Below are 71,106 nucleotides of genomic sequence, written 5' to 3' on the forward strand. Positions count from 1 at the left end.
CTACAGCATCAAGTCCTTGGGGCAGAGATTTGTGAGGGGGAGCAGAGTAGCCCTGTCCCTTCCCTGCCTGCAGCCCAGGGGGTGATGTGTGTAAGGGAGATTTTACAGAGACACAAAGGGAGGGGATGGAGCAGATACCCTGAGAAACAGTGGATCTGAGGAGGCAGGAGAGGACCCAAGAGCCCAGCTCAACAGCCCCTGGTGCCCAGCTCCTCTCATTACCAAAGATTGTGGCATCATAGGACCTGGCACAGGGAAGGGACCAGAGGGATCAAAGGCCAGCCGTGCACAGCATACTTCTCAAGTCTTAGCTGGGGAGGGCTGTTGCTTGAGGTGACCCTATAGATGAAGAAGCTGGGCTTTGCCTACGGTGCCTCTGCCCCACCCCTGGGACACGGAATGGCAGTAGGTACTCACCGGTGGCCATGACTATGGCTAGGAGGCTGTTGTCCATGGTGATGTCTGCACACGGAGAAGCAGTGGCAGGGGATGCCAGGAAAGGGCATCAGCCTTGAGGACAGCCAGCAGGGCCACAGGGCTGACCCTCCCCCCAGGTGCCACACCCCTCCCTGGGAACCCTGGCTTGGAAGAACAGCTTCATTCAGAGCAGGGGCATCTGTAAGCAGTTTTCCAGGCTCTCGGCCTCTCCTGCCTCTGTAGGCCTGGCATCTATGAGGGTCCCGCTACAACCTTCAGAGCAGGGGTTGGGAGGAACAGGCCCTGCTTCTGCTGAACCTGACAGCCAGTGGGACTCCAACTCGCTCAGATCTCCGCACTTCTCAGTTCCAGATCCCTCCCAGCTCCACTGCCCACCTCCACTTCCCATTGGCCCAGGTAACTGGGCTCTGAATGTCAATTGGCTGTCTTCTGGTCTTGGCTTCCACCTCTAACAGAACCGTGGTGTCCATGGTTGCCCTGGAAACCGGGTACGCCAGGCCATGAAATACAAAAGCCTCTGTCCAGGCTCTTCTCCTCCCTCCAAAGCAGTTATTGTGTAGCTCTGGGTGCCCAGCCTGCCTGCACCCGCTCCCTACCCCCACTCTGTGTCCTGCCTGGCCCAAATCCTGAATTTGAACCCAGGGGCCCAGCCTGGAGTGGATTTCAAAACCTCAAAAAACCCAAGCCTCCAGGCTGACCTAACCCTACAGAAAGGTGGGGGGGTAGAGAACACTGTCTGCTAGGAACTTGGGCAGCAAAGCTGGGCTCCCACTCACCTCAGTGACCTGAACAGGGGAGAGAATGGGAGAGGAGTGCCTCCACCCCCAAGCCTGCCCTCTGAACCTCTCAGGAGGAGTCCTGGGGCCTGGTCCTGGGTCCTGCAGTGCTTCGAACTCAGTGGGGCCAAGACAGGCCTGCCAGAGCAGCAGGAGTGGGGCTACGCTTCCCTGGTTCTGCCTGCCTGCTTGTTAGAAAGGCCTGAGAAGCTTTAAAAGCATACCATTGTGGGTTGCCACCTCAGACCCATTAAATCAGAATCCTCTGTCAGGATCACAACTCACTTGAGTTGGAGAATGTAAACTCAAAATGTTTACAGCAGGTGACAATAATGGCTAACTACGACCTGATCTAATATGGTGAAGGACAGGGATGCAGCAAGTGCATGTCCTACCTAAGGTTTTTTTTTTTTTTTTTTTTTTAAATAGTACTTTGAGGCCAGGAGTAGTGGCTGATGCCTGTCATCCCAATGCTTTGGGAGGTTGGAGCAGGAGGATTGCTTGAGGCCAGGAGTTTGAGACTAGCCTGGGCAACATGAGAGAGACCCCTGTTCTACCAAAAAAAAAAAAAAAAAAAAGAAAGAAAGAAAAAGCCAGGCATGGTGGTGCACACCTGTGGCCCTAGCTACTTAGGAGGATCGCTTGAGCTCAGGAGGTCAAGGCTACAGTGAGCTATGATCATGATCGTGCCTGAACAACAGAGCCAGACCCTGTCTCTAAAAATACTACTACTACTTTGAAAACTGTTCTGCTAGCCTAACACAGCACAGCCATAGCCCAGGTTAAACCCACCGGCTAGTTTGTGAGCTCTTGGGCAGCAAAGTCTAAGTGTTCTAATATTTACTGCCCGTGCCTAAAATGCTGAACCTAGTTGTTAATTTTTCCTCTTTATTGACCTGAGAGTTGATACTGGGAAACAAAAACCCCAACATTCTAGAGAACCAGGGTATAGCTTCAGATGTTCACTAAAATAGGAGCCAGAAGAAAATGAATAATCTTAGCCTCCGAACCTAAGCACTCTTTCCTTTGAATTCTTGCCATTAGTTCCTTCCTACTTACCTGCCCGGCCAGGCTCTTATGTGAGCAGGAGAGTGTAGTGACTGAGTGGCTCTGGAGGCTTCCTGCCTCTTTCTGAAGGCTGCTGCCATCATCTAATAGTTAGCTGTGACTTTGGGCTCGTCATTTCACAGCCTCAGTTTTCTGATCTGCTAAATGACGATAATAAAAATGCCTAAGAGCTGTAAGGATTGAGATACTGCAGGCATGATCAGCCGACAAAAACCCCAATGCTGTTATCAGTTGGTTGTCAGCACTGCCCCCTCCTGGCAACTAGGAGAACTTGACATGTGGCAGCCTGGGCGGGAATTTGTTCCCCAACCTGAGCTGAGATCAGTGTGGCTGGCTGATAGGGTGACTTTAGAGGTCTAGAAACCTTCACCCTTGCTCCCACATTAAGTAAGGTGTGAAAGACTGATACCAAGCCCTGGCTGACATCGGTAGGAGAGTGGGAGGGGGAGAGGAGGCTTGGGAAAGGGAGGGAGGATGGACAACCCTTTTCAACATGGGTCCTAGGACAGTGACCAGGGACCTAGGCTGCTGCTGTTCCTGCCCCTAAAAGAAAAGCGCCCCAATCATAACCACCAGGCCATGGCTGGGATTGCCTCTGTTGAAGGTACCCCGCGTGGCAGGGCCAGGCTTCTAGGATGGGCCCTGCTAAGGCCAAGGATAGAGGAACCAGCATCTGCTGCAGCCTGGCCCGGTGGTGGGGGTGGAAGTGCTGGGTCAGGGCTCTCAAACTAAGCTCAGGTCCTGCTGGTCCCCTGGCCTGCTGGGTGGCAAAGAAGAAGTCTTCGAGCCTCTCTGGGCCTGTTTACCCCTCAGAAAAAAGGAGTTGGATTAGATGTTTGTTTTTTGAGACTCTATCACCCAGGCTGGAGTGCAGTGGTACAATTCTGGCTTACTGCAGCTTCAACCTCCTGCTTCAGCCTCCTGAGTAGCTGTGACTACAGATGTGCGCCACCACGCCTGGCTAATTAAAAAAATTTTTTTTCATAGAGACGAGGTCTCACTGTGTTGCCCAGGCTGGTCCCAAACTCCTGGGCTGAAGCAATCTTCCTGCCTCAGCCTCCCAGTGTTGGGATTACAGGCGTGAACCCCTGCACCCAGGCTAGATGAGTTCTTGAGTCCCTCTTGGGTGTATTCTAAAGTGTTCTCCATCTGAGGGAATGAGATCTTTACCTTCTCAAGGCTACCAGCTAAGACTTCTGGAGAAGACCCAATGAATGGTGATGGCTTCCTGACACCCAGGAGGAAAAACACAGAGCCCAGAGTAGAGAGATAGAGATATATTTCTTCTGTTGCATATTTCAGACTTCACGCTGAGCTTCAGGCACAATTACTCCAGGTTCTTCTGAGAGTCTTGACAGAGTCTTCTTCCCACGCTGCTCGTGTGACCTCACACTTCCAGTGCTCACCTGGGAAACTCTGCATGGCTCTCAGTGGGCCCTGACCCTGCCTTTCCCATCCAGGGGCAGGGTATGCTGGAAAGCCCTGGAGCCAGCCCCACCCCACTTCCAGGGTCCCCTGGCTACAAAATAACTGTCCTGCTAGAGCCCAGCTCTGCAGTGCCCCCCATATCACCTATTCTTCAGGCCTTAGAGCCTGGCAGGGCACTTGCACCCTCGTGGAGCCTCAGCCACGAGCACCACAGGCCCACGCTGGGGGATGAGGCCCTGGAGAGTGAGGCAGGCCCAGCCTCATCCAGAACAATAGCAGGTGGGCTTGGCAGGCCGCTGCTCCCCACAGACATGGCCCACTTCCTGGGGCTGCTCTGAGCCCTATTGCACATCTTCTGTTCTAGTTTCTCCCCCCACCACCCATTTTCCTTTTTAAGTTAAAAAAAAAAAAAAAAAAAAAAAAAAAAAAACTAGAGAGGAAGGCAAGGAAGAGCTGGGTGTGGAATGCTGCTGGCACCCTTCTCACGTTCCCGCCAGCCCTCTGATCCCCAGCAGAGACATCAGCAGTAGTTCATACTGTGTCCACCCTGTCATCTGTGTGGGTTCTTGATGGCTGAATGGGTGTGCAGCCTGGGCCTCTGGTTCTTGCCTGTGGGAGGGGACACCCCTCCATTGTCTGTAAGGTGCAATTCCCCGGGTTCTCCACGGGTACTGGCTGGGGCCCTGCTACCTGAGTCGCCCGTCTGCTTTGACAGGTCCCAGCTCTGATTTGGGGTCAGGGGACAGAGAGCTCCAGCTGGTCAGTCTGCAGGGCTCCAGGGAGGGGCAAGCAGAGGGGCCTATGGCACACAGTCCGGCCACAGACCAGAAGCTGCTCAGTTCCCTGTCTGTCCAGGCCTCGAGTGCAGGGCCTGTGAGCTGTGTGTGCCGCTGGGCAGCCTCCTCTGCGAGCTCCGGCTGAGGCAGGTTCAGGATGCTACTCAGGCCCTGGAAACTCTGCTCCATGTACTCATTGTGGGGGGGTCCCGCATGCAGCCAGCTGGCATCATCTGTGGGTGCAGAGCAGGCAGTAAGCACCCCCCCCACACACAGACTCTGTGGAGGCCAGACCCAGGAGTTGGGTACCTCAGTTCCTGTCACAGCCCTACTTCTGAGTCACAGCTTGCTGAGTGACCTTGGGCTAATCCAAGGGACTTTCTGTGCCTATAAAACTGAGTTTTATAAAATCAAGGCAGTAAGCTCTAGACTCCCAACTTTAGGATGCAATAAAGCAGTGGGTTCAAGGCACTTTAGGAAAGAAGGGAACAGTCTGGTTTGTGTCCCACACCCTTTCCTGACCATCATCGGGGGCTCCCGGAGCCCTCAAAAGCCTGTATTCGGGCACTTCAGCCCTTCATGCACAGACACTGGCCAGCTCTGTCCCCTCAGCTTAGAGCACCTTCTCTGACTTTGTCCTTGAGGCGCAGCCCCTGTCCCTACCTGCTGTGCATTGCTGCCATTCTTTGCTTGACTGGGAGGTCCAGGTGTGTGGGGGACACAGCTTGCCTGCCCTGGATCCTGGATCTGCTGCAGCCCCACCAGCACCCCCTCCTCCTCTAGGGTACCCCACCTCTTACCCACCTTCTTGTGATAGGACGGGGTGGGAGAAAGAAACACCTACAATTATCACCTCCTGCATACTGGCCACTTTCCCTCCAGAGGCTCATCCCTCATATCTTCCAGGGGAGTTACTTGTACTAGGCCCTTCCTTGCAGGAAATTTGCCCAGCCTTTGTCTCTGTTCAGAGCCTACTCCTTTAGCCTCAGCCAAGTGGGCAGAGAGCCACATGACCCTGCCCACCTGGCCAGAGAGTGGACTGGGACAGCCAGTCAGATTTTCTGTCCCAAGAATGTGGAACCTGGGAACTGAAAGTCCCTGGTCAGTGTCTGTTGCACTGAGATGCCATGGATGGGGAGCCAGAGTCTGAGGTCGATGCATAGAGACACGACAGGATGAGGAGCAAGATGGCCCCAGAGAGATGGAGAAAGCACCTCTGGTTCACAGTAAGGCCTGAGACATTTCCTAGCTTTGTGAAGGAGACCTCTGCATTCTTCCAGTCTTCTCCCCTTTTTAACTCAAGCTCGGTTGAGTGGATTTGTGTCGCATGTACCACAAGGTCCCTGATAGGTGTACTATTCCTGCTTCACGTGCTAAGACTGAGGCCCAGGAAGGCCAAGTAACTTCCAAGGACAAAAGGCCAATGAACCCGTCAGAGTTATGTTCCAAACCAAGTGTGCATGACTGTAAAGCTCCCCTTTCCACCACACTGCAGTGCAGGACCCTGCACACTACAGGAAAGAAGATCAAGGCCTCAGCCTTTCCATGCTTCCCTTACTCTAGGGATGGGAATCAGCTCTGATGGTTGGCTTCTTGGGGTCACCTCTCTGGCGAGTCCTATTCTGTCTGGCTTCTGGGCCTCATTTGAGAACTGCAGTCTTACCTTTCCTGAGAGGTAGTTTGTGGTTGAAGGTCAAGGGCAGCACAAGGAAGCGAGTCTCACCCAGCGGTTCCCAGAACTGAAGGAGTCGAACAGTCCAGGACCCTGGCCGCAGGGGCCGGCTCAGTGGGGGCTTGTATTGCGTGACCTCGGTCTCCGTATCTACTGTGATGTCATAAGATGTGGCCACCACATAGGTTGGGTCGATCCAGACCACTGTGGCTGTGAGGTTGGGGCCCCGGACCCAGCGCTGCACGGCCACAGGCTCGTCCAGCGGCCCCAATAACCCCCCAAAGTTCCGGAAAAGACGCTCTTTGGGGTCCCAGTCAGTGCCAACCTGTAAAGAGAGAGGCAGCTGGGCAGGAGTGTGGGGGAAAGGTCCTTCTCCCTCCTCTGAGGCTGCCTCTCACTGTGTAATCTCAGGCCAGTCACTGTCTTTTTCTGGGTCTCAGTTTCCCCATCTGCAAAATGAAGGGGTCAGACTAGGAGATCTTCAATATCTCTCCTAGCTCTGAGATTCGTTCTAGGCTTCCATTCTGACTGCTAGGCAGTGGAGGTCAGTCGCCGTTATTGGGGACCATACGGCAGGGATGAGGTTCAAAGTCCCACCCAGAGACCATTCCCACATGAAGGCAAAGTCTCTAAGAAATAGACAATAAGGAGGGGCCGGGCGTGGTGGCTCACGCCTGTAATCTCAGCATTTTGGGAGGTCGAGGCAGGTGGATAACGAGGTCAGGTGAAACCCTGTCTCTACTAAAAATACAAAAAAAAAATAGCTGGGCGTGATGGCGCGCGCCTATAGTCCCAGCTACTCGGGAGGCTAAGGTAGGAGAATCGCTTGAACCTGGGAGGCAGAGGTGCAGTGAGCCAAGATCGCACCACTGTGACAGAGCAAGACTGTCTCAAAAAAACAAAACAAAAAAAAAGGCGATGAGGAGCCACTTAGAAGCGTACTTTCATGGCCCAATTCTAATGTCCCTGCCCCTCTAGGAGAAATCGCTGTAGTCTGGAAGATTGGGCTTGTGTTGTAGTGGAAATGATAATTCCCTCCCTGCTCCCTGAATGTCCTCTGCATACCCAACCAGGAAGTGCTCCTCAGTGTGCACAGGCTGGGGGCTGACACAGGATGTCTGCATAGGGGCATCACCATGCCTGCCATGACTGGGAAAAAAAACTTTACCCCTCCCTTGGTGTCTGTCTCCCTTGGTCTCTTCCCACTACCCCAAGTCTGGCTAGGGGTTGGGAGAAAGCAAGGGGATGGGGAGACCTGTCCCACCTCCAGACTCTGGAGCCGGCTGGCCTGGTCACTGCGCCCCAACAGCTTCAGCGACCCCTGGGGCATCAGCCACATCTCAAGCGTCTCTGCCGGCCCCTGGGCTGAGGGCTGCACCGCCTGCGTCACCAGGTAGCCCTGGAAATGGTCGTCATAGAAATACAGGTGCACGCTGGACGGCAAGTCCCTGGGCTCAAACCTAAGGTGCCAGCAGGGAGAAAGGGAGATGCCATCAGCACACCTGACTTGGCCTGGAGTCCCCTCCCCAGGCACTTCCTTCCCCCAGATCTCACCCCCACAGCACCTGCATGCCTGGCTCTAGCCTTGTTTTCGGTATTTGCATTTTTCCCTGCCTCAGACTGGGGCCTTGTTGTGGGCAGGGGACGTCACTCTCTGGTTGGCCTCCCCCTAGGGCACCACACCCCAAGTGCCTGCTGTATGTCAGAAGGGGGTCTTACCTGCAGAGTGGGGTGCCCAGTGGGGGTGCAGCAGTGGCGGCATGGTGCAGGCTGAGGCGGGCGAAGGCCGTGTAAGCGGTGAGCATGACATCACTGAGCCCACTGGGGCCATCCGCCATGTCGTAGGTGCTCTCCCAGTAGGCCTTGAGGGCTGGCGTGCCGGAGGGATAGCTGCCGTACAGGTGGAAGTCCAGGATTTCCAGCACCTCCTGGTTCACAGTCGACTCGAACTTCCGGGCGAAGAAGGTGGGTCTGGAGACTTGCTAGAGCAGGAGAGGCAAGGAGGGTGAAGGGCTCTGGAAGCCCCAGGGGGCATGGCAGGGCCAACCCCTCAGCACTGCCTAGAGCTCAGCCTCCTGCGGCTTTTCCTGCTGCTGTTGTAGTCCCAGAGCCCTGAGGGCTGCTCCAGGCCGAGGCCCCCCAGATTTTCTGACTGGCCCACCCTGCTGTTCTCCTGGTGAAAAGCCAGGGGAGAAGACCTAGCCAGGGGCAGCCTTGGGGCCTCGGGCAAGCACCTGCAGCCGGAGGAAGTCCTGTGGCTTGAAGTCGTTGGGGGAGCAGCCGCACCAGTCCACGATGTGCTTGTACTGGCACTTGCAGCCCAGCTTGCGGTTCCAGTTGGTGACCCGCAGATTGTTGTCCACGAGGGTCTCACAGGCCAGGCTGTTCTCCAGCACCGTGTGGAAGAAGGACTTCAAGCAGCAAGGGAGGGTGGAAGGTGAGCTGCAGGCAGCCCAACCCATGCCCTCCCCAGCCTTCATGCCTGCTGGGCCACCCACCTCTGCTGGGAGCAGTGTGTATGTGTAGAACTGGCGTAGCTGGGCCACAAGCAGGTCATCTGTGTACACCACATACTCCACAAAGCTGCGTGTCAGCACAAACCAGTCAGAACCGCCATCCACCACGATGCCTGCCGGGATCTGCCGCTCACCCAGGCGCCACATGTGCGAGTCACACTCATGGAAGAGCCGGTCCAGGCCCTGTTTCTTGATGAACCTGCCGGCGGCAGAGAGGCCATGGCTGGGGATCCTGCAGGGTGGGGTCTAAGCTCTTTCATCTGCCTGGCAACCAACACTCCTCAACCTGTGACTGGTGTGGAGACTTTGAAACCCAGGACTGGAGCCACTGAGCCCAACTGTGTTGGGGGTGTTGGGACAAGACCCTGGGGCCAGGGCCTCCTTCCCACCCCCTCACCTGGAGTTGTCCCGGCCATGTGACTTGAGGAAATTCTTGTCCCGGTTCTTGGATAGGAATGCCACCAGTTCCTCATTGGTCCTGGTGAAGGAATGGGGTGACAGGCAGCCAAGTGAGAGAGTTGTGCAGTCACTGGCACAGAGCAGACCTTCTGGCTTTTCTCTCTCCCTGACTGCTGTCTGGCCATGTGCCCTACCCCTGGCTGATGTCTGGGGTGGTGAGCACCAGAGGCCCCTGAGGAAGACCACCCCATCCTTCCTCTGCCCCTTGCTGTCTGATCCAGCACACCAGGTACAGACCTCTGGCTCCTCCTCCTCCTCCCCATCTCCTATCATGCTCAACTCTCAGTTCATCTTACACCAACCCCTCCCCTAAAACATGGCTGGGGCCCAGGGGCCCATGTCTGAGCAGGGCGGATCCCAGAGTTAGGCTTATGGGGCAGAGAAGGTCCACCAAGGCCCTGCAACCCCAGGTGCCCAGACAGGCATCCCCTCCCATCCAGAGGACTCAGAGCCCCATCCCCACACCTGGTTGGGTAGTCAGTGGCACTGAGGTTGATGAAGAAGTCCCAGGCCCAGCCAGGCACCTCTAGCAGGTCCCGCATGCTCCGCAGGTACATCCTCAGGAGGCTGGCCCCGCCCCAGATGGTGACCATGCGCCAGGGCGTCACCCGCACATTATCATAGCGCTGGGCCAGCTCCACCACCTCCCGGTGCAGGTAGTCGGAACGCTGGTGGGGAGGAGACACTCAGCTAGCCCCCAGTGTTATCGCCATCTCCACTCCCACCCCAGGACAGAGTGAAGGGACACATGACAGGGAAAGCACAGGGCAGGGCTCCAGCCCCTAAGCAGCTGAGCTGGCTCGTGCTGCCACCCCCCTGTTCAGGGCCTCAGTTTCTCTCTCTAGGCTACCTGGGCCAGGTCAGAGACCCTGTCTGTCGGCAACCTTCTGTTTCTGCTCTGCTCACCCCAGACCCCTTGGCCTCTCCCCACCACAATACCTTGTCCACATGGATGTAAAAGAAGTGCTGCTCGTGATAGACGGCCTTGAGGAGACGCTTCAGCTGGCGGATGGCGCGGCCGTGAACCACCAGCATATAGGCGATTCGCACTGGGGGGCCATCCACAGGCTGCTGGGCTCGGCTCTCATCCCACTGGATGCCGGGGCTCATCTTCCCTGAGAGCAGAGGACAGGCGTTGGCGAGGCCCCCCAGGGTCACAGGGTCAGGGTGAGATGGGAAGAGGGAGCTGCCTGCCTTCCAAAGAAGCCTAGACTTGGAGCCCCATGCTCCTGGGTCCTCACTCTGGCCCTGCCACTTAGTAAGTAACTGGATGAAGACTTAGACAGGGAGGTAGGCCCCCTTTGGCTCTTTCTTCCTCAGAGAGATGGGAGTGTGGATCCGGGCCATGCCACCTCCCTGCCCCAGCCTGGGAAGGGCTGGAGCACCCCTGTCCCTCACCAGTCAGCTGACAGTGCCGGGGCACAGCCTTGGGCATGAGGCTCCCAGCCTGGTGCAGGCACACCACATTGGCGATCTCCTGCTGGCACTGCTTGGTGCTGGCCCGGGCCAGTGCAGACAGCGCGTCCTTGCCCACGATCTCGCACTTGGGGGTGAAGCTGTTGTCCGTAGGCTGGGGGGCGCCCTCCACGCTCCCTGTATCTCCGTGTGGTGGGAAGCCGGCTGCCCCTACCAGCGCCTCCCCAGCTGCTGCCCCACTCAGGTTCTGGCGGCCTGGGGCCTCTGGGGGTGGGGCAGGTGGGACCCGCCGGCTGGCCCTCTGCCGGCTGGTTACTGCCCGTACCACCTTGGCCACGGGCACTCCTGGGCTCTCAGCACGGCCCCGCCAGCGCCCATGCCTTCTGCCTGCGCTGCCCCGTCGTCCTGCTGAACTGTCTGTGTCCTTGGAACCCTCGCCAGGGTCCAGTGGCCGTGGCTTCCTCTGTCTTCCTTTCTGTAAAAGATATGCAGACACATCACTGGGGCAGCCCCTCACCTCCTCCTGCTCCTTGAGTTCCATCTTGGTTGGGGGCACCCTCAGACCTAGACATTCCTGCTCACTTTTTACCCACAGAAGTGCTTTTCACCTAAGGACTCCACACAATCAGCACCACCGCGGGAGCGCCTCCCTAGCCAGCCACCGAGGGAGCACTGGTCCTCCCTCCATCATACCAACACCCCTGTCCCCCACTGGCTCTCAGATTACATGGCACTGTGCTTGGTTTTCTGTTCTGGACTCAGATACCACTTTCTTTTTCAGCAGATGTTAAAATAAATATCCACGTGTCCCAAGGGAAGGGTGCAAAGACCCCACTGAGGGTACAAATGTCCACCGAAGACCCAGCACTCCCACCGAGGGCTGGGAGGAGACAGTGGTCTTCAGGAGACTCTAACTTCCAGATGAATCCAAAGCATTTCCATGTGGGAAGACTGAGGCCATTTCACAGTGAAGGAGGAGTGCCGATGGGGGATGACGGAGGTGAAGTCTGAGACCCCAATACTGCTTGGGTCCTTTAGGAAGCAGATCAAGAGAGAGTCAGAGTGCGTGAGATTCACTGCGGGTACCCCCGTGAGCGATAGGGCAGGGGCTGGCAGGGAAAGGCTTTGGACCACAAAGGAGATGACCATGCAAGGAGAGGGGCAAGAAGAGCTTCTCTCTCCAGCACAGCCTCGAGGAAGTCCTGGCTGGCTCCCGGGAAAACTCCAGCACATGTACTGCCTGGAGCTGGTGAGCCCTGACACCTCCACACTCAGTCCGTGGCTGGAAAGCTGAGGCAGGGCCTGAAGGTGCCTGCAGCTGGAGGCTGTCACCTCGCTGCACGTGCAGCAGGGCACCGCTACCGCTGCCCCGCCCCTGCTTCCTGGCTCTAAGTGCTCTGGTACCTGCTGCCTCTCCTCAAATCCAGGCACTTCCCTAGATGGCCTGGTGGTGACTGAACAGCATGTCCAGCCACCTCCTCCTCCGTTCCTCCATCCTACCTGCCCTGCCTGATCAAATCCCATCCATCCTTTCAGATCCAGCTCCAAGGCCCCTGGCATGCAGCCATTCCATTTGCCCTGCAGTGGAATGGGCTGAGCTCCAAGGCCCTGGATGTTCCTCTAGTAGTGAACTCCTTGACAAGAGACATGTCAGCTCCATCTCCCCAGGGCCCAGCAGAGCAGCTGGCACACACAGACACCTAGCTGGTGTCTGGTGGATGAGACGCAGAATGGACGGAGGAACAGGGGCCACCGGGTGAACACTCTAGAGTCTCCAGGGCTCTGGGCCTAGCTCTGCCAACTCACCAGCAGTTCCCTAACTTCTCTGAGCATGCTCCCTTAGCTGTAAAGAGGAATAACAAATGAGCATGAGACACTGCAGCTAGGGAGAGCCGTCTCCAGCCTCATAAACCCTCTCCCACCAGCCTTCCCCTCCATGCTCACAAGCTCTCCAAGACTAAGTCCTCTTCTTTCTTGGCCTTTCAGCAGCCAAGACCTTAATGGACCACTCTGTCTTGCTTGAAGCGGCCTCCGCATTTGCTTTCCAGGATACCCACCTGGCTTTTCTCCTCTTTCCACTGCCACTCCTTATCGTCTTCTTGGTGCTTCCTTGTCTCCCAGGGCACATCTGGGGGCCCTTCCTGTCCTAGCACCTTCACTTCCTAAGTGATCTTCAGTCTCTGGGTTTCTAAACTCCATCCCCACCCCCAGATTGATCTCTCTGGCCTGGATAGCTCCCTTGAACCTTCAGGCATTTAACTACCAGCTTCCTTGACATCTCACCTGGGAGCTTGATAGACCTCTCAAGGCCACAAGCCCAAAAGTACCTCCCGCTCTTCATCCCCAACCTGCTCCTACTTCATCTTCCCCATCTCAGTTAATGACATCTCCATCCTTCAAGATACTCAGGCCAAAAACTTTTGGGAATCAATTTTTTGTTTTGAAACAGAGTCTTACTCTGTTGCCCAGGCTGCAGTGCAGTGGTACAATCTTGGCTCACTGCAACCTCTGCCTCCTGGGTTCAAGCGATTCTCCTGCCTCAGCCTCCTGAGTATCTGGGACTACAGGCACATGCCACCACGCCTGGCTAATTTTTGTATTTTTAATAGAGACGGGGTTTCGCCAAGTTGGCCAGGCTGGTCTCGAACTCCTGACCTCAGATCCACCTGCCTTGGCCTCCCAAAGTGCTAGGATTACAGATGTGAGCCACCGCGTCCAGTCAGGAGTCATCTTTGACTCTCTTTCCCTTACACCCCACATCCACTCCATCACTAAATCCCTTCAGAATATATCTGGAATCCGATCCCTTCTCAACACCTCCCTCACTATCCCTGCCTGGATTCCCTAGTCTTCCAGCTCCTACTCTTGTTCCCCTAAATTCCATTCTCATAATAGCAGCCGGTGTTTCTGTTACAACTCTTAAAATCCCATTTCACCACTCCCCTGCTCCAAACCTCCAGTGGCCCCTCTTAGGATAAAAACCAAGGCCCTCACAGGAGCCTACAGAGGCTCCGTGAGCTCTCTGGATGCCCCCTTCTCCACCCAGGCCTCTCTGACCTCATCTGGGAATTTGTCATGCTCACTCTCCTGCAGCCACAGTGGCTTTCTCTGCATCCCCTCATCCCCCCTGGCACTCCTGGCTCCAGCCCTTGCACCCACTATCCCCTGTGCCTGGCACACCCTCACCCAGATAGTCCCACTGCTCATTCCTTGCCTCCTTCAATTCTTTGTTCAGATGCCATCTTCTCAGTAGGGCCATCCTGACCACTGGATTTACAGTGCCAGCCCTCCCTCCTCCTCTTTTTCCCATAGCACAATATTTCCTCTCACCCTACTATTTATTTACACTGTTTTGATTTTTTTTTTTTTAATTTGTCTTTCTCCTCAGGAGATTGTAAGTTCCCCAAGGGCAGGGCTTTTTGCTATATGTACTGACATAGTCCTAGCGCCTAGGAGAGTGTCTGGCTGTAGTACATACTCAGTAAGTGTTTGATTTTTTGAGACAGTCTTGCTCTCATTGCCCAGGCTGGAGTGCAGTGGTGCAATCTCAGCTCACTCCAACCTCCGCCTCCTGGGTTCAAGTGATTCTCCTGCCTCAGCCTCCCATGTAGCTGGGATTACAGGTGCGCACCACCATGCCCGGCTAATTTTTTGTATTTTTAGTAGAGACAGGGTTTCACCATGTTGGCTAGGCTGGTCTTGAACTCCTGATCTCAAGTGATCCACCAACCTCGGCCTCCCAAAGTGCTGGGATTACAGGCCTGAGCCACTGTGCCTGGCCTTAGTATTTGTTGAATGAATGAATGAATGAATGCAAAGCTTTTGGCATAGGCACAGCATTCAGTAAGTACTGCTACTTTTTTTTTTTTTTTTGAGACACAGTCTCGCTCTGTCGCCCAGACTGGAATGCAGTGGCATGATCTCAGCTCACTGCAACCTTCACCTCCTGGGTTCAAGCAATTTTCGTGCCTCAGCCTCCCAGGCAGCTGGGATTACAGGCGTGTGCCACCATGCCCGGCAACTTTTTGTGTTTTTAGTTAATACTGGGCTTCACCATATTGGCCAGGCTAGTCTCGAACTCGTGACCTCAAGTGATCTGCTCGCCTCAGCCTCCCAAAGTACTGGGATTACAGGCATGAGCCACCATACCCAGCCCAATGCTGCCATCTTTATCATTATGATTACTCAGATGGGAGAAGGAAATAGTCAAACGTGAAGTCAAGAGAGGCCCAAGATCCTCAACATCTTGGACTCAGCTGGGTTGGGTTCTCTGTGCTCCTCACCTCCCCAAGGGCTTCCCCCAACCCCTGCACACCGTACCCACTACCATTCTCCTCAGGCCTTCTGAGCACATCAGGAACCTCACGCTGTCAGGATGACAGTCACCTTCAGGCCAGAGCCCCATCCCTACACCCATGCCCTCTGTGCCTAGCACCCAGCAGCCTTCTGATCTTTTGATTTTATTTATTTTAATAGAGATGCAGTCTCGTTATCCAAGCTGGTCTCGAACTCCTGGGCTCAAGCGCTTCTCCCACCTTGGCCTCCTAAAGTGCTGGGATCACAGGCATGAGCCACAGTGCTTGGTTGCCCTCTGATCTCTTAAAGATGGCCAGTGGGAGCTGGGGGCAGCCATTCCCATCCGAGAAGAGATACCTGCAAGAAGAGGCAGCAGACCCTATTCTGTACCCACACTGGGGAGGGCGCCACAGGCTGGGGAATCCCTAGGAAAGGTAAATGCAGCCCCACCGGGCTGAGTGTGTATCAGCCTGGTGACATGTGACCTGGCCACACAGCAAGCAGAGAAAGACATTCCCAAGCTTAGGTGGATAGAGATGGCAGACAGCTGTAGGCTCTCCGAGTGGAAGCCAGTATCAGTGAGTCAGGAAGCTGGTCAGGAGGGTAGGGCATGAGGCACGGGGCCAGGTTGGCTGTGGTGGGGGCCAGGATGTGGGAGGAGATGGGCATGTTGGTCCCTGCACTGCAGTGGGAGCTGGCTGACCCTGAGAAGGACAATCCCAGAGGAGGCTGGGGGACGAGGAGGCAGCAGTGAGGGATCAGAGAGGCCCTGGTGGGCAGTTAGCCCCCACCTCCGTCCCTTCCAGGCATGTCCAAATAGCATCATCACAGCCCCAGCCTTGTGCCCCTCACAGGCTGCCCCCAGCAGCCCTGAGGCCGGGAGCCCTTCTGATGACAGGGTGGGGAATGGTCCTCTGACCTCTGGCCTGGATGCATTCTGGCCTCAGAGGCTCCTTCCTCTCCTCCAAGGAGGCAATTAAAATCCTCTGCCACTTCCTGGCTCTGCAGCCCCACCTTAGAATCTTTCTCTGAGTCACAGAGAGTGAACACAGAAATGCTCCCCCCATCCCCACCTCCTTTGACTTCTCAGGCTGCATTTAAAACAAGTGGTGAGATGGTGTTTGTGAAAGCTTTGGAAACTATCGAGCGGCTCTCTGGAGGTTAGTGACCATCCCTGGGATTCACAGCCTCTCCACAGATGGGCAGAGTGCACGTCTTAAATGCACACTGAATCCTGTGCTGCTTAAACCCCTTCGGTGCTCTCCCGCTGCACTCAGAATAAAACCCTTACCCCTTGCTGTGGTCCTTTCAGCCGCACAGGATGGAACCTTCTTCCAGGGAAAGCACCACACCCTCCTGTCCATTCCTCAAGGGTGCCCAGCTAAGCCCATTCTCCTCAGGCCTTCTGCCTGAACTCTCCTGCCCATCTCTTCCTCTGAGAAGCCTTTCCCGGCCCCCTGATCTAACCCAACCCCTTTGTAATTCTATTGAGTTCCTTTTCACTGTCTGTTTCTTCCTGTAGATTACCTGTCCATGAGGGCAGAGACCTCATCTATTTTATTTTTGTATCCCCAGTGTTAGCACAGGGTCAGGTACAAAGTAGGACTTCATACCTATTTATGGAATGAATGAATGAATGAATGAATCGTATTCCCAATGCACAGTGCTGGGATAATAAGAGTTATTTATTTACTGACAGCTGAGCGTGTGCCAGGAACTCCTGCAAGTGCTTCACAGGCATCATTTTCACTTAATCTTTATAATCGCCCAACACAGGAGGTGCCAATATTATCCCCATCTTGAGGAGGCATACTGATGAGGATAAGGGAGGAGGCAAAGTGATTTGCTGATGGTCTCCTTAGGGTCAGAGCTGGAAGAGAGTGGTGAAGTGGGCGGTCCAGCTTCAGCACTCACCTTCCCATGCACCCCGTTATGCTGCCTGGCAACCCCAGAGTCAGGTGAGGGAGCAGCTGAGGGGGTCCAAGCAGCAATGGGTGCCTGGACCGCACAAGCTTTTTCAAACATTCCAATCCAGGATTCCCCTATTCATTCAGCCAGTAAGCTGGAGGAGGAGGTGGTGGGGGATGGGGGCGGTAGCCCAGAGTGGTCCCATATTCCAGTGTCAGAGGGCTCCCTAACTGCCTTGGCAGCCCATTCCATCTTGGAATGTCCCATCTGCCCAAAGAGTCTTCTTACACTGGGCCCGAAACACTCTCCTACTTGCTCGTCCTACTGGTAGGTCCACATCCCCACGGATGTCACGGAGCCAGCCGCCCCTGCCCCCACCTCCTTTTGGAGTTATGGTCTCATGTGACTCTGTTCCAGCCCCCACCACCATCCCACCCTCTGGGTTCTCCAAAAAAAAGGCAAGGGCAGCTCTTCTGTCTCCACACCAGGCCTTCCAGGCTGGTGAGATGCCGTAAGGGGTTGTGGGTATCGGGGCTTGCCCGAGGACAGCAGCAGACAGAGTCTCTGACCCGGAGCCCTGGAGGCAGCAGAACAGAGGCGCTGGGGACAGGGAGGCCCTGACCTCTGGGCCACAGCTTAGGACTGTGGTGTGGCCTGTCCTCTCCATCTCCGCAGCATGAACCCAGACCCAATGGACCCTTCCTCACCACACCGCTGAGGTGTCTGAGCCTCCAGCTGAAACCACATCAGGGAAGAGGGAGAAAGACCCTCGAGGCAGGGACCTGGGGGCTGAGACGGCTGTTGGTTGCCCCTGCTCTACGGCTGGGACTGTTACAGTCCCCATTCCCTTAGAGCCAGAGGGCCCCTCCCTAATTCCCTAAGGTCCTGAGGCCAACTCACCAGCTCAGTTCCTCCTCCCCCTGCCCTCCGGAGACCCATCCAGGTTCTTCAAACCTCTGGCTGAGGAAGCCACACCTCGGGAAGACTCCAGTTCTCTCCCTCGGGGTCACTCCTTGTTCCTTCAGTTCCCAGGTATACACTTTGTCCCAGGCCCGAATTCCACCCCCGAGCTCCACTTGCTCACCGGCCGCTGCCCCCTTGGGCTCAGCTGGGGAAGGACGCTCTGGGTCCCTTGGCCCCACTCCTCCGCCCACGGCGCGCACATCCCCGCCCCCTCCCAACTTCAGAAAGTTTGGCCTGGGGCTCCCCACCTCCGAGCAGGTTCGGGCCCAGCCCCGCCTCCCAGCCCCGCTCGCCGCGCCTGACCTTCATCGGTCCCTTGGCCGGAGACCACCCCAGCATGACCTGCTCCTCCCGCCCCGGCCCCCAATGCACCAGGGCCCGGGTCTCCAGGTCACGCACTGTCCCCGAGCGCAGCTCCCTAGGCCTGCGGGGTAAGGGAGCGCCGGGGGCCCGATGCTCCGCTCCAGGCGACCGCCGGCGCCCTGCACGCACGCACGCGGCCCGTGCCCCACTTCCCCGGCTGGGGCCGCCCGCAGCCCCGCCAGGACCCCGCGCGCCCCCGCGCCCGGCCTGCCCGCCCGCCTGGTTGTCGGAGCACCTCGCCCGCCTCGTCCTCCTCCAGGCCGCTGAAGCTCCACACCACCAGGCCCTGCAGCAGCAGGATGGCCAGCGCCGTGGCAATCGCCAGCTTGTAGCGCCGCACCAGCTTCTGCACTCGCGCGCTCGCCACCATCTTCCTGCCCGGGACGCGGGGCGCGCGCCCAGCCCTGCAACCCGGCCGCGGGCGCGCGCACGGGCGCGGGGCTGAGTCTCCCCCCCGCCCGCACGCCCGGGGAGGCGGGCCGGGCGCGCGCCGGGGCGGGGCCTGCGGGGCCAAAGCACCGCGCCCCGCAGGCTAGGGGTGGAGCCAGGGCTCGCAGCGCCTACCTCCCCGGCAGCCGCGGGCGTGGGCCTGAGCGCCTGCCTTCTGCGCTCTTGTCTCCGCTGGTGCCCCTGGCTCCCACGTGTGCTCCCCTCCACCTGGACGGCGAGCGCCTGGTGCTGGGGAGTGGAGGGTCTGCGGCACAACCTCTCTTGCCTGGTATCGGGGGTCGTGGGCGAGTTCAGTCCCACGCCGGTAAGCTCTCTGTCCCGGGGGCCCTGGGAAAGCCAGGGCTCCCAGAGACCCCGCCTTGGAAGAGGGCGTGTGAGAGCCACAGGCTTCTGCTTAAAAACCTGGAGGCCGCACCTGCGGGTCAAAGTCTAACCCTTTGACGGGCATCAGAGAGCCTTCACGAATCCTCCTTTCTGCTCTGCGCTCATCCTAAGCATCCTCAGGCCGCTCCCAGAGTCGTGGTTCTCAAACTACTCGGAGTCTCTTGGAGGTCTTGATAAAACAGATTTTTGGTGTCCCTCCTCCCTCCCCCAGAGTGTCTGCTTTGGTAGGTCAGTAGTGGGGCCTAAACAGTAGAATTTTCAGCAAGTTCCCAGGTGATGCTGATGCCTTTGCTCTAGGACCAAACTTGGAGAACCAGTAGACCTGGACACGTGCTGCTCCCTCTGCCAAGTCTTAGCAACTTTCCCCCCACCCCCACCGCCACCCCCTACGCCATCAGTGGCATCCTCCCTGTGCGTCCCCAGCACTGTGCAGTGAGCACCAATCACACATCCTGTCGTGACTGCTCTGGGATCTCACCCTGCTTTGGACACCCAGCAATGCTCAAGAAATGTTGCAGAGAGCAAGCAGGCGAGGCCCAGCTTCCCGTCTAACCAGCTGGCCCTAACATTTGTTTGAGAACCCAGCGTGTTCAATGAGCACCACTTTGGACAAAGTCTAAGCACCTGTGGCCTCCCCTGAGCCTGGCAGGCCCATGGAGAGAGGGAAGGCGAGAAGAGCAAAAGAGTGACCACCAAAGCAAGGTGAATCCCCAGCTGGGGAAGCCAGGCACTGGGAGGAGGAAGTCATAAAAATAGCAAACACAAGTTAGAAGGTTTAAAGGGAAGACTTTAGGAACCACTACAGAGAGGTCTGGAAAGAGAAGTGGCTTACAAAAAAGAAAAAAAAAGTTTGAAAAGTTAGAAGGCAATGATGGAGGGGTTTGGAAGTTGCCAGAAGGTTGGGTTGATGAGAGAATTCTAAACTGATGTGTACAGGATACACAAGCATTTGATGGTACATAAATAAACCTCCTTTAATCGTCTTATGTGCTTTAGCATTTGTAATCATTCTGTTCCTCCGCGTTTGTTAAATGGGAGAATTGTAAACAATGTTTCCAACGACAGTTTGGCTACTTAAGAGAGCCTGCACTTCAAAGATTTTGGAAAACATCAGTTGACGTGCCAGCAATTGATATGTTAATTAAATATTGATCTTGTGTGCTCATTAAATCAGATCCTCTAGGGACTTCTACCTGCCAATAATTCCCCCCACAACAATGAAAATAGCTTTATTTTTCACTGATTATATAAGTAACAAATACCCATTATATAACATGTAAACACTAAACAAATAAGAAAAAAAGTGGCCGGGCGCGGTGGCTCAAGCCTGTAATCCCAGCACTTTGGGAGGCCCAGACGGGTGGATCACGAGGTCAGGAGATCGAGACCATCCTGGCTAACACGGTGAAACCCCATCTCTACTAAAAAATACAAAAAACTAGCCGGGCAAGGTGGCGGGCGCCTGTAGTCCCAGCTACTCAGGAGGCTGAGGCAGGAGAATGGCGTAAACCCAGGAGGTGGAGCTTGCAGTGCGCTGAGATCTGGCCATTGCACCCCAGCCTGGGCGACAGAGCAAGACTCCGTCTCAAAAAAAAAAAAAAAAAAAAAAAAAAGAAAAAAAGTAAAAGTCACCTACAGTCCCACCCCTTAAGATAATCATCATTAACATTTTGGTGGCTATCCTTTCCCCCATTTCTCTTTTTGTTTTGTTTTGGGTTTTTTTTTTTTTTTTTTTTTTTGAGATGGAGTCTCGCTCTGTCGCCCAGGATGGAGTGCAGTGGCACAATCTCAGCTTACTGCAACCTCTGTCTCTCAGGTTCAAGCGATTCTCCTGCCTCAGCCTCCAGAGTAGCTGGGATTACAGGCACGTGCCATGACACCCGGCTAATTTTTGCGTTTTTAGTAGAGATGTATTTAACCACATTGGTCAGGCTGGTCTCAAACTCCTGACCTCGTGACCCACCCGCCGTGGCCTCCCCCAAAGTACTGGGATTACAGGCGTAAGCCACCGCGCCTGGCGGTTTCACCTATTTCTTTATGTGTACATAATTTTGCATGGATGGGGTCACATCACACACATGGTTTTTAAATACAGAAACTTATTTTTAAGTATTTCTCGCTCTTCCTCCTCTATGTTAACAGCCTGGCATGGCTCACTTGGTTTCTTCCCAACTTCCTGCCTTCCACATTTCTCCCTAACAATTCACACACACACAGGTTTATTTTTTAAATTTTTGGAAGGAGTCATTATATTTAAATTTTGAGGGTGTTATATTTTAAAAGTTGAATCATATTCCATACATTTCTCTGCTGCTTGCTTTTCTCCCTTAACTGTAACTACATAACAGAAATTCCTCTAAATTGGATGGGATGGGTCTCACTCATTCTTTTTCATGGCTGCGTAATATTCCACTCCCTTCTTGAATAGACACTCACTTGGTTTCTGGGATTTTGCCACTGCCACATAGCTGTTAATAAACATGCTTCCATGCTTATCCCTATGCACTGATGCTGGTTTTTGTTTTTGTTTTTGTTTTTTTTCCTGAGATGGAGTTTTTTGCTCTGTTGCCCAGACTGGAGTGCAGTGGCACGATCTTAGCTCACTGCAAACTCCACTTCCCAGGTTCACGCCATCTCCTGCCTCAGCCTCCCGAGTGGCTGGGACTACAGGCGCCTGCCACCACGCCCGGCTAATTTTTTGTATTTTTAGTAGAGATGGGGTTTCACTGTGTTAGCCAGGACGGTCTCCAACTACTGACCTTGTGATCCACCCACCTCGGCCTCCCAAAGTACTGGGATTACAGGCGTGAGCCACCGCGCCTGGCCTGCGCTGATGCTTTTATTTCTATGGCAGAGTTTCCCGGGAATGAGGAAAAGGGAATCTTTAATTTTGATATTGTCAGATTGCTTCCCAAAGATAATTCAAGTTTCCAGCAATAGTATTTAAGGGTTTTGTTTTCCTGCATCTCTTCCAGCAGCAGGTGTTATTCTGTTTTTGATGTTTGCTAATCTGATAGATGAGGAGTGGCCTTATTATTTTTTAGTTTGCAGTTCTCTACTGGGCAGTGTCTGTTAATTGGTTTATTGACTGGATTTGCTCACCTGGAAGTGCCTCTTCACATTCTCCACAAATTAATCTATTGCTGTTATATTATTTGTCTTATCAATTTTTAGAGTTTTTATCTATTCAAAATTTCCCTCAACTCACTGCACTTTGAGTGTTTAAGACCATTCTAAAATTTTGAACTTTTTTGTAATCAAATATGTTCCTCCTCTCTTTCATGGCTTCTCATTTGGGTTTAGTAAATCTCTTCAGTTCTCTGTGATGTGTATAGTCTCAGGTATTCTCTCCTATAAATTTTATTTTCCATTCTTAACATTTAAGTTTTTAATCCAGCTGGAATTTGTTTTTGTATATGATATGCAATGGGGGTAGGGAGTCCTTATTTAACATTTATTACCAGTCATTCTATCAGTACCTACTCAGACTTTTTATTTATTATTATTATTTTTAAGGCAGGGTCCTTCTGTGTCACCAAGGCTGGAGTACAGTGGCACAATGGGGCTCATTGCAGCCTCGAACTCCTGGGCTCAGGTGATCCTCCTGTCTCAGCCTCCTGAGTAGCTGGTACTACAGGCGCATGCCACCACACTATTTTTGTTATTTTTGTAGAGACAGAGTCTCCCTGTGTTGCCCAGGCTGGTCTCAAACTCCTGACCTCAAGCAGTCCTCCCACCTAGGCCTCCCGAAGTGCTGAGATTACAAGTGTGAGCCACTGCACTTGACCTTTATTATTTTTTTGTTTTGTTTTGTGTGGATCTCACTCTGTTGCCCAGGCTGGAGTGCAGTGACACAATTACGGCTCACTGCAACCTTGACCTCCCCGGCTCCAGCAATCTGCCCACCTCAACCTCTTGAGTAGCTGGGACTGCCTCGTGATTTTTTTTTCATTTATTTTTTGTAGAGATGGGGTCTCCCTATGTTGCCCAGGCTGGTCTCAAGCTCCTGGGCTCGAGAGATCCTGCCATCTTGGCTTCCCAAAGTGCTGGGATTACAGGCATGAGCCACTGGGCCTGGCCCACCTTCACTGATTTTTTTTTTTTTTTGAGTCTTACTCTGCCACCCAGACTGGAGTGCAGTGGCACAATCTCGGCTCACTGCAACCTCTGCCTCCTGGATTTAAGCAATTCTCCTGCCTTGGCCTCCTGAGTAGCTGGGGTTGTAGGTGCCTGCTACCATGCCCGGCTTATTTTTGTTTTAGTAGAAACAGGGTTTCACCATGTTGGCCAGGCTGGTCTCAAACTCCTGACTTTGTGATCTACCCGTCTCAGCCTCCCAAAGTGCTGGGATTACAGGCTTGAGCCACCGCGCCCAGCCTGTTTTGTTTTTTAACAAATTTGTTATCTGGTTATTGTGGTGCCTGTAATTCTCAGCTACTCAGGAGGCTGAGATAGGAGGATCGCTTGAGCCCAGGAATTTGAGACCAACCTGGGCAACATGGCAAGATGTCTCTAAAAAATAAATAAAAATAAAACCCCAAATTTGTTATTGAGGTATAGCATGCATAGACTGGCTTTGATTTGACCATATAAAATGCAAGAATCATTGTTCCCCTCTGTCTCCTCTTCGGGTTCTCTGATAGGTTCCATTGTGCTTTTTTCTTTTACTGTAAAAAGTCTTGAAAAGATAAAATTGTTTTCCGTAAAGCAGAATAGGAAAGCAGTCTTTAGTTGTAATTGGGTTGCCTGCATGATATATTCTTTCTCATGTGAAGAAATGATTCTTATAGTCTTCACTTTTAGAGCTATTTTATAAGGCATGTATGCTGAATGTTTTCAAATGCACTTGCAGCAGCTAGAGTCTGAATTTGGTCCAACACCAGCAGGCATGGAGGTCCCTGCAGGAAAACCTCCAGGCTGTGCCTCTAAGCGTCTCCTCGGGCTCTGTCCCGTGGCCTTTATCTGCTTCCTGCTTATCCATTCACTTCCTTCTGATTGACACTTTACTAGGCTGTCTGCTAGCCCTGATCCTGGCTTTCCCTTTGGATGCTACCTTTGCAGGTAACCTCTGCCAGCCCACACCCACGCCAGCTCTGGATGCCTGGGTCCCTGCTTGTCAGAAAGTTCTAACACCTAGTGAAAGGATCATATGGGTTTTTCTAGGATGACGTATTGAGATTATGAAGTATTTAAAAAATAATTTCCACATATTAAAACATTTTTGCATCCCTAGAATGAACGTTACTTGGTTTTAGTAGCTGTTTTTTTTTTCTTTAAGTTGTAGTATAAGTTCAATTGGATTTACTAATATTTTATTTATTTATTTATTTATTTATTTATTTATTTATTTGAGATGGAATCTCGCTCTGTTGCCAGGCTGGAGTGCAGTGGCACGATCTTGGCTCACTGCAACCTCTGCCTCCCGGGTTCAAGCGATTCTTCTGCCTCAGCCTCCCGAGTAGCTGGGACTACAGGTACGTGCCACCACACCCAGCTAATTTTTTTATTTTTAGTAGAGATGGGGATTCACCATGTTAGCCAGGATGGTCTCAATCTCCTGACCTCATGATCCACCCACCTCGGCCTCTCAAAGTGCTGGGATTACAGTTGTGAGCCACTGCACCTGGCTTTATTTACTTATTTATTTATTTATCTATTTATTTATTTTGAGACAGGGTCTCACTGTGTCACTTGGGCTGGAGTACAGCGGCAGGATTATAGCTCACTGTGACCTTGAACTCCTGGACTCAAGTGATCCTCCTGCCTCAGCTTCCTGAGAAGCTGAGACCACAGGTGCGCCACCATACCCAGCTAATTTTTAAGAAAATTTTTGTAGAGACAGGGTCTCACTATGTTGCACAGGCTGGTCTTGAACTCCTGGGCTCAAGGGATCCACCTCAACCTCCCAAAGTGCTGCGATTACAGGCTTGAGTCACCACGCCCGGCCTAAGAATCGTTACATCTGTGTTTGTAATGGAGATATACCAGAGGCTGCAAAATCCGAGGTGACTTGTAGGACTCGTTTATTTGACCAGCACAGAATTTTGAAGCATTTGAGTTTGAATTCCTGAAGAAGGGGTGCACACTTACCAGTGCCTGCAGCTCCCACCTTTTCCGTTCATTTCATACCCAATCAGCTGCACCCATTTATGTTATTTTCTGGCTCTTGTAGACACCCCTAGTGTGTGGTTTTCTTTTCTCATTGTTAAAGCTTTGGTAGATTTGGGAATCAGTTATTCCAGTCTATAACATAAGTTGAGGAGCATTTTTTAAATTCTGTTTTTGAACTAATTTATGTAACAATAAACACTGCTATTCCTTAAGCATTTGAAAAGTCTTGCTAGCAAAAGCATCTAACAGCAGCCCTTTAGAGAGCTAATTCTTTGGTAACTTCTGTTAAATAAAAATTATAGGAGGGCCAGGCATGGTGACTCTCACCTGCAATCCCAGCACTTTGGGAAACTGAGGCAGGAGGCTCGCTTGAGCCTAGGAGTTTGAGACTAGCCTGGGCAACATAGTTAGATCCTGTCTCTATGAAAATAAAAAAAAATTAGCCGGGCATGGTGGTGCATGCCTATAGTCCTAGCTACTAGGGAGGCTGAGGCAGTAGGATCACTTGAGCCCAGAAGGTTGAGGCTGTAGTGAGCTATGATTGTGCCACTGCACTCCAGCCTGGGCAACAAAAGGAGACCCTGTCTAAAAAAAAAAAAACAAAACAGTGGAGATATATATATATATATATATATATATATATATATGGCTAATTTCCTGTGCTAGACCCCAACAGACCAGACTAAAAATCAAAATGGAGTCACTATCTGACCTTGTGAGAAATCAAGAGAGAGAAATAATGGCCAATTTCCCAAACAGGCCAGTTTAAAATTTTAATTGGCATAAGTTCCTTCTGCTTTAATCCTTACAGCACAAAGGTAGCCTGAAGTAACCTCATGTTCACTCATCAGTTATATTCTATTGTTCTGTCTCTGTGTTCCTGCCTTACCACAAAAAAGTAACTTTGAAAATTAATGGCCGGGCGCGGTGGCTCACGCCTGTAATCCCAGCACTTTGGGAGGCCGAGGCGGGCGGATCACAAGGTCAGGAGATCGAGACCACAGTGAAACCCTGTCTCTACTAAAAATACAAAAAATTAGCCGGGCGCGGTGGCGGGCGCCTGTAGTCCCAGCTACTAAAGAGAAAATTAATGAAGATGCTCTTTGCTCATTGCATCTGCTTTTTTCAGCCCTTCTCCCTCTGTAAGCCCAACCTCCTCTGCTGGACTCCCTGGAACACTTTTCTATTTTATGGATGAAGTGTTGCCTGATTCTAGAATCACAAATAAAGCCAATTAAGATCTTTAAACTATGTTTGTTGTAATTTTGACTTTTGACCATCCCCCCGATCTCCTGCCCAAAAAAAACCACAAAATTCTGAATGGACCAATAACCAATAGGGGAAAAAACAGAAGTATTAAAGGACAAAATATCAATTTGGAACCCCAGCATGAGTGAATCCATTTTGATTTTTAGTCTGGTCTGTTGGAGCCTAGTGCAAGAGCTCAGTCCAAAACAATGGCCTCCTATAATTTTTATTTAACAGAATCAACATTGTCATTATTAATGTTATTCTAGACAAAAATGTAAACACTCCACTGCATCTCTCTTATTTTTCTTTTGCAGTTACTTTATTTGTATTGTATGTCAACAGTATGAAGTGTTCCAAAAATGAAAGGTCCACATTTCTCTCATTTTTCTGTTTAGCCAGCTGAGAGCCCATATGCAATATTTGCTTCCTCTTTGGTCCTCTAATTGTCCAAAAAGCCTGTGGTGGGCACGTGTAATTCACACGGGGATATGAACTGAGCTTCCACACCCAAGCTGAAGAGCACTGGTGATGGAACATTCTGCTCCTGTAAATCATCTTACTGCTACATGGGGTCACTATAGGAAGCTGGTCCATAATTAGAAGTTGCCCATATGGGCTTTCACTCCTCCTCTGATCCACATCCTTGACCTGCTTGCTGAGTCTAGACAAAGTGCCCATTACTTGGACTCCCACGGTTGCAGTCTCAGTGCTCAGCTCTTTCACCCCCAGATTCTATTGGCTAGTATATTTCCACTGTGAGAAGTAGAAACTCTGTCTCCACTCCATTCCAAGTGACTGAAACATTAATGAGGCCAGGCGTGGTGGCTCACACCTGTAATCCCAGCACTTTGGGAGGCCAAGTGGGGGTGGATCATTTGAGGTCAGGCGTTTGAGACCAGCCTGGCCAACATGGTGAAACCCCATCTCTACTAAAAATTCAAAAATTAGCCGGGCATGGTGGCACTTGCCTGTAATCCCAGCTACTTAGGAGGCTGAGGTAGGAGAATCGAACCTGGGCAGTGGAGGTTGCAGTGAGCCAAGATCATGCTGCTGCAGTCCAGCCTGGGCAACAGAGTGAGATTCTGTTTAAAAAAAAATTAATAAACAAAATAATGAGAGGAAGGTTGGAAAGTTGATACTTTGACCCACTCTCTATTCTCCAAATTCATAACAATGAGAGATAAAGTTTTTAAAGGCATTGATAAGATATATACAGCCTTAAAAACAGGATAAACATTAAGTGTATCAGAAAGAGAACAAACTGGAAAGCAAAGTGGTGAGTGGGACCAAAGCCAAGGGCCTATGGGGTAATGGGAGCTAAAATGTTGCACAGGGAATGGGGGATGGAACCAGACTCTGGCAGCAGCCACAGACTGGAGTGAGGCTACTCTGCTTGTGGAAGGAGACTTTAAAAAAAATAAATAAATAAAAATAAAAAAGTGCAGCTGACCAGATTTCAGGAGCTATAGCCCAAACCGTGGACCTAGGAATGATGCAGAACAAAAACAGTCTCACAACAAAGACTTAGGTCAAGCCATCCTCTAATTCTGGGTCTGCACATCTCCCAATATCAGTGAAGAGCATGAGTTCCCAACCACCATCACAAAACTATTACCGGACTAGGGCACAGTGGACACCATGACGAAACTAAACCCACCAGACAAAAAAGGAGAGAGTAAAAAGCACAAAGCAAAACCAAAAATTCTCGGCTACAATGAGCCTGTAAACCCAAATTTCAAAGGACATGAAGAAATGGAATGCCAAAAAAGATAGCCAAGCAATTCAACAACTGGTATATGAATTTTCTCCACATGAAATTAATCTCTTGGACTCATATGACAGACTTGAAAATAAGGATGCTCAAAGAAATAAATGATGAAATCATCTGACAAACAAGAAATTAGGAAACAAATGTAGATGAAAATGAAATGAACATATACATATGAAATATAAATAATTATACATCTCAGAAATAAAAATGTAGTAAAGCAATAAAAATATCCCAAAAGATGGGGTGAACTTTAGACTGGATATAGTTGAAGATAAAATTAGTAAATTGGAAGATAGCTCTAAAGAACCGACAGTGAATGCAGCGCAAATAGGTACTTTGATTAAAAGTAAGAACAGTTTGAAGAGTAGGAGAATAGATTGAGAGACTCAAACTATGTATAATAGGATTTGCAGAGTAATTAAATAAGGAAAATGGGAAGGAAATAATATTGAAGCTATGATAGCTGAAATTATTTCAGAATTCAAGGAAAATATTAGTAACATAAAGGAGGATTTTGATTTTTTAAACTTAATCTGATACTCTATGTTTTACTGTTTCTTTAATCAGTTTACATTTAGTGCCATTAATGGATTATTTGGATTTTCTTTGATTATGATTATTCCACATTTTCTGCTCACTGCCTTCTTTCTCCACTTTCTTTCCCTTTACTATATTCTGCTGAATTGGTAAAATCTTCTATTCTCCTTTTTTTCTTCCAGCAGTACCAGGGTTAGTACTGCTTTTATCAACTTATTTAATGGCTTTGCTTAATATTTTCTGTGCTATTCATTCCATTGATGAGAGGGATTCCCATCCTAGGTTTACAGAGATGGCCAAACACACGACATTTGATTCTGGGCAGATGAGGTTGACAGCAGTGTATTAGTCACATACACTCATAGCCCAGGGCAGGATATCACACACCATGCAAGGCCACACAGGGGTTGCACTCAGAGACAGTGAGCAACTACGGGCTGTGGGAGGCAGGCTTTGTAGTATCAAGAGGATGAGATGTATCCTAGTTTCTGCAGGAGGATGTGACTGGCTCATGTGGATAATTATGCAGGCTGCAGGCTGGCAGGAAACTGAAACCCACTACTCAGGAATAAGCAGGAAATGCTCCTGGTCCCCTTGATAAGCGAGGTTGTTTGACTGGGGGACCTTATCCAAGGGAGCAGAGTGAGGAGGTGAACTTGTGGCTAGGTCAGTCAAAGCCTCCCAATTTCACTGCGTGTAAAGTCAGCATTTAATATTGGGCCTGAGTTTTAGGCCTTAAATGCATTTTGCTGTTAATTTTCCTTTTAGGGCTATATATTCATCTGTTATAATCTTCTTCAATAATTTAGAAAGCAAGAATTAGAATTCTTTTTTAAAAATTTTTTTCTTTTTTTTTTTTTTTTAGACAAGGGCCTTCTTACTATATTGCCCAGGCTGGCCTTGAACTCCTGGACTCAAGTGATTCTCCCTCTTCAGTCACCCAAGTAGCTGGGACTACAGGTGTACACCACTGTGCCTAGCTCTATAATTCTTTTTAAAATTCTACTTGTGTTTACCCACAACTTTTCAGATAATTTTAATGTGACATTGTTCCTCAGTGGGTAGGCCTGTGCAAACCTGTCCCCAAAGGCCAAGGAAACTGAAAGACTGAAGAAAAAGGCTGACAAATTCAGTTTCTTAGAAAGAAACAATAGGAAATTAGAAACAGAAGCCAGGTCTGTGTCTTCTGCAGTGGCTAACAGGGAGACAAGATGTTACCCCCTAAGACCCAGGGCTTATCTACCACAGGGAAGGAGTATATGTGATCCAGAAGGCAGGTGAAGGACAATTGAAGTATGACAACATCAAAGTTGTTTTGACCTAAGGGAGATAAGTACCTATTCTTACACAGGTAACAATAGATAGACTGGAAAGCTTAGAGGAATTCCCAGAACTGGGGCTTATCGGAAGTCATCATGGAGGTTTAGCATCCAGTGTGGGGTTGCTTTAGCCTTCACAGATATTCAATTATCACAGTCCATATAGAACTATAATTTTTATTTCCCTTGTAGAAAATTAGTTTCTACAGTTAATTCAAAACTGTTTCAAAACAGCCAATGATCTCCCTTTCTTTCCCCTCTGCTCCCTACTTAGAATTAACCAGTCTGGCCCGATTGCTTTGTTGCTTCCATATTCTTCTCTCTGCTCATATAAATATATGCAGACGTCAACCCTTTGGTAGGTTTCCACTCCATGTTTTACAGAAGTAAGATCATACAGAAATTACCCGACACTGCATTTTAAAATAAATCACCATTTTATCATGGATACCCCTCCAGGTTAATACATAATAGCTACATGATGTTTATTATTTTAGTATAGATACACCATAATTTATTAAGCCATTCACCTGTATTGGGCATTGAGGTCATTGCTAGTTATTTTGCCCCTACACATACGGCTTCAAGAAGCATCTTAGTTCATATCACCTGATATGCTGGTGTCTTTATTTATTTATTTATTTATTTATTTATTTATTTTTGAGACGGAGTCTTGCTCTGTCGCCCGGGCTGGAGTGCAGTGGCCGGATCTCAGCTCACTGCAAGCTCCGCCTCCTGGGTTTACACCATTCTCCTGCCTCAGCCTCCTGAGTAGCTGGGATTACAGGTGCCCGCCACCTCGCCCGGCTAGTTTTTTTTTTGTATTTTTTAGTAGAGATGTGGTTTCACCGTGTTAGCCAGGATGGTCTCGATCTCCTGACCTCATGATCCGCCCATCTTGGCCTCCCAAAGTGCTGGGATTACAGGCTTGAGCCACCGCGCCCGGCCTGGTGTCTTTATTTTTGTATGATAGATTTCCAAGGGTAAGATGGGTATGTACATTACACTTTTAAAAGATATGGCCAGACCATTGCAAAAAGGTGCTAGCAATTTGTAGTCTTGAGAAGACATGAAAACTCTCCTTCCTCTAAACCTCTAAGCAGGTGCTTCAAGCTAGATTTTTTTTCTCATTCTTGAGTATTTACATCTGATTTTTTTCCCTACTGTCGTGGCATACATCTTCACGTGATTTATTCAAGAAGAGTATTCAGGAGGGATTCTTTTTAAAATAACTTCCACACCTGAGGTCTTTTTGTTGCCTTCATACATTAATGACAGCATGGCCTCTCCTTTAGGTTTTTCTAGATCAGTGTAGTTCAAATTACAGGTCACAATCCACTCAATTCAATGAATTATGGCTACATTTTTAAAAACATAGAATGGAGATGGGACACGGTGACTTACACCTATCATTCCAGCACTTCGGGAGGCCAAGGCAGATGGATCGCTTGAGCTCAGGATTTTGAGACCAGCCTGGATGTCTCTACTAAAAAAAAAAAAAGAAAAGAAAAGCTATTAAAAAAATTTGTACATGGAAAAAAAAACCCCAGCAGAACAAAAGATAGAAAAGTAAAATATCTGGTCAGCCATGGTGGCTCATGCCTGTAATCCCAGCACTTTACAGGTAGGTCACTTGAGGCCAGGAGTCCGAGGCCAGCCTGGGCAACATGGCAAACTCTTTTCTCTACAAAAACATACGAAAATTAGCTGCGTCTTGTGGCACATCACTGTAATCCCAGCTACTGGGGAGGCACGAGAATCACTTGAACCTGGGAGGCAGAGGTTGCAGTGAGCCGAGATCGCACCTTTGCATTCCAGCCTGGGCAACAGAGCAAGAGCCTGTCTCAAAAAAAAAAAAAAAGAGAAGAAGTTAAGTAAAATTTCTCTTCCCTTTCAGTTTCCTATTTCAATTTCAAGTGTGTGTCTGTGTGTCTGTGTGTATGTTCTGGCAATTTTCTTAACTTTTTTAACTTTGAGAATTCCATCATAGTGTGTCTAAGTGAGGCCCTCTTTTCATTAACTTTGCTGGGAAGTCAGAACATGCTCTCAGTTTCCAGCTGAGTTCTTTCTTTACAGCAGGAAAGTTTTCTCCACCCATTTCTTTGAATACTGCTTTCCCTATGTCCATTTTGTTCTCTCTAGAATTCCGATTATTCCCAGGTTATATCCACCGTGTCTGACCGCCTGCCTCTTTCTTTTCGTCTTTTTATCATTTTGCCCTTGATCATGTTAATTTTATTTTCTCCGTGTCTTGTCTGCTATTTACAGCCTCCATCATGGTTTCCTACCAGGCTAGTGTGGTTTCTGTCTCCTTGCTACACTTCCTGCTCTCAGATGTCTCCTCTTTATTAGGATCTTTTCTAGTTTCTAGATCTTTTCCAGCACCCCATGGAATCTTATTGAGAATGCGAATTAAATATTCAGATTTTTTTTTTTAACTTGGGCTGTAATAAATCCGCTCCCCCACAGAGAGGCAGCTTCCTCCAAACCTTCAGGGATGTTTATCTTTCAAGCTGCAGAATCTTTCCCCAGATCCTGTGAGCTTTGCTTTGCCTCGTTCTCAAAGAGAAAAGTGCACCCATGGTGCACGTAGGGCGGACTGAAAACTGCAGGGATATGGAGTGGAAGGAAGCTTGGGGTGTGCCCTTGCCTCATCATCCCTCCAGCCACCGTGGCCTCTAGTCCTTGCCCTTGAGTGCGGGGGACTCCCTGGGGTAGCTGGCATCTCCTGGTTTTTGTTCGTTCGTTTGTTTCGAGACGAAATCTCACTCTATCGCCCAGGCTGGAGTGCGATGGTGCAATCTCAGCTCACTGCAACCTCCGCCTCCCAGGTTCAAGTGATTCTCCCACCTCAGCCTCCTGAATAGCTGGGATTACAGGCACCTGCCATCATGCCTGGCTAATTTTTGTATTTTTGTAGAGATGGAGTTTCACCATATTGGCCAGGCTGGTCTCGAACTCCTGACCTCAGGTGATCTGCCCACCATGGCCTCCCAAAGTGCTGGGATTACAGGCATGAGCCCCTGTGCCCGGCCTTTCTGCTTTGACCTGAACACACAGGGTGACAGCTTGTTTTCTCTCAATGATGCCTTCCATTTGGCCCCATAGTCACAGCCCAGTCAAAGTTCCTCCAGTTTCCTTGGTGTGGATGGCTAGTTTTCAGTTCTGTCGCAAGTATTCCCCATTTCTGGATGGCCATTCAGGGATAGGAATCAGGGGAGACCAAGAACAATATCCAGAGAGCCTGTCTGTGCCACTTGTCTGCCGGGCACTCCCAGCCAAGCGTTACATATTCACAATTATCATGTCTACTTGAAACTTTGAAAAGGAGAAAACTTAATTACTTCCTTTTTTGTTTGTTTGGTTTTTTTTTGTTTTTTGAGACAAGGTCTCGCTCCGTCGCTCAGGCTGGAATGCAGTGGCACGATCTCAGTTCACTGCAACCTCCACCTCCCAGGCTGAGACGATCCTCCCACCTCAGCCTCCCAAGTAGCTGGAGTTACAGGTATGTGCTACCCCGCTTGGCTAACGTTTGTATTTTTTGTAGAGATGGGGGTTTGCCATGTTGGCCACATTGGAGCTTCCTATTCTTAATGTTCTACATTCCACGCTTTTTGGCTCCCTTTTTCCTGGTTACTGTGATACAATATTCTGAGATCAAAGGCTCTGAAGACAGAAACTTCTGCATGAAAATAGCATCAGGTGGCAGAGCACAGACCTAGATAACCTCTGAACCACTCACCAGCTGTTACCTGGCATGCACAATCTCATTTGAGTGCAGCTCAAGGTCCCTTCGCTCCTCCAGGCAGGGCTGACCACACGTGCCCAATTCCCAGTATGTGTGCTCCCTACTTCCCCACCAGCGCGCTTACCCATACGTGAGGCACGTGTTCCACTCTTGGTCTGTTCTGATTCTAAAAGGTTCCCCCCTACTTTGATTTCTGATTGTGAAACACTTCAAGAGTCATCTTTTGTGCTTTTAACATTTTAAAAATTATCAGAGAGAGGCTAAAACAACTAAAGCCATTCCCAGTTAATCAAGCCTCCCTGGTGTTTGTGCATTAGAGGAGATAATGCAGGAGAAAGCACTCTGAGAACAGAATGCCCAGGGCCTGGGGGGCTTTGGAAACCTCAAGGGCTAGATCTGGAAACATTGCCTTTTGAAAAGTGGAAGCAGGCCCAGCGCAGTTGCTTATGCCTATAATCCCAACACTTTGGGAGGCAAAGGTGGGAAGATTGCTTGAAGCCAAGAGTTCGAGACTAGTCTGGGCAACATAGCAAGACCTTGTATCTACCAAAAAAGAAAACAAAGTTAGCTGGGCGTGGTGTGGGTACCTATAGTTCCAGCTTCTCAGGCTGCCACAGGAGGATCGCTTCGACCCAGGAGTTTGAGGCTGCAGTGAGCTATGACCATGCCACTGCACTCCAGCCTGGGTGACAGAGCGACAGCCTGTCTCTGGAAAAAAAAAAAAAAAGTGTAAGCAACGGCAGTGGACTCTTGAATTCACCTTGTACCAAGGCTGATTCATATTCTGGGCAAAGCACCAGGAGGGGACGAGTTACATGGATGAGAAGCAAGTTCCCCCCATCCTTCCTGGAGGGTACCCTTGAGTCATTGACCATCCAGTGTCATCCTGTGATGAAGTAAGTGGTCTGTTCCCCCATGGAAAGGGGTCATGCTGTGCAGAACTGGACCTCCACACTAATTATTCGCTTCTCAGAATTGCTGGGGCTCTGAGGAAGCCCACATAGGCCTGACTCAGTTTACACTTTGACTCACTGAAAAGAAACTGGCCTGGATTGGCCAGGGATTGACTTTGATTGGACAGCTGATGCGCTCCACAGAGTGGTCTTCAACCCTGAACGACCATCGCCACGAAACGTCTTGATGTTGGGGAGTTCTGCCCAGGTTGACTGGGGCTCAGGGCCACATCCCTATTCACCCTTGAGGAGGGGCAGCAGTTCCACCACTAGGCGTGCTGGGAAGAGCTAGGTCCCATCATGAACTATCAGAAACTGGGAGGTGAACCTAAAGCTAGGAGGAGGGAAAGCCTCTCCTCTCTCTGGACTGGGTTGTTGTTGGCCCAGGACTCCAAGTAGGGAGGATATTCAGCTTTCATCACCCAGTGGATTTGAACTGAGCACCTACTATGTACCAGTTACTATTCTTTTAAAACAATTAATTTTTTGGAGACAAGGTCTCTGTCACCCAGGCTGGAATGCAGTACAACAATTATAGATCATTGCAGTCTTAAACTCCTGGGCTCGAGCAATCCTACCTCAGCTCCTGTGTAGCTAGGACTATGGGTACACGCCACTGGCCCAGCTCATTAAAACATTTCTTTGTGGAGACAGAGTTTCACTATTTTGACCAGGGTGGTCTTGAACTCCTGGCCTTAAGAGATCCTCCCATCTTAATCTCCCAAAGTGCTGGGATTATACGCCTAAGCCACTGCGCCTGGGCCAGGCACTATTCTAATATCTGGGATATAGGACAGAATAGTCTACCAAAGAGAGAAGGAGATAAGTAGAAATGAATGAGTCAGAGAGATGCAGATAGTGGCAGGCGCTGTGAGGATCATAAAGAGGCTGAAACGATGGAGAAGGGCTCGGTGGTCATTGTAGATGGTGTGCTCAGAGAAGCTCCCCTGTGGCAACAGGAGGACAGAAAGACACGACCAGGAGCCGGCCAGGCCCAGGTTCTGGGGGTGTGTATCCCAGAACAAGCCCAGGTCCTGCAGCGGAGTGAGTTTGGTGCACTCTTGAAAGAGAAGGAAGGCTCAACGGGCTGCACATGGAGGGGCTGAGGGGAGCAGTAGGACTTGAGGGAAGAGTGATGGCAAAGGAGAAATCCTATACTTGAGGGCGGCCGCCCTGCCCATAACAGCTGGCTGTGGTGGTTAAGGAGATGTCGGCGGTCCTGGAGGATGAGCCCAGGTTCATTGAGAGGCTGTCACATGCGTTTTTCTATCTTCTGTTTTCTTCCTCTAGTCTCAAATTTACAGTAGTCCTTAGTAGTTAGAACCTCGTCTCCTCCTACTGTGGAAGGGTCTGAGCCAGTGCCAGGGAGGAAGAGGGTGGGACTGTAGGAGGCTGGGATGGGTTGCGACAGAGGGGGCAGTAGGAGGAGAGAGCCAAGTGGGCAGTAGGGGCAGAGGCACAGGGCACAAGAGTGATGCAAGGGAACAGAGGGAACAGGTCAGTAGTGCCCAGTGGGTCCCAGGAGTACTGGGGAAGGCTGGGCTTCCTAGAGTTGAGTGGAATGGGAGTTGGAGCCCTCGGACTTGTGCCCATTGGGCAGACCCCAGCTGGTGAGGCCAGGGCGTGCTGATAACAGCAGTATCCCGTATAGCAGGTTTCCTAGCTGAACCCAAACTGCAGAGCTGATGGAGTATGGACCCCATGGGTTCTGTTTATCTGAAATGATACATAGAGGGGCTTGGGCTCTTATGTGGAAGGAGGAGGCACGAGCATTTCTTCTATTCACTTTTTGTTCAATCGGTCTACAAAACTTACTGAGCATCCATTATATGCTAGGCACTGTCATGGGCACTAAGGATATAATAGTGAATTAAATGGGCAAAAAACTTCTGACCTCATGGGCTTGGGAGGCCAAGGTGGGCAGATCACTTGAGCCCAGGAGTTCGAGACCAGCCTGGTCAACATGGTGAAACCCCGTCTCTACTAAAAATACAAAAATTAGCCGGGTGTGGTGGCGTGCCTGTAGTGTGTGTGCATGCATAAGTGTGTGTGTGTGTGCGCACACACCCACACACCAGCAAAGAGAAAAATCCAGGAAGGAGAGAGGAAATGGGAGAGGAGAAGGGAGGGAATGGAGGGGCTGTCTCGTGGCCCAGCCTGGGGAACAGGTTGAGGATCCTCATGAAGACAGGCGTCAGGCCAGAAGCTGAAGGATGTGGGGACACTCTGGACACCTCTCTGCCCCTCAAAGTCCAAGTGACAGTGGGTGGTATGGAGCTGCCCAGGGCCCCTGTCCCTCTGTTCCTCTACCTCCAGATCTCTACAGAAAGCTGTTTCAAGGCCCAAGGGCTCTGGGTGTCCCCAGCACGGACTAGCTGGTCCATGGCATCAGCAGAGGCCTGGGTGCTGCATGGTTCCAGAATCCACGGCAGTGCTGGGCACCTTATGAGGGAGCATGTGGGAAGCGGCTGACTGTGGAGGAGGCTTGGACGGGGGGCTTGTTGGGCACAGGGAGGCCGGTGCAGAGATGCTGGGGAGGGGGCGGCTGTGTGCCTGGGGCGCTGCAAAGCACTTTGTGGTTGAGCATCAGTGATAACTTGGCCTCCTTTGCACTCACAGGCTATTAAGGCCAGGGCTGGAGGACTGGGAGATGCGGGTGCCCCTTCAAACCAACATTCTTTAAACACTTATTAAGTGGCGATGGAGAGAAACAGATGTTCTGTTAATAAAAACTAAATATATTCCTTTTCATTAAAAATGAGGGATTTATTGCATGCATTTGTTACATCCTCTTTTCTGAAGTAGACAGTTTATTGTGAGGATTTTAAACTGTTTAAATATTAGGCAACAAAATAAATCTCTGCTTCTGGTGTGAGCAGCATCCCCTGGTGTGATTTGCTTTTGTAATTTCAGCTGACTGCAGCTGCTGACTTCAGGGAAGAACATCAGAGTCGTCGGCTGTGTTGAAGTTGCTGCCAGGCCCACGGCCGCACTTTGCGACGTACGCGTTTTCTGTGAAAACACTCCACAGAAACCCTCTGGGGCCAGCGAACAGTATTTTAAAATTTCTACTAGAGGGCATTGCCCACTCCGGTGGGATAGGGATCATTTACATCTTACCCCTTACGTGAGGAAGCCCAGGTGGAAACCTGAGGTCACTGGCAGCACCTTTCTGATTAATCCCCAGGGCTCGCCCCAGGTGGCTGCCACACTGGCCTGCCTTTCTTTTTTTTTTTAGAGATGGAGTCTTGCTCCGTCGCCCAAGCCGGAGTGCAGTGGCGCGATCTCAGCTCACTGCAGAGTCTGTGGCCTGCCTCTTAATGTGGCTCCACCAAGAGACATCTGGATCATACTCAGAAGTAATTAGAGCCCAGGAGTTTGAGGCAGAGTGAGCTGCGTTCATGCCACTGCACTCTAGCCGGGGCAAAGAATAAAACTCCATCTCCAAAAAAATAAATAAAAATGAAGACATCCATGTCTGTTATCATTTTCTCTAAATTCAAAATTCAGTACACTTTTGGAGACATTACCTCAGGACTAAATGGAATGTAAAACTAAATAGAGTTTTGGGCCTAACGTGGGAAGACAATTTGGGGGAGGCAGGTATTAGTAAATCTGCTAGAAGAAAGGTTGCTTCTTAACTGGCTCCACTCGTATTATTTAAAAATATATCTTCCTTCTATATGGTCATGGTGACAATAAAAGTGTCTATTATTCTATTTATTTCCCATTCAAATAAATCATCTCTTCTGTTTTAATCTAACAAGAAAAAAATAAAAATGAAAAAGAAGCAATTAGCACCGGTTTAAGCTACAAGTAAGTATAACCCTTACTATTTAAAAGGGCGGGCCCGGTGTGGTGGCTTACACCTGTAATCCCAGAACATTGGGAGGCCGAGGTGGGTGGATCGCTTGAGGTCAGGAGTTCCAGACCAGCCTGGACAACATGGTGAAACCCTTGTCTACTTAAAGGACAAAAATTACCCAGGTGTGGTGGCGAACGCCTGTAGTCCCAGCTGCTCCGAAAGCTGAGGCAGGAGAATCACTTGAATTCAGGAGGTAGAGGTTGCAGTGAGCCCAGATCGCACCACTGTCCTCCAGCCTGGGTGACAGCGCAAGACTCTGTCTTAAATAAATAAATAAATAAATAAATAAAGGCAGGAAGAGGAAGCCTCATCATTAGACAATCAACTACAGTCAGAGCCTCAAGCATGGTATAGAGACCAGCTCAGCAAATCCCCCTCTCCTTCTCCTTGTTCTCTCCTCTCCCCGATACACCCCGCGCCCAACTCCCACCCCAGTCCCCGGGGCCTTTTTTCCATTTGCATCCCTGTTCCAGGCTCTCACTAAATGATCCTTTCTGGTTTTTCTTTCAGTGAAAGTGGACATGGTTTGTGTGTTAGGGAGACGGTTTTAGTGCCCCCCATCCACTCAAGAGTGAAACATTTACCAAACCATTCATTCTCTTACTAAAATGTATCATTTCCTGCAGCATAACTTCACTAGATTGTTCTGCTAACAAAGCATCTGTCACTTTTCTTCATCTTATCAGAATACCTTTTTTCAGCCAGGTGCAGCGGCTCATGCCTGTAATCCCAGCACTTTGGGAGACCAAGGTGGGCGGATCACCTGAGCCCAGGAGTTGGAGACCATGGTCAACATAGTGAAAGCTCGTTTCTAGTGAAACCACAAACCTTAGCCAGGTGTTGTGGCGTGCCTGTAGTCCCAGCTGCTCGGGAGGCTGAGGCGGGAGAATCGCTTGAACCCGGGAGGCAAAGGTTGTAGTGAGCCAAGATCGCGCCACTGCACTCCAGCCTGGGTGACAGACGGAGACTCTATCTCAAAAAAAAAAAAAAAAAAAAAAATTCAAAATTAAAAAAAAAAACAACGAATACCTTCTTCCATATCCTAGCTTGGTGTGAGCCTGAGATGGGGGAGGGTAAGAGCACCTCTCTGGAGGGTAGGAGAGAAAACCTCAGCCTGCCTCAAGGGTGAATGTCCTCAAGGGATGCACATTGCCTCGACAGGTAATAAGGATCCTGTTTTGAAAGTGTTCACACAGAGGCCGGTTAATTACCTTTTTGGTGAGGGACTGGACCAATCGACTCTATCTAGAAGTAAGGATCTAGGGAAATTTTTCTTGGCTACTTGTTCCAAAAAAGAATTTGTGACTGTAATGGACATCTGCTGTTTCCGCCTCCAAGAATACTTTATCCCTTCTGTCAAAACTGTTTCTTTATTTCTCCCTGGCCTGGGTGGGACTGGCTTCGTTCCAGCCCCTGGGTGGTCTTCATTGATCACATTAACATGTGATACGAATCTTCACGCTCTGTGCCCACCCCCGTGGGCCCATCCACGTGTCTTTCCCCAGACATCCTTTTCCCTAATCTGATGTGTCTCCTTCTAGGTCCCTGAGCAACTCAAGGGACAGCCAAGCCGCTTGTCACTACCCCTGAGTCCACGGCCTTTCTCACCACTGGCCATTCTCTGTGCACACAAACTGGACAACCATACATACCACCTGAAGCTCTGCCTGTGCTTCCAGGACCAGCCTTGAGTACAGCCACAGAGCAGCAGAAACCCATTTGTGCCTTTCACCCCTACTTCCCAGCCAACTCATCCAGGAAGCAAACCTGGTTGGTTTTTGTCCTCCATCAGCTGGTTCTAGGCCCCTGACCCTTTACCCCAAGGTAGCTATAGGTGTGATCGAAGGAGAAGGCAGGGATTCAACAGTGGTGGATGACAGAGGGGCGTGGTCATCTGCTCATGCAGTTTACTTGAGTCTGCTGGTCCTGTTTGTGTCCAGTCCTGGAGGGAGTACTGAAACTGTGTAATAATACATATTAAACAGTTATACATAAAATTATATCTAATAATATATATAATTTTTTTGACATAGGGTGTTACTCTGTCACCCAAATTGGAGTGCAGTGGCACGATCTCAGCTCACTGCAACCTCCACATCCCAGGCTCAAGCAATTCTCCCACCTCAGTCTCCCAAGTAGCTGAGACCACAGGCTTGCACCACCATGCCTGGCTAATTTTTTTGTATTTTTTGGTAGAGAGGAGGCTTCGCCATGTTGCCCAGACTGGTCTTAAACTCCTGAGATCAGGCAATCCACTGGTCTCGGCCTCCCAAAGTGCTGGGATTACAGGTTTGCACCACCACACCCAGCCATGTTTTTTTGTTTGTTTGTTTTTTGTTTTTAAAAACATGTCTTACAATGTTGCTCACACTGGTCTCCAGCTTCTGGTCTCAAGCAGTCCTCCCACCTGGACGTGCTGGGATTATAGGCACAAGCCATCACACCCAACCTCGCTTTTCTTGAGCTAGAACATCCATCTTCCTTTGGCCTTGGACACTGAAGATCTTGGTTCTTGCGCCTTTGTACTCCAGGACTGATACCAGCAGCCTCCCTGGTTTTCACTTCTTTGGCCTTGGACTGGAAGTTACACTATTGTAACTCTGACTGTGTTTGAAGGCCTGAGAAGCAGAGTAGCCAATGGTGTAACTTTCAGGCCAGTTATAGCACTGGCTCTCCTAATTCTCCAGCTTGCAGACAGCATTGCGGACTTCTCAACTTCCCTAATTGCATGAGCCAATTCCCATAGAAGTCTCCTCTTCTATATCTCTATATAGCCTATCAGTTCTGTTTCTCTGGAGAACCCTAACTAATACAGATGCTCTGTTTCCAAGACCCAGAAGCATCCTGGGACCTGGTTTTCAACTGACGTGGTGTTCTCCACTGTGGATGGTATAGCCTTGCTCCAGAACCCTAGGGATCTAAGCTGTGATTCTCCCACTGGTGCTTTCTGTAAACTTCACACAGAATCTTTTCCTCCCACAGATATCCGTAGTACCATAGAGTACTTTGAGTCATAGGATCCAAATGGCAGAGCTGCTTGTACTTATAGGGACAAAGGGAAAATTTCTCCCTCACCCTCAAAGGTTCGCTGAAAAATTAACTCACAATAAGGCAGATTAATAAGAGAAAATAATGCATTACTACCGTGCCCCGTATCCTAATGGGGTACAGATGCTTGTATATCCTACTTCTTAGGGAAAGGAGGGATGGGGAAGTGTGGGTGATTTTAGGGGGATGGTAAATGATTTTTAGGGGAATTCAGTGGGGTTGAAGAATATACAATGGTGTGGGGCAAAGTCCACTGGGCCCACAGAGGGGACAATGGTTTTTGACAATAGTCTGTCCTGGTTTGCTGACAGGCTTTAGTCTTACTTCCTGTGATATGGGTTCAGTTAATACCAACTCAGAGAAGGGAATGGAGGTAATTGTTTTCTTCTTTGGTAGATCCAGACTTTAGGCAGATAAGGGAACTTCAGCCTGTGTTTTGAAATAAATTGGACAGGGTGTGCAATCTTTTGTCTCCCCTGGGCCACATTGGAAGAAGAATTGTCTTGGGTCACATATAAAATACACTAACACTAATGGTAGCTGATGAACTAAAAAAAAAAATCGGCTGGGCGCGGTGGCTCATGCCTGTAATCCCAGCACTTCGGGAGGCCGAGGCAGTTGGATCACGAGGTCAGGAGATCGAGACCATCCTGGCTAACACAGTGAAACTCCGTCTCTACTAAAAATACGAAAAATAGCCGGACGTGGTGGCGGGCGCCTGTAGTCCCAGCTACTCGGGAGGCTGAGGCAGGAGAATGGCATGAACCCGGGAGGCGGAGCTTGCAATGAGCCGAGATCGCGCCACTGCACTCCAGCCTGGGCAACAGAGCGAGACTCCATCTCAAAAAAAAAAAAAAAAAAAAATTCACAGACAGATCTCATAATTTTTTTGAGACAGTCTTGCTCTGTTGCCCAGGCTACAGTGCTGCAGCATGATCTTGGCTCACTGCAACCTCCACCGCCCGAATTCAAGCAATTCTCCTGCCTCAGCCTCCCAAGTAGCTGGAATTACAGGCTTTTGCCACCACACCAGTCTAATTTTTGTATTTTCAGTAAAGACAGGATTTCCCATGTTGGCCAGGCTGGTCTTGAACTCCTGACCTCAGGTGATCTGCCCGCCTGGGCCTCCCAAAGTGCTGGGATTGCAGGTGTGAGCCAGCATGCCCGGCCAAGATCTCATAATGTTTTAAGAAAGTTTATGAATTTGTGTTGGGCCACATCCAAAGCTGTCCTAGGCTGCATGCTGCCTGGGGGACATGGGTTGGACAAGCTTGAAATAGAGGATTAAGAAAAGAGACCAGCATCTTCTGGGCTTTGCACAACATTACAAGTCTACTACTGTATTGATGACATCATGTTAATCCAATCAAATGAGTAAAAAATGGCAAACACGTTAAAGCCCTGGTTAAAACATGCTCTGGAGGGTGGGAGACAAACCCTACAAAGACTCAGGAAACCATGAAGTTCTCAGACGATTAAGAAATGTGGGGGGTGGGGAGGAAAATAATTGTTCTCCTAGGTGGGTCTGTCTGGTCTTTATGTATGTATGGCAGAAGTGTCTTCTAGCATCTATTGATCCCTAATGGCCTTTAATTTAAATACTCATCATACCAGAGAGCCATATTTTGGGGTGAAGTTCCCTGTGCTCCTTCATATTACAGACTGGACTTGCTGTAAACCATTTTCCTCCTCAAGCTCTGCTTAAAGATGGTAGTCTTCCATTTCACTCAGTAATTAGATCGGAACAGAATTCCAAGTGCCACCAGTACCTGAAGAGGCCTAACAGGCCTTGAGCTTCCTTCTTAATAATGGGAGCTATAAGATGAAATAATTTCTTTGGGAGGCTGAGGCGGGCAGATAACAAGGTCAGGAGATGGAGACCATCCTGGCTAACACGATGAAACCCTGTCTCTACTAAAAATACAAAACATTAGACGGGCGTGGTGGCGGGTGCCCGTAGTCCCAGCTACTCGGGAGGCTGAGGCAGGAGAATGGCGTGAACCCAGGAGGTGGAGGTTGCAGTGAGCCGAGATTGTGCCACTGCACTCCAGCCTGGGCGACAGAGAGAGACTCCGTCTCAAAAAAAAAAAAAAGATGAAATAATTTTCCTTTGACTTCCTAGGGAATATCTCCACCGGACTCCTAAGAACTTCACGATGTGATGGTTTCCTGAATCTTTGTAGGGTTTATCTCCCACCATCCAGAGCATGTTTTAACCAGGGCTTTAACGTGTTTGCCATTCTTTACTCATTTGATTGGATTAACATGATGTCATCAATACAGTTGTGCACTTGTAATGTGGTACAGAAAGCCCAGAAGATGCTGGTCCCTTTGGACTATGTTATAACAGACAGTGGGAGAGTTCGCATGCCTAAGGTCAGGATTGTAAATGTGTACAGTTGGCCTCCATATCCATGGGTTCTGCAGTCATGGATTTAAAATATGAGAAAAAAAAAAAACAGTAAAAAATCACAATACAACAACAAAAAATAATATAAATAAAAAATACAGTATAAAAACTACTTACAGGCTGGGTACGGTGGCTCACACCTGTAACCCCAGCACTTTGGGAGGCCAAGCCAAGTGGGTCACCTGAGGTCAGGAATTTGAGACCAGCCTGGCCAAAATGGCAAAATACAAAATACAAAATAAAAATACAAAAATCAGCTGGGTGCAGTGGCGCACACTTGTAGTCCCAGCTGCTCGGGAGGCTGAGGCAGGAGAATTGCTCGAACCCAGGAGGTGGATGTTGCAGTGAGCCGAGATCATGCCACTGCACTCTAGCCTGGGCAACAGGGTGACACTCCATCTCAAAAAAAAGAAAAACAAAGGAAAAAAAGACTTAAGTAGCATTTACATTGTATTAGGTATTATAAGTAATCTAGAGATTGTCTAAAGTATATGGGAAGCTATATGTAGGCTACATACAAATACTATGCCATTATATATAAGGGACTTGAGCATCCTCAGATTTTGGTATGTGGAGGGGTGGGGGTCCTACACCAATCCCCTGTGAATATCAAGGGACAACTGTACTATTGACCATCCCAGGCAGTATGAAACAGTTCCTAATCCTCCTTTATAGAGATGGGAAAGAATGTGCTTGCCAGGTCAGTAGCTACACGCCATGTACTGAGTTAACGTGAATCTGCTTTGGCAAAATCACGCCCAGCACAGCAGCAGCCACTGAGGCCACCACCTGCCTGAGCTTGTGGTAGCCTACTGCCATCCTGCAGGATCTCTCTGGTTTTTGTAGGGGCCAGACTGAGGAATTAAATGGAGGAAATTATGGAGGCCACGTTTTACATCTGTAAGGGTGGCATTAATCTCTGCCATCCCCCAAGATGTGATACAGTTTTCAGTTGGCTGGGGTAGGAGGCCGTTTGAAAGGCTTCCATTTCACCTGCCTCACTATGATGGCTCTTACCCCACAGGCCAAGAAACCACTGGAAGAGTTCTGGCAATACTGGTTATGTTGATTCTAGCTATATAGTAAGAGACCAGGATCGGGCATGGTGGGCTCACACCTATATCCCAGCAGTTTGGGAGCCCGAGGTGGGTGGATCACTTGAGGCCAGGAGTTTGAGACCAGCCTGGGCAACATGGTGAAACCGCATCTCTACTAAAAGTACAAAAATTAGCCGGGCGTGGTGGCGCCTGCCTGTAATCTGTTACTCTGGTAGCTGAGGCAGGAGAATCGCTTGAACCGGAAAGGCAGAGGTTGCAGTAAGCTGAGATCGCACCTCTGCACTCTAGCCTGGGCTACAGAGCAAAACTCTGTCTAAAAAAAAAGAGAGAGAGAAAGAGAGAAAGAGAAACCAGGAAAATGACTACCAGGAGGGTCTGTGGACCTAATGGACATACTGTGAAGCTGGTCATGGCTGGGACTAACTATACTTATTACTTGACCCCATATTCCACCACCCTAGCAAGGCACCATGATGATGCTTGAGTTTCCTTGGTATCAATGTCAATGTGGACTCTATGTTCAACTGTTCTCAAAATACCTGCATTCTTTCCCCAGTGTCTGATTACTCAAGTTCTCCCTGTAGAAAGGCTGGTGGAACCTTATCCTGTCCATGTGCCAGCTGATGCAGCGTCCATCTTCATTCAGTAGGTTCTAGATCTTAACTTAGGCTGGAAACTGGACAAAGGATCATGACTTTTTATTGGGTGGTTGATGTTTTAAAATAAGCTCTTGGGCCAGGCATGGTGGCTCATGCCTGTAATCCCAATACTTTGGGAGGCTGAGGCAGGCGGATCACCTTAGGTCAGGAGTTCCAGACCAGCCTGACCAATGAGGAGAAGCCCCCATCTCTACTAAAAATACAAAATCAGCTGGGCGTGGTGGTGCATGCCTGTAATCTCAGCTGCTCGGGAGACTGAGGCAGGAGAATCGCTTGAACCCAGGAGGTGGAGGTTGTGGTGAGCCAAGATCACACCACTGCACTCCAGCCTGGGCAACAAGAGCGAAACTCTGTCTCAAAAAAATAAAATAAAATAAAATAAGCTCTCTTTGACTGCCCATCTATCTTACCACTAGGAATATTATGTTCTATTAACCATTTCCGGCTTGGCACGGTAGCTCATACTTGTAATCCCAACACTTTGGGAGGCCAAGGCGGGCAGATCACTTGAGTGCAGGAGTTCAAGACCAGCCTGGGCAACATGGTGAAACCTCATCTTTACTATTAAAAATATATCTTAGGCTGGGCGTGGTGGCTCAGGCTTGTAATCCCAGCACTTTGGGAGGCTGAGGCAGGTGGATCATGAGGTCAGGAGTTCAAGACCAGCCTGGCCAACATAGTGAAACCCCATCTCTACTGAAAATACAAAAATTAGCCAGGTGTTGTGGCATGCACCTGTAGTCCCAGCTACTTGGGAGGCTGAAGCAGGAGAATTGCTTGAACCCAGGAGGCAGAGGTTGCAGTGAGCCGAGATCGTGCCACTGCACTCCAACCTGAGTGACAGAGCAAGACTCGGTCTCCAAAAACAAAATGAAACAAAACAAAAAAATATATGTATACCATGCCCACCTTCTGACAGATAAGTGCTGCTATCAGAGGAGTTGAAACCAGAGCAACTCCATCTTGAATAGGGGCTGGGTAAAATGACGCTGAGACCCACTGGGCTGCATTCTCAGTTAGGCATTCTAAGTCACAGGATGAGACAGGAGGTCGGCACAAGATACAGGTCATAAAGACTTTGCTGATAAAACAGTTTGCAGTAAAGAAGCCGGCTAAATCCCACCAAAACCAAGATGGTGATGAAAGTGTCCTCTGGTTGTCCTCACTGCTACACTTCCATCAGTGCCATGATAGTTTACAAATGCCACGGTAATGTCAGGAAGTTACCCTATATGGTCTAAAAAGGGGAGGCATGAATAATCCACCCCCTGTTTAGCATATCATCAAGAAATAACCATACGAATGGGCAACCAGCAACCCTTGGGGCTGCTTTGTCTGTGGAGTAACCATTCTTTTATTCTTCTACTTTCTTAATAAACTTGCTTTCACTTTACTCTATGGACTCGTCCTGAATTCTTTCTTGTGTGAGGTCCAAGTATCCTCTCTCGGGGTCTGGATCGGGACCCCTTTCCTGTAGCACTGCCACTTGGCCTTGATTATTTTGAGCTCCTCTTATCCCCATTACTATCAGCCCCCACCCCCTTCACCACCCCCGCCCCCATAACAGCATCTCCCACCTTCACGACCCCCCACCCCCCACCCCAGGGTGGTCAACGATAGACTTCTCAATGCTGCTGTTCCTCCTCCACCAGCACCTCCTTTATTGCTTTGATAAAAGAGTGTTTTATGGGCTCTCCCAGGGAACATAGTCAGCTGGGGAATTTGCAGGCCCCACACAGGCTGATCCGGTCAAGCAAGCCTTCTCCTTTGATCCATTTGATCCCTTCTGCCATCTGCCATGCTGTTTGGATTTTTCTCCTTAACTTAGTTTGGGCCAGTGCTGTTTCCAGGCTTCCAAGAGCCATTCTAGCACCTTCTTCTGGGGTCTTTGCCAGGGGGTAAAATCCTGCATCGCAGGAGCACACTCCTATTCAATAAATTCTTTCCCATCGAGTTTTATGTTTTGATCCTCATCCTCAGAATCCAGTCACATCTCTACTCTCCTGAATCCTGCCAGCACACACTGGCAAGTTCCTGCAGCTCCTCCAGGGTACAGTCTCATTCCTCAGCAGCAGGCCCGGCGCATCCCTGGCCGGTTTTGTTGTGACTTGATAGCTATTTGTCTGGTGGCCAGGAGGGAGGTGCATATCATCTTGCAAAGCAGAGGCCCTGCACCCTCTTCAACCATGAGGGGAGCTTTAGCCCTTAACAGTGGGCAGGGGGCCGCTTCTGCAGGCCCAGTGGGTTCAGTGGAATCTGGAGATTCAAGATTTTTTTAATGCATTGACCCAGATGTGCCATCCCAAGTCTCTGAGTTCTGATCCTTCTCTACGGGAGTATGACCTGACAGAGCAGATGAGCTCTGATTGAGAATCCAACCCCTCTGACCTCTCTGAAGCTGCATTACCCTTATAATGAATTCTGGGGATGATCCTTAGCTTTTTCTGCCCTCCAGCTACAGAGTCTCCATATGCTGCCAAGAGACTTTCACACTTTGTCTCAAACTGATGATTAAGTACTCTCAAACTTCCATTGTCTTCCTTTAAGCATTGCTAGCCCCAGAGCCATCTGATTTCACAGTCCTTATATTACCAGTTCACTCAAACCTCTCAAATGCCTGGGAATTTGCTTCCACCAGTGCCTCCCTTCCATCAGTTTCCCATCATTCCTGTACATCCCCAGTGAAAGTTTAAACAAGTGCAGCACACTAGAATGCCAGGGGCTATTAGTGCTCTACCTTCCAGCTCCAAAGACCTATTTTAGAATCTGCTTCCTAAAAATTACTCCTGGCCTCAGCTGCCTCATGTCTGGGTCCCTGCCTGCCAACAGATTTGTGATGGATATTTACATGCTGGAGGTTTACTGGCCCATGGTCTCAGAAACAATACTTGCAAGGGAGTAAATGAAGCAGGTTGAGCAGAGGGAGAAGTGGAACCGGGTTGCAGTTGCATCAGAGCCTCAACCGATGCTACAGGGAAGTTTGAACCTGAGGTGGCCCTTCGGAGTTGTCTCAGATCTAGGCAGGAGGACTATGCTTTTGTACTTCTGCCCTGACCAATCATTGGCAGACCACATAAAGCTTGGGCTAGGCAGAGGATAGTCTTTGGATGGGAATAAATAAAGCCTGGGCATTTATGAACATGAAACAATGCCTGGAGGCTCAGCTGCGAGAGCTGTGAGCCATCAGCAGCCAATCCTCCCTACAGCTGCGGAATAAGCGGTCTGGTTTTGAAGGGGAGAGAGAGAGGTAGTGCACTAGGAGCCACTGACCTGAAGAAGGGGTTGACCCAGCGGAAGGCAGAGAGGAAGGGCATAAAGACACCAGGTTCTTGGTGACATCCTTTGAGCTACAGGATGAAACCCTGCCTGAAGCCACATTTCAAGTATACGTTTCAGGTAAGCATGAAGGCAAGTTCTCTTTGTTTAAGCCACGTGAGTTGGGATTTCTGCTGCTGGATAAAATCTTGCCTGAAGCGGCATTTTATTTGCACTTTTCTCTAAAGCATGCAGGCAAATTCTCCTTGTTTAAACCATGTGAATTGGGCTTTCTATCACTTGTAACATAAAGACTCTCCATGGGCTGGGCATGGTGACTCAGGCCTATTATCCCAACACTTTGGGAGGACGACAAGGGAGGATTGCTTGAGCTCAGGAGTTCAAGACCAATCTGGGCAACATAGCGAGACCTCATCTCTACTATAAATTTTGAAAAATCAGCTGGACATAATGGTGCATGCGTGTAGTCCCTGCTACTCAGGAGACTGAGGTGGAAGGATCACTTGAGCCCAGGAGATCAAAGCTTCAGTGAACCATGATTGTATTCCTGTACTCCAGCCTGCGTAACAGAGATCCTGTCTCAGAAAAAAGAAAAAAAAAAAAGGCCAGACACAGTGGCTCATGCTTGTAATCTCAGCACTTTGAGAGGCCCACGTGGGAGGATTACTTGAACCCAGGAGTTCAAGACTAGCCTGGGCAGCATAATGAGACCCCATCTCCAAAAAAAAAAAAAAAAAAAAAAAAAAAAAAAACCACCAATCCAAAAAAAAAAAAAAAAAAAAAAAAAAAAGAATATCCATGAATCCAAGTACAAAATAACAGTTTATTGCCTTTTTAAAAATCAGAAGCTAAAATTAAATTTGTGATTTGGAAAATTTATTAGTAAAAAAGATTTCTGCATAAATTAATGATGGTTCTTTTCTTGCTCCATAGTGCTACCTGAATATGGACTGAAAATTACTTATGGGAATATTTACAAGCTTATATTGCAGTATAATTGGTGCTTGTTTGAGTGCTTCATTAATATTTAATTTTGTATCATTTCTTGAACTAATTTATTGGCACATTTTCAGCATTCCACTGAGAGACTTAACATAAATCACATTAATAATAAATGGCATGAGAGCTTTTTGTATTTCTTTTCTGAGCTATCATTTAAAGATAATTTTCTATGACAGGGAATTCTAAATGTACTATTAAAGATAAGACTTTCTTAATGTCTGCTTCAGCAACCAACAGGAAATACAATGTGATTTTAATTATATTTATGTCTTGGGTTTTGACACAGTGCTTTCTGTTATTAACTCTTGTGAAGTGTACATCTTCATAAAGCGTTTTCAGCCATCCATGAAAAGACAGACTTGCTCAGACAAGTCCTTGAAACTAAAATGAAACTATAAAGCAAGTCCATGACATGAAGCAAGACAGATGTTTCTTTGTGGGAACTGGGGCCGGTCATGCTTGTCCGAGTGGCAAGGACCTAAATTCTTCAGGTGACCAATATTTCTGTAGTCAGACTGTCCCCCCAAAGCCAGAAAGAGTGGAACCCACAAATGCCCTGGTCTCAGAAAAAAACATCAGCTTAACTTGGCAGGGCTGTCTTAGGAGCCTGTCTCTGCAGGCTCACCGTGCTCATTTCTAAATGTACACCTGCAAAAGCATGAAAATAACACTTTAAACAAGTTACATTTGCCAATAAATAATTCAAAAGTTGTACGTGGGAAAGAGAAAATATGATAAACCACTGAAAGCATATCTTTAAAATGCATGTCATAATTAAAAATTAACCACCAACATTTTGAAAAAAAAAAACAAAAAAACCTTAAAATAGTTTTTTTTTTTTTTTTTTTTTTTTTTTTGAGACAGAGTCTTGCTCTGTCACCCAGGCTGGAGTGCAGTGGCGTGATCTCGGCTCACTGCAAGCTCCGCCTCCTGGGTTTACACCATTCTCCTGCCTCAGCCTCCCCAGCAGCCGGGACTACAGGAGCATGCCGCCACGCCTGGCTAATTTTTCTGTATTTTTAGTAGAGACAGGGTTTCACCGTGTTAGCCAGGATGGTCTCAATCTCCTGACTTAATGATCCCCCTGCCTTGGCCTCCCAAAGTGCTGGGATTACAGGCGTGAGCCACCGAGCCCGGCTAAAATAGTTTAAAATTCTTAAAAACATTTATGGCAAAGCACATAGATACTGAAATTAAATGCAAAAATGATTTTCCCCCCATATTGCTTCTATAACAGTCAGGATTCTTTTGATTGCGAGTGACAGAAATCCAGTATAAAAGGCAATAGCTGATTAAAATAACCAAAAATGCTTGTTTTGTTACAAAGAAAGAATAGGGGCCGGGCATTATGGCTCACTCCTGCAATCCCAGCACTTTGGGAGGCCAAGGTGGGCAGATCACTTGAGTCCAGGAGTTCAAGACAGCCTGAACGACCCCATCTCTACGAAAATAAAAAAAATTAGCCGGGTGCGGTGGTGAGTGCCTGTAGTCCCAGCGATTTAGGAGGCTGAGGTGGGAGGGTCAGTTGAGCCTGGGAGGTCGCACCACTGCACTCCAGCCTGGGAGACAGAGCAAGACCCTGTCTCAAAAAAAAAGAAAAGATGAAATTCTTCCTCCCCTTCCCCATATCTCATCCCCACTTCCAAGGGGATCCTAGAGGGCTGTCATAGTTATTGGTTTTGTGTGCTCATCAGGCTTCTTCCGGTATTAGCACCCCTTTTTTGGAGAAAGTGCACCCACCTCCCTGGAGTCCTGGTGAGGGTGCTGTCAATCACAGTGCCCACTTGGCTTCTGCTCCAGTGTGTGGACATGTGACTCAGGCTGAGCTAGCTCCTAGCACCTGCTTTCCTGTTCTGACAGTTGCCACCTCCCCATTTCCCATGACTTGAATTTACGGAGTCACAGCTAATCTCTGAAGCCAGAAAGAGCAGAACCCACAAATCCTCTGGTGTCAGAAGAGAACATCAGCTTAGCTTGGCAGGGCTGTCTCAGGAGCCTGTCTCTGAGGGCTCACCGGGCTGGTTTCTAAATGTGCACCCACCATCTGTTGGATGATTCATACCCGGCTGGATACAAAGTCGGGGCTCCATTCGGGTCTTTGGACTTGAATTCATTCCAAAATCAAAGGTGTCAAGATTGGTGGTTTAAAATTCTAGAATCATTTTGGGAAATGAGGACGGCATTTGCCCTTGTACAATCCCTTGATGTGTCTCCCATTTTTATAAAAATGAAAAGGAGGTTCTGAGAGGCCCCCTGAGGCAACTCCTTCCCCATCTGGGATTGCACCCCTCCAGACCAGAGACTGAGCGCCCCTGAGGGGCTCCCACCCCCACTCCTCTCCCCCGAGACATGCTGGACAGTGCTGGTGGGCTCTCTTCCCTCTTCCTTCCTCCCTTCCTTTTCTTTCCCTGATGTTTTTAAACTTCACATGCAGACATTTGAGTTAGTTAATCATATGCCTTAGTTCATGGCATTTTCTCATCACTAGCCCATGTAAGTCCCCTCTCTTGTTTGTAATTATTCTCTTTTATCCACATATCCTATCGCAGTCTCCAGCCCCTCCCCCATCATAGGCATATGTTCTTTTTTTGTTTTTGAGGCAGGGTCTTGCTCTGTTGCCCAGGCTGGAGTTCAGTGGCATGATCACAGCCCCTGCAATGTCTACCTCCCAGGCTCAAGTGATCCTCTGGCCTCAGCCTACCACGTAGCTGGGACTACAGGCATATGCCACCAATGCCAGCTAATTTTTGTATTTTTTGTACAGACAGGGTTTTGCCATGTTGGCCAGGATGGTCTCAAATTCCTGGGCTCAAGTGATCTGCCTGCCTCAGCCTCCCGAAGTGCTGGGATTACAGATGTGAGCCACTGCGCCTGGCCATCGGCTCATATTCTGTAACTTTCATTTGCATGTATTCTTGTAAAGGGAGTATTGATGTTTTGTATTTTTTCTATGCATACATTTTAAATGTTCACAAATGTTATCGGCTTATATATCTCATTCTGTTGCTTGTTTGTTTCACCCATTCTTATATTTCTGAGATCTGTCCACGTGGCCCTGGGTGCATCTAACCCATTGCTTCTAACTTTGCAAAGTACTCCATGGTGTGTGTGCTTAGTAATCTTCATCTGCCTCCAGGGCCCATTTCCCACCTTCCAGTTGGGTTTGGTCTTTGAAAGGCACCCCCAAGAGATCAGAGGGTAGGCGGAAGTAGGGTGGGATATTGATTTGACTAGACAGGCTGGGCATAGCAGTGGTGGCATTCTTCTCCCAAGAGCCGCAGCTCCTGCCCGGAGGCTCTCTCCTACAGCCTGGGGACCACCTCCTGCCCTTACCCTCCGGCATGGTGGAGGCAAGAGCCCCCCATGGATGCTGGTCTGAGGGTGCTTCCCTGCCCCTTGTTGGTATCCCTAAACGCCACTCACACCATACACGTTGTTCCATCATGGAGCTCTTCTCAGTCATCCTGCAGAGTCAGATTTATTCAGCATGGATTTGCCATGTGTGTTCCTCTTTGCCCACCCAGTGGTAGACTCCTGCATTGCCACTAACTCCCCGCCACCACACCTATCTCCGGGAGAAACAGCTCACTCTTCTTTCCACCTCTGGTCCTTTCCTTTCCAGGTGGGGTGCATTCCCCTAACTCCTGCAGCCGCGACATCTGGGAGAGGGGCCCATCCCTGTCTTTCTAATCACCCGAGCCAGCAGTTCTCAGCCAGGTGTGATGTCAGCCCCGTGGGACATTTGGCAATGTCTGGGGACATTTTTGCTGGTCATGACTGGGGGTGGGGGTGGTGAGATGCTATGGGTATCCAGTGGGTAGAGGCCAGGGATGCTGCTCAATCCATTCCTCCAAAGCACAGGACAGCCCCTCCATGGCAAAGAAGTATCTGGTCCTGAATGTCAGCAGCGCTGAAGTGGAGCGGCTCTGAGTTAACACAAAACCAGTTGGACTTTAGATTTCATCCTTTCCTGGGCTTTTGATTGGTTCTTGGGGGAGGTGGCAGAAGACCCCCTGAGATCTTGCTTCATGCTGCCTGTGAAAGCAGCTTTGTTAAACTAAGCTCCTGGCCTTGCTCCGCCCTCTCCCTCATTCCTCCCCATGGCAGGAGGTATGACATCTGATTCTCAAGTTTCTGAGTTTCCACGGAGGAGCCAGGCAGGCCCTTTTAGCTCCTTCCTTCTGTGTGGGAGCTGGGTGCCTACGGGAAACCCACATTTAGCGTAGCAGGCTACAGAGGACCATTTGCCCAGCACAGCCTGGTTCCGGGGTACAGTGTTGGGAAATCCGTTGTTGTTGCTCAGCTAAGCCATGCTCTTTTCCAGCTATGACAGCAATAAAGCTGACTTTATTAAATTTTTTTTTTTTTTTTTTTGAGAGAGACTCTTGCTCTCTCACCCAGGCTGGAGTGCAGTGGCGTGACTGTAGCTCACTGTAACCTCAAACTCCTGGGCTTAAGCAGATCTCCCACTTCAGCCTCCTAAGTAGCTGGGACTATAGGTGTGCACCACCATGCCTAGCTACCTTTAAAAATTTTTCATAGAGATGGGATCTTGCTATATTGCCCAGGCTGGTCTCAAACTCCTGACCTCAAGTGATCCTTCTGCCCTCAGCCTTCCAAAGCACTAGGAATATAGACGTTAGCTACCGCATCCAGCCAAAGCTGACATTTTGGTTGTCATCTACCTAGCTTCTTTGCCAATCTCTCATCTGGTTCAGAGCTGCAGGAGAGAACATCATAAAGTGTAATTCACTGGGACTTTTCATGGGACTCTTCAATGCCAACAGTCACTTTAATATCACTGGAACCTCCCTCTCTGCCTCAGGCTAGTCCAGGCAAACACACAGTAGGGCACTGGGATTAGGAGCACTGGCCCATTGTTAGTGCACGGGGACTCCCCATTTACACCTGCTAGGAGAAAATGGCCCTAGCCGCCTTAGGTGGAGGCAGCAGAGTGTTGGCTCAGGTGTCTGACCAGCATAGGTGGTGCTGAACACAGGGGCTCAGATGATTCGCTCAGGACCAGTTCCTCTCTTCCCATTGCTTGGTTTCTTTCTTCTGTGTTGACCACACCCTCAGGCAGGCTCTCCCCTTAGAGTGGCTGCCAGCAGCAACCAGACTCTATATTACAAGTTGAAATCCTACTGAGAACAGCAGGGAGTCTTTTTTTCTAAGCATCCCAGCAGTGCTGTGATTCTATGGCCTGGGGTGTGTCTGTCTCCTGAACCAATGATTAATCAGAACCAAAACCATCTTCCCCATACTTGTCCTGGGCACTGAAAATGGAAATCGCACCTCACGGTCTAGAGTAACATGACCTGCTTATGTCACTGTCTTTATTTGCATTTCTCTACTCTGCTGGGACTGTCCTGCCCAAGCAAATGGTTCAACCATTCACTGCAGCAACTTCCAGGAAGACCTATCAGCTCTTCAGTGGAAAGCATCAACAGTTTGAACCCTAAGATTCTTTGAATGTTGTGGTTCAAAATCCTAGCCTGCTTTTCCCACCAATCCAGGACTGTTGTACTGTGATCTCTGCCCTGTCTGAAGCAAACCAACTCTTCCTCCCACAGACTCGCTTTAAACCAAACTTCCAGTTCTCCGTACATCCCGACCTTATCTTTCACTTCTGCTGGAAGCAATAAGCTCAGCTTTGTCTTATCCACTGGTCGTGATGGTAATGTCTGGGGAGCCCACTTCTGACACGAAGATGGTAGAATCCCCCAATGGGAAGGGGGCTGAGCCCACGAAGAACTCTTGTAAGTGCCAACGACAGGGTCAACTTCAAATATGTCCCAAGTCCAGAGGGCACAGAGGCTGGGGCTGCATGACAGCGTCAGTGAAGTAAGAGCTTTCCTGCCTCTTTCTATCATCTCTGTCCTTAAACTTCAGCCCTGGATGAGTCAGAAACCTCTGTTAACAGAAAAGGAGAGGAGTGAAAGGCTGGGAGGGCTTCACAGGTGGACTTCTCTGGAAGCAGATGCACAGGTGGAGTTTGGCCTGCAGGAGGCTTATTTCTTAGGAAACAATACCTGAGTAAGGGAAGAGGATGGAGCAGGTGTGGGCAGGGGCAAGGTGAGGTGTGGTGACTTGCAGGGAGCCTAATTAGAGGATAAACTCTGGCATATTAAAATGTTAATGAGGCCAGGCACGGTGGCTCACACCTGAAATCCCAGCACTTTGGGAGGCCAAGTGGATGGATCACCTAAGGTCACCTGAGGTCAGGAGTTTGAGACGAGCCTGGCCAACATGGTGAAACCCCATTTCTATTAAAAATACAAAAAAATTAGCTGGGCGTGGTGGCACATACCTGTAATCCCAGCTACTCGAGAAGCTTAGACAGGAGAATCCCTTGAACCTGGGAGGCAGAGGTTTCAGTGAGCTGAGACCTCTGCACTCCAGCCACTCCAGCCTGGGCAACAGAGTGAGACTCCACCTCAAAAAAAATAATTTTTTAAGTGAGTTTATTTGACCATTCAACAATTTATGAATTAGGCAGCACCAGACCACAAGTGGTTCAGTGCTCCCCAGAGCAGGCAAGAATGGAGACTTTTATAATGTGGTTGCAGAAAGATAAATAAGACAAATAACAAATAACAATGTCATTTGTTAATAACAATTAACAAATAAGACAAATAACAAATAACAAGTAACGTCTGATGCTTTCCATTGAAGAGCTGATAAGGAAGTTCTGGAAGTTCTGCAATGAACAGCAAACCGTTTGCTTGAGCAGGACAGTCCCAGAAGAGTAGAGAAATGTTAATGAAAGCAAAGACAAATAACATTTTCTATTGGTTAAAGTAGGAAGTCCCTAGTTAGAAGTTAGTTAGTGCTTTTTAATTGGTAAAGACTCTCATTTGAGGTTAGTTGGCTGTTACTGATTGCTTAAGCTTGAGTTTATGTTGAGTTGCGTTTCAGTTTGCTTACGTAGAAAACCAAGGCATCGGAACTGTTCCAGCCTAACAGCCTCCCAGATCATTATTTTAATAACTTAAATGGCCAGCCCTTCAACCCCCACCTCCATCAGTCATTGTACATGGGCCCCCCACAAAACAAAAGGCATGCTCTTGGGTGAGGCAGCACTTTGCAGCTGAGGCAAACTCCTGGAGCTGGGATAAGTCCTTGCTTGGAGGAGTATGGGGTGGCACTTTTCTGTCCCACCACTGAGCAGAAAGCAAGCAAAACTGATGGCCCTGCTTCTGTCCAGACACCAGCTTCTCCCTGACACGGGTCCTAACTTGGACAGAAGAGTTTGTAGGGGAAGAAAAAAATAATTTTTCCTTCTACTCACCTTAGGTTTATTAGCTGGGACTCCTATACCAAAAGACAGATCAATAAGAGAAAAAAAAAAAACAAAAAAACAGGAGGTTATTAACGTGCATATCTTAGATAAACATGGGAAACGCCCAGGGAATGAGTAAATCCCACAGAAGGGGCTTACAGCGTCTTCAACAAAGAACAGTACATTTTAAATTTTATTTTATTTTTTATTTTTATTTAATATTATTATTGTTTTGAGATGGTGTCTCACTCTGTTGCTCAGGCTGGAGTGCTGTGGTGCGATCTCAGCTCACTGCAGCCTCTGCCTCCCAGGTTCAAGCAATTCTTGCACCTCAGCCTTCAGAGTAGCTGGGACTACAGGCATCCATCATCTCACCCGGCTAATTTTTTGTATTTTTAGTAGAGACGAGGTTTTCCGTGTTGGCCAGGCTGGTCTTGAACTCCTGACCTCAAGTGATCCACCCACCTCAGCCTCCCAAAGTACTGGGATTACAGGTGTGAGCCACCACGCCCAGCCACAATACATTTTTAGACAAATAACAAGACCGGGGGGAAAGGACTTGGAATCTCTAGGGGTGGCAGATTGTGAGAAGGCAAATACATGGTATATAGAGGCTAGCTCGTAAGGTTTGTTATGGAGATTCTTCTGTTGCTGATAAGGGTCTAAAGCTGTCTCTGGTGGCCAAGCTTTGTCCGTCCTGGTAGAGGGGGGGAGCGCGCCTTTGTAAGTTTATGTCCTACTTCTAGGCAAATAGCGGGAGAGCAGAGGCCTCCTTATATCTGCTTCATCTCATTTGTCTTAAACTCAAAACAATCCTTGTGCCAAAGGGGCATACTTTGCGGTGGCATATTCTGGTCTCCTACATCTCTCTGCAAGGGGAACTGATGTTTTCACTCTTTTGCAGAAAGAGACCTTTTAATGACGAACTTGATACTGTTCTGTGACCTGAAGGGACTGGAGAAAAGATGGCCAGAGTTGTCAGGGGGCCTGCCCAGGTTGCCAGCCATGGAGGGGAAGAACTAGCCTGGCAGGATTGAGAGGCAGTTACTGTCTCCCTGTGGCAAGTGTGGGGGATCAAACTCACCCTCTCTACAAGTCAACTCAACTGCCCGAGTTGGGCAACTTCACAAAGGTGAGGTAAATGAACTGGATCTTTAACAAGGAAAGGCACAAAAGGCCAGAGGAGAAGGAAATAACCTGACTTTGTATTTGTGCACCTGGGGAGATATGCAGCCCTCCTAGATTAAGACCAAACCCCTCAAACAATGAAAGAGATTAAAGGCCCAGGCACAACAAAACAAATAAAAGGACCGGATGCAGTGGCTCACACCTGAAATCCTAGCACTCTTGGAGGCTGAGGCAGGTGGACTGCTTGAGCTCACGAGTTCAAGACCAACCTGGGCAACATTGTGAGACACCCCCCCATCTCTACCAAAAATATAAAAATTAGCTGGGCATGGTGGCACATGCCTGTGGTCCCAGCTATTCCAGAGGCTGAGGTGGGAGGATGGCCTGAGCCCAGGAAGTTAAAGTTGCAGTGAGCCGTGATGGCACCATTGCACTCCATCCTGGGTGACAGAGCAAGAACCTGTCTCAAAACAAACAAGAAAGATAAAAGGCATTGTCATCTCTACCATCTCATCAAGATTAAAAAAAGACCCAATCCCAGCACTTTGGGGAACAGAAGCAGCATGATGGCCTGAGGCCAGGAGCCCAGGAGTTCGAGACCAGCCTGGGCAACAAAATGAGAGTGAGACCCAGATTTTATTTATATATTAAAAAAAAAAAAAAAAAAGCTGGGCACAGTGGCTCACGCCTGTAATCCCAGCACTTTGGGAGGCTGAGGCGGGTGGATCACCTGAGGTCAGGAGCTCGAGATCAGCCTGGCCAACGTGGTGAAACCCCGTTTCTACTAGCAATACAAAAAAAGCGGGGCGTGGTGGCGGGCGCCTATAATCCCAGCTACTCGGGAGACTGAGGCAAGAGAATGGCTTGAACCCGGGAGGTGGAGGTTGCAGTGAGCCTAGATTGCACCATTGCACTCCAGCCTGGGCAACCAGAGTGAAACTCTGTCTCAACAAAAAAAATCAAAGGGTCCTTTGGGGATTGATGCTAACCTAGCCCCATTAGACGCCGTGGAGAATTTACCTTTTGCAGGGCCAGTTCTGAGTAGTGTCTTTGTTATGTTATTTAAATTTCTCCTGCTGACTAAGTTAGTTTGAGTTGGGTTTCTTTCTTTCTTTTTTTTTTTTTGGAGTCTCACTCTCTTGCCCAGGCTGGAGTGCAATGACTCAATCTTTGCTCACTGCAACCTCCACCTCCTGGGTTCAAGCAGTTTTCCCACCTCAGCCTCCCGAGTAGCTGGGATTACAGGCATGCACCACCACACTCAGCTAATTTTTTGTATTTTTAGTAGAGACAGGGTTTCACCATGTTGGCCAGGGTTCACCATGTTCACCATGTTGGTCTCGAACTCCTGACCTCGTGATCCACCCACTTCAGCCTCCCAAAGTGCTGGGATTACAGGCGTGAGCCACCGTGCCCAGCCTGAGTTGGATTTCTGTTGCTTCCGACCGAGAGCGCTACCCGTATGTGGATGAGCTGAATGAAAACCACCCAGGACTCCTGAGCTGGGACCATGGGAAGCGACCTCCCATTACAATGTCAGGGGACAGTCATGTAAACATCTCAATTCCTAAAGGGCCTGTCATGTCAAATTGAGGTGCTGAGCATCTCCTGGTCATCCCTTTGGAGGTTGTCAGTGAGGAATCATTTTGACCAGCTTCTTAGAATGTGTGTGTGGGAGAGCAGTGCTGACCAAGGTAGAAATGTGGCTGGGAAGGTTACAACAGAACTTCGACTTTCTAAAAGAAAGTGAAAGGGAAAAACACTGAAATCTAAATCTTCCCTTGAAAAAGCTATTAATAACAGGTGGGGCACAGGGAATGTTTAGGGCAGTGAAACTATTCTATATGATACTAGAATGGTGGATACGTGTCATGATATATTTGTCGAAAGCTATAGAATGTACAATGTGAAGAGTGAACCCTCATGTAAATGTTAGGCTTTGATTAATAATAATGCATCAATATTGGCTCAGTTGTAACAAATACACCATCCTAATGCAAGATATTAATATAGGAGAAACCGTGGGCATAGGGGGTAGAGAAGTACGAGGGACTATCTGTACTTCCCACTCAGTGTTTCCATCAGCCTAAAACTACTCTCAAGAGTCTACCAATGAATTAAAACAAAGCTAATAATATAAGGTCGTATTTCTAGTCTCATCCAATAAAAAATTATAGTGTGGGATTACAACTGTATTTTCTGCAAAGAAAACCATTCAGGCCAGGCGCAGTGGCTCACGCCTGTAATCCTAGCACTTTGGGAGGCTGAGGAGGGCGGATCACTTGGGGTCAGGAGTTTGAGACCAGCCTGGCCAACGTGGTGAAACCCTGTCTCTACCAGGCTGGCCAACATGGTGAAACTCTTTCTCTACTAAAAATACTAAAATTAGCCAGGTGTGGTGGCGGGCACCTATAATCCCAGCTATTCAGGAGGCTGAGGCAGGAGAATTGCTTGAACCCAGGAGGCAGAGGTTATAGTGAGCCAAGATCGGGCCACTGCACTCCAGCTTGGGAGACAGGAGCAAGACTCCATCTCAAAAACAAAACAAACAAACAAACAAGAAAACCGTTCAACACACAGAAAAAATGATGGAAGCCTCAATTTTGTCACACTTCAAATCAGTTACATGTACACAAATTTTAACGGACACAGACTCTTCAGATTCATACGCTAAGAGTCTTCTAAAGTTTTCACTATGTTCATTTTCACAGTTTCAACAATTCAACTGGAAAAATACCAGAGCCTTGGACAGATAAGCCATATCTAGAACTCGGAGAAACAAATTTATCTACACGTTTTCCACCTCTGGGCAGTCTCCCTCCCCAAGGACAACATTCTTTGCCAAACAAGTCTTGATTTTAACTTGGAAGGGAGGAAGTTTATAAACACACAGGCACAGAGACACACAAAGGCTTCCTGGAGTCTCACAGTTTAGTGAATAAGTCTGTGTTGCTCGCCTCTGTTCCCAGATTGCTACCTGAGTTGCTTCAACACATTCCTTTCCCACTCACTTGTCTCCAGCCCACATTTCGGGGTTCCCCTCCTCCAGGCAGGCAGCCCAGGGCCTGCTGCAAGGGGAGGTGGCCCCTCTCCGTTCTTTGTGAGGGCTGGATGCCTGTGCCTCTCGCAGCCTGGATGGGCACCCTGCCCTGTATACTCCTTGGGGACAGCCTCCCTCTGCCAGTTGCCACACAGCAGACAGCCCAACAGGCTTCCTCTCATGTAACAACATGTAATATCATGTAGCATCAGCATGTAGCCGTGCACATAATACTATGTAACATCAGCCTATAACAGTGCATGTAAGATGATGTAACATTATGTAACATCAGCATGGAACATTGTATGTAATGTTGCATATAACTGCATGTAACATCACATATAACAGCATGTGACATTATATATAACAGCATGTAACATCAGCCTTCTCCCCATATTTCTTAACAGCCACCATTCCAGTGTTTCCCCAGTTCTGTCCGTACGTGACTAGCCAGTTCCTGCCATTCATTTGCAGCCTACACAGTCCTAATGCTACTGAAATCATTCTCTTCCAGCCCTGCAACAGGACAGAGGAGATGTTCATAAGAAATGCTTGCATAGCAGCATCCCAGCATCCCCATGAAGCCCTTCCTTTTCTGAGCCAAAGTCTCAGAAGTCATGTTCCTCCCGGAGAGACACCCGCCATTGAGTTCCCAGTCTTGCCTCGTGTGTGTCCACTTCTGGTCCTCACACATGTTCCTTCCTCCACCACGATCTGGGAGACCACAGGGCATCGCAGTTCCTCGCACGGCCATAGGGGCAGGCAATCTGGGTCTGAATCCTGGACTTTTGCAGTTAGAGCTAAGCGACTTGGGGCAAACCTCTCTAAGCATCCCATTCTTATCTGTAAAGTAGGGATAAGAGTCATGCCTTATGATTCAAAATACATGATTTTTTGGAGACTGGGTGCGGTGGCTCATGCCTGTAATCCCAACACTTTGGGAGACCGAGGCAGGCGGATCACCTGAGGTCAGGAGTTCAAGACCAGCCTGGCCAACATAGTGAAACCCTGTCTCTACTAAAAATACAAAAATTGGTTGGGTGCAGTGGCTCATGCCTGTAATCCCAGCACTTTGGGAGGCTGAGGCGGGCAGATCACAAGGTCAGGAGTTTGAGACCAGCCTGACCAATATGGTGAAACCCCGTCTCTAATAAAAATACAAAAATTAGCCAGGTGTGGTAGTGGGCACCTGTAGTCTCAACTACTCAGGAGGCTGAGGCAGGAGAATTGCTGAACCCAGGAGGTGGAGGTTGCAGTGAGCCGAGATAGCTTCACTGCACTCCAGCCTGGGCTACAAAGCAAGGCTCTCACAAAAAAAAAAAAAAAAGATTTAAAAAAAGTTGTAAAAAATGAAAATAAACAGCCACACCCACCATCTAAGGTTATACACAAGGAAAATGCTTGTTTAGCACAAGGCTTGGCTCCTGCTTAAATGCCCACAATTGGGAGTCATAATGTCATTTATTCTCACTCGTCTCCAGCGGGCAGTCAGAGACCCTCTCCCAATGTACCTTGCTGGACTAAGGACTGGGGAGGCCTGAACGGCACTTCTGTTGATTTATCTACCCCATGAGGTGAAATGCTCACCCTACCCCTAAATGGCTGTGGGTTACAGGGCTTTTTTCTTGTTGTTTTGAGACAGGGTCTCACTCTGTCATCCAGGCTGGAGTGCAGTGGCGCGATCTCGGCTCACTGAAACCTTTGCCTCCCAAGTTCAAGCGATTTTCCTGCCTCTGCCTCCCGAGTAGCTGGGATTATAGTAGTGCACTACCATACCGGGCTAATTTTTACATTTTTGATAGAGACAGGATTTCGCCATGCTGGCCGGGCTGGTCTTAAACTCCTGGTCTCAAGTGATCCGCCAGCTTCAGCCTCCCAAAGTGCTGGGATTTCAGGCGGGAGCCACTAAGCTCAGCTGCTTACAGGTATTTTTGAACATCAAACGACTGCCCCTTCTCAGAGCCAAGGCTAGAACAATCAGCCACAAAGCCGCAGGACGCCTGTTGACAAGGGCTTCACCTGGGACAACTGCTGTGTCGTACTCATCATGGCTTTGCCTTAACTCTTGCAGCAGTGTGTGGAGAGTCACAGTGGCTGTAGTCTAAAAGCAGTCTGGTCCTGTCCTCTATGGCAACTGGGGCTAGGCTGAGATCCTCAAGAACATGGCTACACATCATGGTCAATAACGTCCTCTCCTTGCCTTGCCTCGAAACTTCGAGTTTTGAATGAGAGAGCTGGCAAGTGCAGCCTCCTTTGGGATTTAATGAGGACCATCTGACTATATCCCACCTTGGACTCCTCACAGATATTTTTCCGTCTGTCTGGAATCCCTTCCAGACACATTCATACACACACACACACACACACACACACACACACAGCCTGCACATAATAAACTACTGCTCTATTCTTCAATTCTTACTTTTAAAGTCAGTTCCCAGCATGGGCAACATAGCAAGATTCCATCTCTGCAAAAAATAAAAAAATTAGCCAGGTGTGGTGGCACACACCTGTAGTTCTAGCTACCTGGAAGGCTGAGGTGGGAGGATTGCTTGAGCCCAGGAGTCGGAGGCTACAGTGAGCTGTGATTGGGCTACTGCACTCCAGCCTGGGTGACAGAGCAAGACCCTGTCTCAAAAAAAAAAAAAAAAAAAAAAAAGTCAGTTCCCCAGTGCTTAACACAATGCCTAGCAAACAGTGGGCTCTGATCTGCTTTTCCTTAACATGTACCAGGGTGTTAATACTTTCCTGACCCATTAAGGAGGTAGTGAGCACCGTGAGGAAAATGCTAGACCAAGAACGCCCACTCAAGACATGCTAACCCCCTATCGCCGTTGCATCTGGTATTGCCACACAACTCCCTCCGTCAGCTTCCACCAAGGTTATCAGCTTCCTGTTCCTTCTGATTCAAATCCCTCAGACTTGGGCCTTTGCTCAGGTACGAGCCCTTATGAAACCTCTGAAACTCTCTGTGTGCAAAGCAACAGAGAAACTCCAAAAGAGAGATTGGATGATTTGACGACATCAAAATGTAAAACTTCTGAAGGTTAAAGAAAAAACAAATTTAAGGGCAAGCCACAATCTAGGGAAACTGTTTGCCATGAATGTGAGGAATAAAAGATAGTCTGCTCGGCAAATATTTATTCAAGGCCTACCCTTCACGGGGCACTGGGAACGGAACTGAAGGCTCGAGTAAAGCAGTTTGTTCAGTAGCCTCGTGTATGCACATGCCCAGTCACAAAAATGTGTTCATGGGAAGGGTTCCAACCAGAGGAACCAGTATCTGTGAGGACCTCCAGGTGGGACAGAGCTTGGCACATGGGAGGGGCTGAGAGAATGATGATGTGGCTGGACACAGAGAGCGAGAGAGGACAAGGCTGGGAGGTGAGGGTGCGGGTGTCCGGAGAGGCCAGACCATCCTCGACCTTGGATACCTTTTTAAAAATTATTATTTTATGCCGTGTGCGGTGGCTCACGCCTGTAATCCCAGCACTTTGTGAAGTTGAGGCGGGCAGATCACCTGAGGTCAGGAGATCGATCAACACGGAGAAATCCCGTCTCTACTAAAAATAAAAAATAAAATAAAATAATAAAAATTATTTTATTTGAAGAGATATGGGAATATATGGATGGATTTTAAGAGAGGGCTGGCTGGGTGCAGTGGCTCACGCCTGTAATCCCAGCACTTTAGGAGGCCAAGGTGGGCAGATCACCCAAGGTCAGGAGTTCGAGACCAGCCTGGCCAACATGGTGAAACCCTGTTTCTGCTAAAAATATAAAAATTAGCTGAGCATAGTGGCACACACCTGTAATCCCAGCTACTCGAGAGGCTGAGGCAGGAGAATTGCTTGAACTCAGGAGGTGGAGGCTGCAGTGAGCGGAGATCGCACCACTGCATTCCAGCAGTCTGGGTAAGAGAGTAAGACTCTGTCTCAAAAAAAACCAAAACAACAACAACAAAAAAACATTGGAAGGGTGTGGCCTCTGCTCATTATAGAGACACTCACTGCCTCTGTGGTCCCCCCGCTCCCGGCATTGAACTCACCTCTACCATGGCATGCATTCCACTGCATTGTAATGACTGGTCTCCTTGCTTCTAGACTGTGAGCGACTGTGACAGAGTTTCTGTCTTCACCATCTCTGTGAACAGTACCTGGCACATTAGTAGTTCTCAGTCCATGTTTAGTAAACCATGAAGTCACCCTACAGCACCATCTCCCTGCTTGTGTTTGGAATATGTGCTGTTATGTGCCGTTCAGTGTGGCCTGTCTGGAAAGACGCAAAGAAACATGGAAACTTGAGGGTGTTACAAGCTGGAGCAAGCAGGGGCACACCCATGCCACCTCCTCACCACCACCAAGGAGCTGCCATTCCAGAGAGTGCGTTCTTGCTTTCTCTCTCTCTCCTCTTCTCTTCTTTCTTTCTTTCTTTCTTTTTCTTTTTCTTTCTTTCCTTTCTTCCTTCCTTCCTTCTTTCCTTCTTTCTTTCTTTCTTTCTTTCTTTCTTTCTTTCTTTCTTTCTTTTTTTTTTTTTCTTTCTTTCTTTCTTTCTTTCTTTCTTTCTTTCTCTTCTTTTTTTTCTTTCTCTCTTTCTTTCTTCTTTTTTGTTTTTTGAGACAGTCTTGCTCTGTTGCCCAGGTTGGAGTGCAGTGGTGTGATCTCGGTTCACTGCAACTTCTGCCTCCCAGGTTGAAGCAATTCTCCTGCCTCAGCCTCCAAAGCAGGTAGGACTACAGGCGCATGCCACCACACCTGGCTAATTTTTTGTATTTAAGTAGAGAGGAGATTTCACCATGTTGGCCAGGCTGGTCTCCAACTCCTGACCTCAGGTGATCTGCCCACCTCAATCCCCCAAAGTGGTGGAATTACAAGCGTGAGCCACCACGCCCAGCCTGCAGAGTGCTTTCTGTGTACCAGACCCTGGGGTGAGCTTTTTCTGGTGCTCTAATCAGAATATCCCTCTGTGCAACAGTGTTGCAGAGAGGCAGTGCCCGCAAAGAGACCTTCAGTTCCCCAGCAGCTCTGAATCTGAGCTTGATTGACACGATCAAATAGAAACCCTAGCCATGTGCACACTGATGACCCGCAACATCCACCCCTTCATTTCATCCTGTCACAAGCATGTTCTGAGCATCTGCTATGTGCCAGGCCCCGTGCAAAGTGCAAGGCACAGAGGGGTCCCTAAGCCCAGAGACACACACGCCCTGCTTTCATGGACAAGAATGACATAACAAATTCTTATTCAAGTGGAAACTTCATGAATTTGTGATAAATGTCTCCAAAGGAGAAAAGAAAGGGCACTAGAGGAGCGAATACCAAGGGGATCCAGCCTCGGTGTTCCCAGTCCCCCCCAGGAGCTGACATTTCAGGCCAAGCCTAAACGCGGATGGGAATTACTGGGTGAGGGTGGAGGGATGGGTGGAGTGGGTGAGCAGAGGAGCATTCCAGGCAGGGAAAAGGGGTGGGTGATGGTCCCAAGGGCTCCTGAGTGACCCAAGCAGCTGCAGTTGCGTGAGTCTCTACTAAAAATACAAAAAACAAAAACAAAACAAACAAACAGAACAAATTAGCCAGGGGTGTTGTCATGCACCTATGATCCCAGCTACTCAGGAGGCTGAGGCAGGAGAATCACTTGACCCAGGAAGCACAGGTTGCAATGAGACAAGATTGCACCACTGCACTCCAGCCTGAGCGACAGAGCAGAGACTCCATCTCAATAAAAAAAAAAAAAAAAAAAGAAAAAGAAATAACATTCAAGGCTGGCCAGGTGTGGTGGCTCATGCCAGAAATCCCATCACTTTGGGAGGTCAAGGTGGGAGGATCACTTGAGCCCAGGGGTTCAAGACTAACCTAGGCAACATAGTGAGACCCTCATCTCTACAAAATAAAAATATATATACACATATATACAATGTATATATATATATTTATGTGTGTGTATATATACACAGATATATACATATAATATATATGTACACACACACACATCTCCTGGTAGTCCCCACTACTTGGGAGCCTGAGATGGGAGGATAGCTTGAGACCAGGAAGCTGAATCTGCAGTGAGCTGTGATAATGCCACTGCACTCCAGCCTAGGCAACAGAGCAAGACCCTGTCTCGAAAAAAAAAAAAAAAAAAAGAAAGAAAGAAAGAGAAAAAGAAAAGAAAAGACGACAAGACAGTATAGAGGATACACACATAATCTGATTTTTGTAAAAATGTTGTGGGCCAGGCACGGTGGCTCGCGCCTATAATCCTAGTACTTTGGGAGGCCAAGGTGGGCAGATCATCTGAAGTCAGGAGTTTGAGACCGGCCTGGCCAACATGGAGAAACCCCGTCTCTACTAAAAATACAAAAATTAGCTGGGTGTGGTGGTGCATGCCTGTAATCCCAGCTACTTGGGAGGGTGAGGCAGGAGACTTGCTTCAATCCAGGAGGCAGAAGTTGCAGTGAGCCAAGATCACGCCACTGCATTCCAGCCTGGGCAATAGAGTGGGATTCCATCTTTTAAAAAAAAAAAGTGTGTGTGTGTATAGAAAATGTCCAGAAGGATATTTACACAACACAATATTTATTGCTTTCTTTTTGAAATTATCCTATGTTGTCTGAATTTTTTTTATAGTGAGCGTGTAGAACTATTATAACCAAGAAAAAACAATGCTGGCCGAGGGCGGTGGCTCACGCCTGTAATCCCAGCACTTTGGGAGGCTGAGGTGGGCAGAGCACCTGAGGTCAGGAGTTTGAGACCAGCCTGGCCAACATAGTGAAACCTCGTCTCTACTGAAAAAAAAAAAAAGAAAATTTAGCCAGGTGTGGTGGCAGGTGCCTGTATTTCCAGCTACTTGGGAGGCTGAGGCAGGAGAATCCCTTGAACCTGGGAGGTGGAGGTCGCAGTGAGCAGAGATTGCACCACTGCACTCCAGCCTGGGCAACAGAGCTCCATCTCAAAAAAAGAAAAAAAAAAAAAGGAACAAACAATACTATAATTTCTATTTGGGGAAATAAAACCATCTTCATGTGCCCTCCTAAAAACGTTGAGGCAGCGTGTTCTAAACCAGTCCCTGGCACTGGCTTTGACTGGCGTCCGGATTTCCTGGGGGATCTGGTAAAGTGCAGAGTCTGGGTCCGTTGCCGGTGGGGTCTGCGATCCTGCATTTCTAACAAGCTCCCAGCTGACCTGAGGCTGCTGGTCCAAGGACAACACTGTTAGCGGGACTGTAAAGCAACCCTGGATCAGGCCTCAGGGCCACCTTCGAATGTGACTTTGTCCCTAAGTCACATCCTGCCTCAGGAAGCAGTGTAGCTCTGCCTTGGGAAAAGCACTCCACCACAGTGCAGGGGTCTTAGTTTTCTCTTTTGTAGAAGGAGGTGAGACTAGAGCTGTAGTCATTAAAATTCCCCTCTTTGTCATTGAGGCTTCTTGGCCACTAATATGCCAGGAAACCAGCATTTCTTTTTTTTTTTTTTTTGAGGCAGGGTCTCAATGTCACCCAGGCTAGAGTGCAGTGGCTTAAACACAGCTCTGCACCCTCAACCTCCTGGACACAAGCGATCCTCCTGCCTTAGCCTTTCACGTAGCTAAGACCAAAGGCGCACACCACTATGCCTGGCTAATTTTTAGTGGAGATGGGGATCTTGCTTTGCTGCCCAGGCTGGTCTCGAACTACGGGGCTTAAGCGATCCTCCCATCTCAGTCCCCCAAAGTGCTGGGATTACAGGCGTGATCCACCACGCTCAGCCAGGAAACCTAACTTTTCAAGTCACTCCACCTGCCTTTTCATGAGAGGTGAGCCACTGGCCTCCCCAGGGTGGCCTTAGCTGTCCCAGGGGTCTGAGCCCATGCTGCTCCCACCTTTGTGGGCCTCTGTCCCTCTGTGTCCCTGCAGTCCCTCTTGCTTCCAGGCGATGGCAGCAGAAGACAAGGAGTCCCAGAGGGCGGCCACCCATGAACTCGGGGTGACAGGTGGGCCCTTGTAAACATTTCCAGTGTCCATTTAATCAGTTACAAGATGAACTATGCCAATTCAGATTCACATTCTTATTTCTTTAGAATTTGAACTCCAGCTTTTTTCCCCCAAGAATTGAAGCCCTATGCTATATGGGAGAATTCAGGATAAAAAGTACATCAGAGGCCGGGCACGGTGGCTCCGGCCTGTAATCTCAACACTTTGGGAGGCTGAGGGAGGTGGATCACGAGGTCAAGAGATCGAGACCATCCTGGCCAACATGGTGAAATCCTGTCTCTACTAAAAATACAAGAATTAGCTGGGCTTGGTGGAGCATGCCTGTAGTCCCAGCTACTCGGGAGGCTAAGGCAGGAGAATCACTCGAACCTAGGAGGTGGAAGTGTGGAAGTTGCAGTGAACTGAGATCGCGCCACTGCACTCCAGCCTGGTGACAAAGCGAGACTCTGTCTCAAAAAAAAAAAAAAAAAAGAAAAAAAACAAAAAACAAAACAAAAAAAACCATCAGAAACTATGCAAAGATTTTACCTGCCACCTGAGCTGACCCTCAGGTGCTAAATGTATAGTTTCAAGACAATGAAGGTCAAAAGGGAAGCACATTGGGCATTCAGGCCCAAGAAGGGAGGCAGTGGCTGTGGACTGAGCTGGCCTGAGAGTCAGGCTTGGGCTGGGGGCTAAATGTTTATTTTACATTCTATGATCACATCCCTGTGGGGATCTCACCCCATTTTCCATAGCTGGGAACAGATTCAGCCACGCTGGCACAGTGATCACGCTCACTCAGCTTGTTGAGTGGCAGAGCTGGGACTCAAAGCCTGAATTCTTTCCCCTACCCTTCTCCCTCCCCTGGGAGAAAATTTTCATTTTCTGACCCAGCTGCCCTACTCCTATTTACATTGAGATGGGTTTGGTTTTGTTTTTCTTGAGATTAAACTCAGAGTATTTGAAAATGGCCTGAGACCACGGTGGTCAATGGTTTCCAGGACAGTTGTCCACAGATGGGTTTATGCTAACCCATATTAAAGGTGGAGGAAAACTGGAAGCTTGAAATTCATTGAGGCCAAGATTAAACTGATTCAAATCCTGTTTGTCTTCTTTTATTTACTTATTTTTGGACAGGGTCTCACTCTGTTGCCCAGGCTGGAGTGCAGTGGCGTGATCTTGGCTCACTGCAACCTCTGCCTTTTAGGTTCAAGCAATCTTCCCACCTCAGCCTCCTGGGTAGCTGGGACTACAGGTGCACGCCACTACACTGGCTAAGTTTTCTACTGTTTGTAGAGTTGAGGTTTCACTGTGTTGCCCAAGCTGCTCTTGAACTCCTGTGCTCAAGCAATCCACCCACCTCGGCCTTCCAAAGTGCTGATATTACAGGTGTGAGCCACCGCACCAGGCCCTGTTTGACTTCTTACAATTTACTCCACTCCAGCCACACTGGCTTCCACATTCTTCCAAAATACCAGACAAGCTGCTGCTTCAGGCTTCCACTCCTGCTGTTGCTCTGCCTAGATGCGTTTCCTCCATATCTTCAAGGCTCACTTCATCTACTGCCTTGAAGTCTACTCTCAGACAACTTTTCAAGGGGACTACCCTGGACTCCTGTTTACAACTGTATCCACTCTGCCTGCTGCTCTTTTTGTTTCTTTTACATTTTCACAAGGGCACTGTAATATATGTCCTGCACCTCTGATCTCCCTTGTTTTCCTCCGTTTTTTTCCGTAGCACTCATCACCTTCTAACATACTATATAATTTGTTTATTATGCTTGTTGATTTA

At 48.9% G+C, this 71,106-nt stretch overlaps 1 protein-coding gene across 2 annotated transcripts; it reads right to left on the reverse strand.

The window, feature by feature from the left end:
• Positions 1 to 3,544: 3,544 nt before the first annotated feature.
• Positions 3,545 to 18,552, reverse strand: XYLT2 (xylosyltransferase 2). Of its 2 annotated transcripts, none has more exons than XM_021929001.2 (11): positions 18,315 to 18,552; positions 10,532 to 11,024; positions 10,073 to 10,248; positions 9,599 to 9,801; positions 9,072 to 9,152; positions 8,657 to 8,873; positions 8,393 to 8,569; positions 7,878 to 8,140; positions 7,423 to 7,618; positions 6,150 to 6,483; positions 3,545 to 4,719 (listed from the first exon to the last, which is right to left on the reverse strand). In XM_021929001.2, the coding sequence occupies exons 1-11, from the start codon at positions 18,447 to 18,449 to the stop codon at positions 4,397 to 4,399; spliced, it is 2,598 nt and encodes an 865-aa protein (XP_021784693.2). In that variant the 5' UTR covers positions 18,450 to 18,552; the 3' UTR covers positions 3,545 to 4,396. The 2 variants fall into 2 exon arrangements, with proteins under 2 accessions (XP_021784693.2, XP_031513419.1); XM_031657559.1 differs by having other exon boundaries at positions 8,657 to 8,906; positions 18,315 to 18,488.
• Positions 18,553 to 71,106: the final 52,554 nt, after the last annotated feature.

This window comes from Papio anubis, chromosome 17, assembly GCF_008728515.1.
Source record: "Papio anubis isolate 15944 chromosome 17, Panubis1.0, whole genome shotgun sequence".
Classification (NCBI taxonomy): Eukaryota; Metazoa; Chordata; class Mammalia; order Primates; family Cercopithecidae; genus Papio; species Papio anubis.

Coding starts and splice junctions, on each gene's coding strand:
- XYLT2 (XM_031657559.1), bottom strand. CDS start 18,449: ATGGTGGCGAGCGCGCGAGTGCAGAAGCTGGTGCGGCGCTACAAGCTG. Junction 11,025..18,314: donor AGGAGGACGAGGCGGGCGAG/GTGCTCCGACAA, acceptor TATCTTTTACAG/AAAGGAAGACAGAGGAAGCC. Junction 6,484..7,422: donor GCCGGCTCCAGAGTCTGGAG/GTGGGACAGGTC, acceptor CTCTCTTTACAG/GTTGGCACTGACTGGGACCC.